This window comes from Lytechinus variegatus, chromosome 4 (assembly GCF_018143015.1).
Source record: "Lytechinus variegatus isolate NC3 chromosome 4, Lvar_3.0, whole genome shotgun sequence".
NCBI classification, from domain to species: domain Eukaryota; kingdom Metazoa; phylum Echinodermata; class Echinoidea; order Temnopleuroida; family Toxopneustidae; genus Lytechinus; species Lytechinus variegatus.
In genome coordinates, this window is record NC_054743.1 from 26,643,269 (window position 1) to 26,702,655 (window position 59,387).

At 36.0% G+C, this 59,387-nt stretch overlaps 3 protein-coding genes and 1 pseudogene across 4 annotated transcripts in view; 3 read left to right on the top strand and 1 right to left on the bottom strand.

The window, feature by feature from the left end:
- The window catches only part of LOC121412623 (histamine N-methyltransferase A-like), a 4,086-nt gene extending 17 nt beyond the window's left edge, over positions 1-4,069 (bottom strand). Inside the window, exons 1-4 of one of the 2 annotated variants that reach the window (XM_041605402.1) lie at positions 3,864-4,069; positions 2,850-2,981; positions 1,821-2,024; positions 1-1,189 (exon numbers count right to left, since the gene is read on the bottom strand). The exon at positions 1-1,189 is cut by the window's left edge and continues 17 nt beyond it. In XM_041605402.1, the coding sequence (XP_041461336.1) occupies positions 825-1,189; positions 1,821-2,024; positions 2,850-2,981; positions 3,864-4,059 (897 nt within the window). In that variant the 5' untranslated portion in view covers positions 4,060-4,069 and the 3' untranslated portion in view covers positions 1-824. Of the gene's footprint in view, positions 1,190-1,820; positions 2,025-2,849; positions 2,982-3,628; positions 3,708-3,863 lie in introns of those variants that run through there. The other variant, XM_041605403.1, reaches the window with a different exon arrangement.
- A 17,030-nt stretch (positions 4,070-21,099) lies between these two features.
- Positions 21,100-23,323, top strand: LOC121412624 (D-galactoside-specific lectin-like). The gene is made up of 2 exons (XM_041605404.1): positions 21,100-21,177; positions 22,799-23,323. Exons 1-2 carry the CDS (start codon positions 21,114-21,116, stop codon positions 23,098-23,100), a joined length of 366 nt encoding a protein of 121 aa, XP_041461338.1. The 5' UTR covers positions 21,100-21,113; the 3' UTR covers positions 23,101-23,323.
- A 6,909-nt stretch (positions 23,324-30,232) lies between these two features.
- LOC121413718 (cytochrome P450 2U1-like) lies at positions 30,233-40,560 on the top strand. Its single transcript, XM_041606643.1, has 6 exons — positions 30,233-31,295; positions 33,360-33,668; positions 33,945-34,244; positions 37,287-37,472; positions 38,769-38,975; positions 40,163-40,560. The coding sequence occupies exons 1-6, from the start codon at positions 30,944-30,946 to the stop codon at positions 40,339-40,341; spliced, it is 1,533 nt and encodes a 510-aa protein (XP_041462577.1). The 5' UTR covers positions 30,233-30,943; the 3' UTR covers positions 40,342-40,560.
- Positions 40,561-44,361: 3,801 nt separating this feature from the next.
- Positions 44,362-47,597, top strand: LOC121412625 (annotated as a pseudogene).
- Positions 47,598-59,387: the final 11,790 nt, after the last annotated feature.

The window sequence follows — 59,387 nt, forward strand, 5'->3', positions numbered from 1 at the left end:
ACACCATTCTACATGGTACCGTCCATTTAGGTGATGAATATTAAGGACGCTATGCCTCCCGGTTGGACTCGAACATACAACCCTTTATTTACAAGGCGAGACTCAGAACCACTAAACCACAACGCTTCCGTACAGACGCGATTACGGTAACAAATTTCCATGGGGGGTGGGAGGCGTGTTAACAAATATACATACATCAACATACTTTGGCAAAGTCCCCGAAACCTTCTCATTCATGTACGCCCGGAAAATGGAAAATGTTATGTAATCCAGCGTATATGTTCAAAAGTATTACATAATATGACTAACCCACGTCATTGGATGTGAAGTCATCACAATCACTTTCTAGTCGACAATTTTATCAGAAGCTGATGTTGAAGAAAATGGGCAGCGAGTTGGCCGCAAAGCTCAGATATACAGTTATTATTTTCACAATTCAGGGGGCCAGCAAATTTTTATCCGCCCTCATAGGGTAGCTATGGGCTCGGCGGGGGGGGGGCATGACATTCCACCCCCTGCATAGACCGGCGAACTAAACAGACGTAAGAAATGAAATAAAGCAAGAAATAAACAACTTTTGTACAATATCATCTGATTAATGACCAAATGTCGCAAAGTTTACAATCAAAGAAATCATCGAAGCTGTTTGCCACTTGAGTCAAAGGTCGGGATATCATGTCTAACATTTGACGTTCTTTACAGGTAAGGTCACAATAGGTCATTTAGGCCTATATTAGGCAGAAAGCAAGAAACCCGGTGGCTTAAAAAAATCAGTAATTTTTGTTTATGATAAATCATGAGTAGGGCATGTTATTTTTGTGTTATCATTTAGCGTTCTGGATAACAAATGTTTTCCATGGGTTCATAAATTGAACAGTCCCGTCATCTGCAAGGTGGCAACATTCCGGTGATTTCAAATAAGAGATGACGTCATCACAGAGCTGCGCAGGTGCAGTGCTCCGGAAGTCGATCGTATGCGTCAGGAAGTCGAGTATGTGATTGCCCTCGGCAGATGACTCGTCGAAGACGGAGCTGATGTCGGCCGATGATGACTGCGCATGGACGTCGTACGGGAGACCAAGGGTCTTTAACGATCGTTCAACGTCGGAGCTGTTCACAACTGTGATGTGAGGATTGTGTTCGATAATGACCGGGAAATTTTTGATGAATTTCGTGTTGCTGGATTGGTCTGAAAGAAAGTAAATATAAATCTATAAACGTAAAAATCAATATAGCGGAGGGAAAGATTAAAACGATAATGCTATAAACATTATGTAAGCCGCCAAAATACGAAGAATAGGCACAATGGCAATGAAGTTTGATACAATATACGCCTGTATGTAATATTTTTTTTAGTAATGATATGATCGACTTATTTGATTTGGTCTTGACAATATTTTTATAAGCCCTGTATTGTATGACTTTGGACTTAGCTAAGTGTCAATTTGCCTGTCCCTGTTTCTATTTTGTTTGGCATTTATACTTTTTATTTTATTCTCTTTTTTTCTTATCTATCTGGCCGGGTATATTAAAAAAAAGGCTTTTTATAATATCGAATTTGCAATAACAGTTTAAGCTCCATTTGAATGGCTGATCGCAAGTTTGTTAAGGAAAATTTGGATTAAAAAAAAAAGAAATCATGAAACTGGATCCTTCATGTTGTTTTCACCTCATATCATTTTCGGGTTATTTTCTAGATCTTCTTTTCAATATTATTGGCGGGGTCAGTATATATTGATGAATGCATGTCATATTCGACAATTATCTGCAACTAAATAATATGCAACAACAATCCAATTTCTTGATTGTTTATAGTTTACCAGTTGTGACGGCTATCATCAACACGCCTCCGTCATCGAGCAAGCCATGAAAGAATCGTATGGTGTCTTCCATGTCACTGGCGTAATACAATGAATGCACCGCGCTGATGAAATGAAAATTATTCGGCTGTTTGCCCCCTTTCTGTTCTTCATGATCTTTCTGAAACGTCTGCATCGTCTGCTCCTTCCAGTCAAATTGAATATCTGGGGAGAATAAGAGGAATTTATACAGAGAGTGGCGGCACCCTGCAGAGGGGGGGGGGGGCAATGGGGTATCAACCCCCCCCCCTTGCTGACCAGAAATTTTGAACAATTATGAAAAGATTGTAAGGTATATATAGTTCGCCCTTTACCTCATTTTTTTTTCTCTTTTCACTCCTCTTGTCCCCTTCCCTCCAATATTGGAATTAAAGTAAACTTGTAAACAATAGAATAAAATAGCAAGCAATAATGTAAGTAATTGTAACGTGAAACTGTGACACCGAAGCATATGGCGAGTTTTATAGTAAAATATAAGAATTATACTCGACGAATCTTTTTTGGCAATTTATATCGATGAAGAAGTTGTGGAGGAAAATAAATAGGGAAGAATAGAAGGGGAGGAGGAGGAATATGAGGAAAATAAGACGAAAACGGAAAAGAAGAAGTAGAAGTGGTACTTCTACTATTGCTACTATATATAGTATTATTATTATTATTATTAGTAGTAGTAGTAGTAGTTGTATATTGGTGGTGGTTGTTTAGTAGTAGTAGTAGTATACTGTAGTAGTAGTAGTAGTACTGGTACTAGTAGTAGTAGTAGTAGTAGTAGTAGTAGTAGTAGTAGTAGTAGTAGTAGTAGTAGTAGTATACTGTAGTAGTAATAGTAGTACATGTAGTAGTAGTACTGGTACTAGTAGTACTAGTAGTAGAAGTCATGGTAGTTGTTGTTGCTGTGGTAATAGTGGTTTGTTATAGCCAGGTAAAGGCAGTAGTAGTAGAAAAAAGTATTGATAGCAGTAGTAAATAGTTAAAACTTCGGAACCATACCTTTGATCCCATCTTCCGTTAAAAGAAGAGATTGGTAACGCTGGATGAAAGATTTCGCTGGTTCAACAACGGTATGATGGATGCATTTGTAACGCATCGAGATTTGCCGGAGCAGCGAACTTTCAAATTCACCTACAAACAGAATTGTTATTGTTGTTGTTACTTGTAATGATTGAATTGATATCATTATATGATAATTGTGATCAAATATGATGGTAGAATTTTCATTTTCTAAAAATTCTGAATGTCGAAAAGTCTTTAATATATATTTGTTTTTATTATCTGTGAATAAAATCAATCTCAAATCAATCACAATATTGACGAGATATAAGAAACAATCATATGATAGAATAGCAACAACAAAATAATATTCTTAAAGGGGGTAGTAGAATGTCGAAAAGTAAGAAATACATCAGAAACATTTAAAACAAAATAGTGAAATGCATTAGTGCCTAAAAGAATATCTTGCGCCCCCCTTTTTTTTTTGCTTGATCAGAATCTTAACAGAACACTTAACTCTTTTGGTACGTCAGTTTGATGGAATTAAAGCACAATCATAGCATAATCAGTTCCTTATGAATTTAATTTTTAGGTAAATTTACTAAATTATACAATTTTATTATTATACAATTGTTATTATTATTATTATACAATTTCGTCTGAAAAATACGTGGTGGATTGCATAAAATGAACACCATGGGAGGGGGGGGGGGGTGAGTCTCTCTTAATGCTCTTGGCTCGACAAATTAGATGTTAAAAATACACCACCATTAACTCACCCGTTCCGCTACCTATACCGAGTGAGAAAAATGTATTGGCAGATTTATTCAGAATTTTCGATTGCATTTTATCGATGACGAGTCTAGGTGTTCAAAACACACCGATACATTAACTCACCCGTTCCACTACCTATACCGAGTGAGAAAATGTATTGCCAGATTTATTCAGAATTTTCGATTGTATTTTATCAATGACGAGTCTAGGTGTTCAAAACACACCGATACATTAACTCACCCGTTCCGCTACCTATACCGAGTGAGAAAAATGTATTGGCAGATTTATTCAGAATTTTCGATTGCATTTTATCAATGATGAGTCTAGGAAAGACTTGTTCTGCCCAGGCTCTATCCACTTCTGTTTTTTTGCATTTTCGACAGAAGAGTTGAAAGATTTTCTTGTAGTAGTCGCCGTTCGTTGTTATGCTTCTCATTTTTCCCAGTTCTATAGTGAAAATAAAAATGAAATGAAATACATAAATGGATAGATATTGGATAATAATTATGAAGGGGTGCAACATATTATGCAATTAAACAAATCATTATTGTGTAATCAGAAAATCAACCTATTGATCCAAATGGAAATGAAATGTCGGTTACAGCAAACTGGTCTGGGTTATACTTTTGCGTCGGTTTCATTTTAGAGGTTGATTTGAATCAAATAGGCTTTCATTACATTGTATAATGATGATAACGATGCCATTCTATTCATCCATCATGCCCAAGGTAGCCACTGGCGCACAGGAGGGATGGGGTGGGGAGCCATGCAGCCCCCGGAAAAGAAATCAACTATGATTTATTTTTAATGGATATATATATATATATATATTGTAAAGAAATGGATGAAGAGAACAATGGTAGGTGTAGCTTAAATCAAGGTTCCCCAGAGCTATCTACCCTTTGGAAAAATTGGTGATGCCGAAAAAATGTCTCTGCCGGAAATCGAACCCGGGCCCCCAGCTTTGAACGCCGGTGCCTTAACCACTAGACCACAGAGACGGGTTAGTGGCTAGGGTGAGCCCGATCCGATTGACCGTCAGATAGACAGATTTTCGACACTATACCAATTATATTTTCCTTTGTCGGGTGAAGGTGAGTTTTGAACAATGACAAGCCGCCATGCCTCAGCTGGATCAAAGCTATTGCTTTGATACAGTACATGTATGAGAGAAGAAATACAAATGTGTAAATGTGTGTATATATATATAAATATATATAAATATATATATAAATATATACAGTGATATTTGAATTTTCATTAATTTATTTATTTTTCCCCTGGATTTCCTTTTTACTAATATCAAGTAACACATTCAAAACTGAAAATCGACCCAAGTAGGTATAATGGATTTACGATACTTTCTCATATCGCATTTTAATGTATAGGAAAATTCACCTCCTAGCACTAAACATAGACATGGGAAGAAGTTCATATTCCTAAAGGCATTTGAGTTTAATAAGTAATTCTACTTACCTATACTTCTTCCCGAAATCTAGAGCAAAATAAGAATTATCGGGTTTAATTTTGTAACACCAACTCAACAGAATTGTACAATCTTAGTTTGGCAGAGAATATTAAGACGATAATAACAAGTCTTCTTAACGCCAATGCTCGGCTCCTGCCCATGCTCAATATGCTATAGGCCTATACATCTTTATAGGTGGTATGTCAGAACTTTGCTCCCGCGGTCAAAGGTCAAGTTCGACGACGTTATCGGGTGAGAGGCTCACAAGAAGAGGCCAAAGAATAAATGCAAAACAAGTATTTGATCCGATAACCGCACTTGATGAATAGTTTGTTATTCATTAACGTATAGATTCAGTGACCAATGCATTTTTTTAGATTTCTCAATGTGCTTATTCCACAACAGAAATATCAATATAAATTGTAACTCACGTCTATCATGCCTATAGAGCCTTTTATCAATGAGGCCGCAGTGTGTTATATTGCTTTTTTTTGTTTCAATATTTGAAAAATATTTACTGTGAATGACGTTCATTTTACCGTTTTATCAGCTACTATATATAATTTCATTTATAGAGATCTGAATGAAATAATTTTCATTAATCTACATAATCATAGTTCTATATTTACATACTCATAACTGTAAATTGCATTCAATTAAATTCCATTCTAAACGTCAATTTCCTTCCTACGCATTACTCTAACTCTCCTTCTCAATATCTTGTTCAGCATGATGATGAATATCATACACACCTAAAGCTCGCAGGGTTAGACAAATCTTTCAACAACCTCTTCGGCAAAGCCGAATATCAACATTCACATTTATCATAATGTACGTTCACCAGACTGCTACACTATTGTATGATAACCAAATAACGTTTTGCATGGTAATACTTAACTCAATAATGAAATGAAATTATCACGATCATAAAATATTCATTTTAGTCTTGTTTATAATACAAAAAATCGAATCACAAACAAATCAGACCAGATATTATTCAGCAAATACGCATTCAAAAATATGAATATATAGATTGTGAAAATATGAAATATGAAATATCTTATATAAAACTTATTCCACAATGTCATCGCGACACATTCCGTAAATGTGTTGATGTTATGTTTTGCAAATGGGCTTTGTATAATTTACTTATCAGTAAATCAGGTAAGATACAAAAGACGTAAATCTTGAGCTTTAGTGTTCTTTTTGGGTTGGTAATCCCATGACCATAATCATAAATAAAATCAGTACATCCCTGGCGAAGGGTGATTATGATGATCAATTTTCATTGAAAACCAACTAAAAAGAATCAAATGGACAAAAACAGTTTTTCTTGACATATACATGTATAGAAGCATAGGTTCTAAAAATCCACCTTCACATTCGATTTTGTTTGTTTTGAATAATATTTTAATTTTCTTCCTCTTTAAAATCAATAAGTTTACAATCACAATTCATATAATAAAGATTCTTTGCATGTATACAATCAAACAAATGAATATATCAATGAGATTACAATTTTTTTAATGATTACAAATGAAATTAAACTGCCAAATTTCTCTTCTATAACAATGTGAAAGCAGAGGAAAAAACCCATATCAAACGACAAAATAACAAAGAAAAAAAAACTTTGTAAAGGATGACTTTTTTCCCTGAATAGAATAGAAATAATCTCTTTTGCACATAATAATTGTAAAATAAATAAATTTTAAAAGGGATAAAATATTATTTCAAAGGTTAATAAGAGGAAGATTATTATCATAAAACATTCCTATACACACTCACCTAAACCCCCATACCCCCTCCCCCTCATCTCTCTCCCCAAACACTCACACAAGCTCACTTCAACTCACCATCACCCACAGCTCCCCCCCCCCTCTTCCAAGTCATAGAACTCACACATCCATCTACACACGTACACCCACACACGATGCATCCGGCTCTGGTACAACTATCTGTATTTGAACAAATAAACAACACAAAACAGAAATAACATGAAGCAACCAATACATCCATGGTATTAAGAAAGGTGTGCATTGATTTGTTCCCATTTCCTTAAGTGCATCCCCAGCTTCCCTTTTTTAAACGCTATTTGATATTCCATGTCTCTAAACTCTTTAACCAAATGTGTCACTTTCTGTACGGTTGGCAATATTCCTTGTTTTCTTGAACTAAAAATAATATACTTGATTAAGAATATAATACAGTTTATTAAAGCTACCCTTGTAGTATTTCTAGATATCCCCATGAAAATTGTTTTCCAATTGTCAGCGCCAAGTTCATTCAGTTGAAATATTTTACTCATCTCTTCCTATAATTGCTTAACTTCAGGACAATGAAAAAATAAATGTTGGTAAGTCTCAACTTCTTTTTTTACAAAAGGAGCACAAATTATCTGTCTCAAAACCAAATTTAAAAAGTTCCCTTTTCATGTACACAGCCCCTTTTAATTGTTTGTATTGAAATTCTCTGTGTTTATTGCATAGCATTGCACATTTCAGTCTCAGAAATACTTCTTTCAGTTCCCCCATTCCCAAATTATATTCGGTTTGCCCATCTGTAACATGAAATACATAATCAATTTGAAAATTTTCAATGAAGTGGTCATATATCCGTCTAGATTTTATATCACATAGTTTCTGAACATGCCCACATATCATCAATTGAATTTCAAAGTTGTCTGTATCCATTTCCATAAAATCACCTTGTATCCACTCTTCTGTTATTACTGAAAATATCTTTTGAATTTTGAGCAAGTTTTCAGATGAAAATTTTAGATTATACCAATATGACTGGTCTTAATTGACCTCCAACTATTATATCCGAGACCTTAACTATACCTTTCTGAAATAATTCAATATAAAAAGGTCTTATTATTGAGGCATATACGCTTGTTATTAAAAATAATGGGATTACTTTTCCCTCCAAAATGTCTACACTTATCCAATTCGTGCCATGCCTTCAACATATCTTTGTAAAATAATGGTATTCCTTTCAAATTCATTCTACTCGTATCATAATCACACAGAAATATGATTCGACCACAGAAATATGATTCGAATGAACCCATTTTGAGAAGTATAGCCCCTCTTAGACAAGAAGTGTGCATTAATAGAGAAGATGTACCACGAACAAAATAATCATCTCGCGCCTTATTATTTTACATTTACAACGAACAATAAAAACATATTGATTATATAACCAATTACTTATTCATTTATTGGTATATATGCACATAAAAATTGGCCAGCAGCACATGCTGAAAGCGTCAATGGTCAATTTACAAAAAATCATGAAGTACAAATATACAAATATAACAAAGCAAATGAACAAAAACGTAGTTACAGTATCAATTTTGAATCATTTTTGTTTGTTAATTCAACTTTTAAATAAATTGCTTTAGACTTTTTCTACTTATTAATGAATTCGTTTGATTTTATTTGATAACCGAATCACTTATGTATTTATTAATTTGTATAAAAATTTATATGATTTCTCTATAATTCCGTATACGTGTGCTGTAAAAAATACATTGTTTTGTAGCCCAATTGTACAGTAATAGAATTAACGAAAGATTAATTAAATTATAAATGTGATGTAAAAGCTGCATTTTTTACGGTTAATCCATTGACGTAACAGTGGAAAATCGCGACCATCAAATTGTACCCTTAATAAGGTAAATTTCTGGGCAGCTTTCTGCGCGACTTCCCATCGTGTACAATTTTAATGTCTATTGTAGATTAGCATTTCACCGTCAAATTTGGTCTTTCTTACATTCATCGCATTCCAGGAGCACTCGAAAAAACTATTGTCAAACAGCAGAATTAGATTTATTTGCTATTATATTTTTTTCAATAATTGCACACGTTAGTTGCAATAATGCATATAGCATTTTAAATTTCTTTGATGCAAGAGCAATGAAGATAATCTCCGAACTTCCATATAAGGTAGGTAAGTCGCCATAGACCAATCAGCCATGTCATCGGTCAGGCACTCATGCATGAGCACACCCTCACGCCATACACACATCTCGACTTGGAAAAAACACAGTGTCTCACAATGTATGCCACAGTATGTTCACAGTGTGGAACACATTGTAAATCAACCTTCATATTTGAGCATTTCAACACACTTTCACTACATACACATATCCCTACTGGAAAAAACACAGTGTGTTTACAGTGTGGAACACAATGTGAAATCACCTTCACACTGTTCAATTTGAGCATTTCAACACTTTTTCAGTACATACACTTATCCCTATTGAAGAGAACACGCTGCCCAACAGTGTGTTCACAGGGTGGAACGCAATGTGGAATCCCCTTCACATTCTTAAATTTGAGCATGTCAACACACCTTCACTCCATACACACATCCCTACTGGACAGAACACAGTTCCCCACGGTGTGTGCCACAGTGTGTTCACAGTGTGGAACACAATGTGACTTCACCTTCACGTTGTTAAATTTGAGCATTCCAACACACCTTCACTCCATACACATATCCCTATTGAAGAGAACACAGTGTCCAACAGTGTGTCCAATATGTTCACAGTGTGGTACACAATGTGAAATCCCCTACACATAGATAAATTTGAGCATATGTCAACACACATTCACTCCATACACACATCCCTATTGGAAAAAACACAGTGTCTCACATTGTATGCCACAGTATGTTCACAGTGTGGAACACATTGTACATTAACCTTCACATTGTTAAATTTGAGCATTCCAACACACCTTCACTCCATACACATATCCCTATTGAAGAGAACACAGTGTCCAACAGTGTGTCCAATGTGTTCACAGTGTGGTACACAATGTGGAATCCCCTTCACATTCTTAAATTTGAGCATGTCAACACACTTTCACTACATACACGTATTTTAGAACACGCTGTCCAACAGTGTGTCCACAGTGTGTTCACAGTGCGGAATACAATGTGAAATCACCTTCACATTGTTAAATTTGAGCATTCCAACACACTTTCACTCCATACACACATCCCTACTGGAAAAAACACAGTGTGTTCACAGTGTGGAACACACAGTGTGGAACACAATGTGAAATCCCCTTCACATTGCTAAATTTTAGCATATGTCAACACACCTTCACTCCATACACACATCCTACTGGAAAAAACACATTGCCCCACATTGTGTTCACAGTGTGGAACACAAAGTGAAATCCCCTTCACATTGTTAAATTTGAGCATGTCAAAACACTTTCACTCCATACACGTATTCCTATTGAACAGAACACGCTGTCCAACAGTGTGTCCACAGTATACTCACAGTGTGGAACAACAATGTGAAATACCCTTCACATTGTTAAATTTGAGCATTCCAACACACCTTCACTCCATACACACATCCCTATCGGAAAAAACACAGTGTCTCACATTGTATGCCACAGTATGTTCACAGTGTGGAACACATTGTACATTAACCTTCACATTGTTAAATTTGAGCATTCCAACACACCTTCACTCCATACACATATCCCTATTGAAGAGAACACAGTGTCCAACAGTGTGTCCAATATGTTCACAGTGTGGTACACAATGTGGAATCCCCTTCACATTGTTAAATTTGAGCATGTCAACACACTTTCACTACATACACGTATTCTAGAACACGCTGTCCAACAGTGTGTCCACAGTGTGTTCACAGTGTGGAACACAATGTAAAATCACCTTCACATTGTTAAATTTGAGCATTCCAACACACTTTCACTACATACACATATCCCTATTGAAGAGAATACAGTGTCCCATAATGTGTGCCACAGTATTTTCACAGTGCGGAATACAATGTGAAATCACCTTCACATTGTTAAATTTGAGCATTCCAACACACTTTCACTCCATACACACATCCCTACTGGAAAAAACACAGTGTGTTCACAGTGTGGAACACAATGTGAAATCCCCTTCACATTGCTAAATTTTAGCATATGTCAACACACCTTCACTCCATACACACATCCTACTGGAAAAAACACATTGCCCCACATTGTGTTCACAGTGTGGAACACAAAGTGAAATCCCCTTCACATTGTTAAATTTGAGCATGTCAAAACACTTTCACTCCATACACGTATTCCTATTGAACAGAACACGCTGTCCAACAGTGTGTCCACAGTATACTCACAGTGTGGAACAACAATGTGAAATACCCTTCACATTGTTAAATTTGAGCATTCCAACACACCTTCACTCCATACACACATACATACTCGAGAGAACACAGTGTCCAACAGTGTGTCCACAGTGTGTTCACAGTGTGGAACACAATGTGAGATCCCCTTTACATTGTTAAATTTGAGCATGTTAACACACCTTCACTCCATACACATATCCCTATTGGACAGAACACACTGTCGAACCGTGTGTTCACAAATGTGCTCACAGTGTGGAACACAATGTGAAATCACCTTCACACTGTTCAATTGAGCATTCCAACACACCTTCACTCCATACACACATCCCTACTGGACAGAACACAATGTCCCATAGTGTTTGCCACAGTATGTTCACAATGTGGAACACAAAGTAAAACCACCTTCACATTTATAAATGTGAGCACTCCAACACACCTTCACTCCGTACACACTCGAGAGAACACAGTGTCCTACAGTGTGTGCCACAGTGTGGAACACATTATGAAATCACCTTCACATTGTTAAATTTGCGCATGTCGGCAGTGTGAATCACATATTCATAGTCGACCGCGTAAACACGCTGTGAGCTGTCACACTGTCGAGGTGTCCACAGTGCGAACATATCTCCATTGTTGAATTCGGACATTTTAACAGTGTGTATAACATTTCTACTATAACAGGTTAGTAGTGTTAACAAAAAAATATATGGTTTTCAAAAATAATTCATGTAAAGAACTGAACCCCCTCAAAAAAGTTTGGAAATCTGGGTTTGGCCATTAATTTCTCCCAACTCCCAATTTTACACAATGCATATTTTGGTATCATTCAAAATATCATGTAATTCTCTTTAAAATGATACCATGCTTGTTATGACCATGCCATTACGAAAAGAGCAGGATTCAAAAGTGTTGGATGAGGTTCGAATTAAAAAGCTGCAAAACGAGCAGAATTAACATGGTTGAGTCGTGCTTTAAAATACCCATGCATGTTTATTTGTTTGTTTGTTATGTATTTGCTTTTGCAAAGGTGTGTTTCATTCCATGTCAATGTTGATGTTATGGTGCATGAAAACAAAAGAAATCACTGAGAAACTCACTTATCACCAAGAAAAAATGAACAGCGACTTTTAATATTATGTCATTTTGCAGCTTTTGAATTTTGTCCTTGTCCCATATTTCAAGGCACTGCACCTCCTTATGAACCATAATCATATCATATAGAGTATCATTTTAACGATAATTAAAATGTTCTATTCACTTGTATCAATCAAACATTAGTATTTACTAAAACCGAGGAGGGATTATCGATCAAAGCCAGATTTCTAAAAAAAAATTTGAGGAGTATATTATTGGAACCTATTTTGATAGACACAAGGTAGGAGTTTTGACCGGAAAGATGGTTATAAATATTATGTTATTCACAATGTCACATTGGAGCTATTTTAATCACGCGTCTAGATTGAATAAATAATTAGCATCTATTCTGGGATCTTCCTTTGATTGCGATTCTTCATAAATAGTAACTTAATCCGATAGGTATACCGATTCTGAACTATTTCCGTCCTTAATGGCATGTGATATCAAATTCCGTGTTTACCTACTGGAAAAACAACATTAAATCCTCCAAATTTGGATTGACACAATGTCACACAACTTCGATAATATAGCTCGTCATAGTAAAAAAAAAATACTTGTTATACTACAGTGCCGACAGCCGCCTCATTGAACAACGGGACGACACGACATTTTCTCTGGTGACAATTGCTCCGGGATTTATTTCGTCTAGTATATAGGTTCAGGGTAAGGGTTGCAATGGGGTATTATGTTAGGGTTAGCAGGGTAAAGTACAAATCCAGTGTTGGTCATTCCCTTTAGTGTTTAAAAATTTACAGCGGAGCAATTATCGCCGGAGAAAATGTCATGGAACCCATTGAACCCGAAAATTGTAATGAGCAATCATTCATTCCAGGTGAAAATAAAAATGATGTAACATGTATTTGAGAAGAATTTCTCTATTTTGACCTCTGCCTGGTGTTTTGCTTTATACCTTTCATAAATGAATCCAATACTCAATTGGCCTCTATTCTGTTAATATATATTTGTTGATTTTTTCGAATTTCTACGCTGGTCTGCCGGTTACACTGTGTGTACAATAAATAAACAAAATAATGTACAAATTTATAGTCTTCAGAAGCAATCTTCTATAGTGATAAATTGTTGTCTGTGTAAATGTCGTGTTTTTATTCGCTTATTACAAATTTAGATTTCCTCCCCCTATCTCCTGAAGTTTTCGTTATTGACAAGTTACCCTTGTTATTCTCTATAAAAATATAACAATGAAGTATTTTTAGGCTCGCTTACTACGCTTGCTCGCCGCATTTCTTTAAAATCACACACACCTAGCAGGACGTTTTTTACCATCATCTTTGCTCGCTCGCTTCGCTCGGTCGCATTTGGACATTGACTGTAATTAAGTAGTTAGTATAACAACAAAACCATTACAATATCCATCGAAAAAAATCGGAATAGACCTTCAACTGTCATCGCCAAAAGTGCTGGATGGTAGTATTATGAACCCAGTTCAAATTATACCCCTGTTTATACATAGCCCTTGTTGTGATGATTACACAACATAGAGATGTATTACTAATTGCTAGTATGTATCTCTATATGTTACATACACATCACCTGAAAGACGTTGTTGATCACTATTCTGCCATCTTACTAATTAAAATTTTCTCACTCGATTCGCTCGCTCGTAGAAGAACATATGTAACTGTATTTCAGTTGTATATATCAGAACATGCCTTGAACTGAAATATTGTAGTATTTTGTACACCCCCATCCCCTCCCTGCTGCTTGGATCGGATTTACGCCACTGAATTGATTGAATCTCTGAATCTACATGAAAACAAAATAATGTTTAATGTACGTTTTACCAAGATACCAGAGATACTATCAATACATTGCGCTAAAATCTGACTTGATTTGCTCAATGACTAAGTACAATGATAAGTTTTAAAACTGGTTTCTGCAAAGAGAAACAAAAGTGGTGGAACCTGAATTTATAACAGGGCTTGTATTTCTTAGGTCCCTGAAAAGATACGAATGGTATAATGATTAATCCATTGTTTATCATCAAATAACATACACAATTAGCCCAATACTGTTGAGACCAACTACCGGTATATAGCAAATCTCATGTCTCAGGGACATTGTATCATGAAACCCGCATACATTAGTAATTCCGAAGCTTCATTATTCTGAAGGTTCGGTTATTTCGAAGGATCGTATTTCCGAAGGTTTGTAATTCCGAAGATTCGTAATTCCGGAGGTTCGTTAATCCGAAAACGAAATAAGGTTCGTAATTCCGAAGGTTCGTCAATCCGAAAACGAAATGAGGTTCGTAATTCTGAAGTTTCGTAAATCCGAAAACGAAATAAGGTTCGTAATTCCGAAGGTTCGTTAGTCCGAAAACGTAATAATTAACGAACCTTATTTCGTTTTCGGACTAACAAACATTCGGAACATTGAACCTTATTTCGTTTTCGGATTATCGAACCTTCGGAATTACGAAGTGTAACCATGAAACCGACTATAATCGGTTCTTCGACTTTACTTGCAGTAGGTCTATGGCTTGCTCTACTCTGTCTACTGTAATTGCTTAATCGCATTATTCTTCAATCTAGTATTTTGTTTGAGAATTGAACGATTACAAGACTCTTAGCACAAACAATAGCTTGGATTGTAAACCCGTGCATACACCAATGATAATATGATATATCGTTATGAACATTTGAATTCATTGTAGTGGTGCCGTGGTCGAGTGGTTTAAAGCGGCAAGCGCCTGGTTATACATGGAAAGTCCGGGGTTCGATTCCCGGAAGCTGCACCTATGCCCGTGAGCAAGGGATTTAATTTGCAAATGCTCTGTTATCCTGCTTTCAAATAAATGGAAATGCTATATGCATTATTTGTAACTAGAAGCGCACTTGTTTAAAAAAAGAAGAAAAAAATATCATTGTACTGTTCAAAAATTGATTTAACTGAATTTATTTTTCCCATGATGTACGACTTTGTTTACAACAATTTTCCCTTCTTAAGATTTGGAGTGTCAATTCTCTGTCAGACATGCGCATACGGTCACAACAATTACCATACGTACAAGAATGATGTGTTTGTTTTGCCACACTGCGAAAACAGCAATGTAAAACCTACACCGCAAGTGTTTAAAGAGGACGACAACACCAGGGTGTTAGGTCAACACCACTGACGTTTTATAACACTTTCCCATGTCACTGATTGCTTATAAAAGCACCGTAGTTTTAATGGGTGCGTACAGGACCCTAGGAATGGGGGGTGCTGGTCTAGAAGAAAAAATGACGAATATAAAAGGGTTTTTCATTAAAAAAATTGAAGGGGATTATGGTTAGATTTCTTCTTTTTAGCATACCTACCTGATTTCCATGGGGTGCTGTGTAAGGTGTATAAAACACGCAGCACCCTATGAGACACCGTTTGTACCAAAATTATATAGAACAATTATTATTTAACAAATAATACCAATTATATATATATATATGTATGTATATATATATATATATATATATATATATATATACATTTATATATATATATATATATATATATATATATATATATATATATATATATATATATATATATATATATATATCAAAAAAACTCACCTTCACCCGACAAAGGAATATATAATTGGTATAGTGTCGAAAATCTGTCTATCTGACGGTCAATCGGATCGGGCTCGCCCTAGCTACTAACCGTCTCTGTGGTCTAGTGGTTAAGGCACCGGCGTTCAAAGCTGGGGGCCCGGGTTCGATTCCCGGCAGAGACATTTTTTCGGCATCACCAATTTTTCCAAAGGGTAGATAGCTCTGGGGAACCTTGATTTAAGCTACGCCTACCATTGTTCTCTTCATCCATTTCTTACAATATATATATATATATATATATATATATATATATATATATATATATAATTTCATTTTATTTATAAATGATTACTATTTTATAATTTTACAATTTTCATTATTTATATATATTTACAAGCCGGCCACGCTTCATTATTTATAAATAATAGCAATTCAACCCTCCATTATTTATAAATAATTATCATTTGTTTTCCATTATTTATAAATAATGATTATTTATAAATAATGGAATGTCGAGCTATTATTATTTACAAATAATAAAGTATTACTTGGAATTATATATGAATAATTAGAAATGTTATTTAGACAATAGTATACAAATAGCGAATAGGCATGAGTGCGATGGTGCGAGATTTCGCATGAGGTGAAAGAAAGATGCTCTATTCAACGAGGCGTTAGCCGAGTTGAATAGAGCGTTTCTTTCTTTCACCGAATGCGAAATCTCGCACCATTGCACGAATAAGAATATTCGCTATTTGTGTTGTACAACGCCTCGGAATCTAGCGAAAATATAAAAAAACACAAGAGTTTTTCCCTCCAGTAATCTATGAAAAGGGAACAAAAATATTGAAAGCAAAAAGCAAAATTCTACAAGCCGGGCCGCGCCCACAAGCGCACATGATCTTGGACAGCATTGCGCATTTAGCCAGCGGGCTGTACGCGCATTGTTACCTTATTCAATGAAATCACATTGTGACGTCACCTCCTAAAGCCGTGCAATGGTACATTTTGGATGGTACGTCTTGTGTGCAACGGTACGAATGTGTGACATTCAGTCTCCCATTTGATCGCGTACAACAAGCTAAGTAGGCGTTGTACAATAATTATTTACAAATAAAATGTAAATTATATTTAAATAATAGTTATTGTTTAATAAACAATGATTATACAATAAATAATTGTTCTATATAATATTGGTACAATCGGCGCCTCATAGCACCCTTATGCAAATCTTGGGTGTGCTGCTTCAGCACCCTCTCTTCCCATGCAGGGGCATGGAAGGATAGCCTGTCTACATGCAGTATTGTACAACGCCTACTTAGCGAGTTGTACGCGATCAAATGGGAGGCTGAATGTCATACAATCGTACCGTTGCACACAAGACGTACCATCCAAAATGTACCACTGCACGGCTTTAGGAGGTGACGTCACAATGCGATTTCATTGAATAAGGTGACAATGCGCGTACAGCTCGCTGGCTAAATGCGCAATGCTGTCCAAGATCATGTGCGCTTGTGGGCCCGGCTTGTGGGATTTTGCTTTTCGCTTTCAATATTTTTGCTCCCTTTTCATAGATTACTGGAGGGAAAAACTCTTGTTTTTTCATATTTTCGCTAGATTCCGAGGCGTTGTACAACACAAATAGCGAATATTCTTATTCGTGCAATGGTGCGAGATTTCGCATTCGGTGAAAGAATGAAACGCTCTATTCAACTCGGCTAACGCCTCGTTGAATAGAGCATCTTTCTTTCACCTCATGCGAAATCTCGCACCATCGCACTCATGCCTATTCGCTATTTGTATACTAGCATGGAAATTACCCCCCCCCCCCCCTTCCGTCCTCTCATCGAAAAATGGCGAAAATGGAAAGATGGTTAAAGAAAATTAAACCAGAAATAAACATGGAGAGTGGCTTGGTTGTCAATCATGGGGGGATGGGGGAGATAGATCCCAATATATATTGGCCTGTATGTACCACTCCCCCCGATAATTTACACACAGCAAAAACTGTGGTGTTAACCGGTGTACATAAAGGACCACATCCGTTATTTTACATCGGTGTTAAATTTGTGGTGTTAGTTTTACACCTATAGGTGTTATTACAACACCTATGGTTGTTACATTTACACTCTTTGGTGTTATGTTCAATCTCTAGGGTGTTATTTTAACACCTCAGGGTGTGGTCCTCTATTAACACCAATTGGTGTCAGTTTTAACACCACAGTTTTTACAGTGCAGTAGAACATTATAATATGCAAGTATGATCATGGTTATAAGGAAGGTGTAGAAGATGATGATGATCATGGTGGTGGTAAGTTATATCATTTTCATTTATTTCAATACAGGATAAAAGAACTATGTTGATTAAACTCCTTGCTCATGGGCAGAAGTGCCATGGCCGATCGAATCCCGGACTTCTAAATGGCTATCAGCGGCCACTGCACTTTCACGTTTATAATCAGAACTATCGATTTTTTTGCATTTTTTATGTTTATTTTAATTGAAAGAAACCATTCCTTTGAGAAACTTTTCAAAAAAGATGAATGGAGAAAGAAAAGAATTCCAGGATGAAATAAATTAGAATCTTATGTTTATTTCATTAACATTGTCTTTTCAATTACCCCTCCCCTCAACCAAGCGAATCGGCGTGTGCCCTGTTTATTTTACCACCAATTTGTTGAATATCAGTTCATTTTCGTTAGTATTCTTTATTCTGGTTAATGATGTAAACAAAGTCTTGAAATGCAAAATACATAAATGAGATTTTTTTTTAAATCCCTCACATAAAACGATATTTGCATCATACCCTCACCCCCCAACCATGCATGAATACCAATCGACACCCGTAGAAAGGCAATGAGCGGACTAGAGGGGCGTGGTCGTTACCTTCAACCCCTGACCAATCTCGCTTCCTCCTCACTGGTGGAAATGCCGAGTCACGTGCCACTTGGGGCAGGTTGCCGAAAGACTTGCAATCAAATGTAACCCAAGAAAAACCAATCGAATGCGTCGTTAGTGACTTGCGCTTGATTTTTTTTTTTTTCTGCACAAGACCCCTGGACTAGCATTGTGCCGCTGGAAATATTCTGTAGAAACTTTCGACGAAAACATCTATATAGTCACTGGATCTTCTGCTCAGAATACATTCCAGACGGCGTGAGGTGATACTCAACCCGAGCTCCTAGTCCACCATCAAACAGACATAAAAAAAAGACGTAAGTTGATCCAGACCGTGTTTTAAGTCTTCATGTTAACTAATAGGTTTATCTTACATGATAATAATTTTATGCTCGTAACTTTCCGATCTTATCATGCTTACATGTTGCAACTTGTTTCATTATAGGGAGACATTTTATTCACACAAGTATAAAATAATGAAAAATATGATTTTATATCATAACCTAAGAAAACGGAAAGTGGAGATGTGACATCATCAGCTCGCCTAATGAATATTCATGACGACTGTTTTCACAAAATATTGCTAAACTTTAAACTTCAATAACCTTATTATCTGTTATCCGATTTTGATGAAATTTTCAGCGTTTTACTCAGTGAGTTCTACTCTGTGTATTAAGCTATAAATATTTTCAGCCTGGACCACCCCTTTATTAATGCATGGCTAATCGTCAACAAAACGGAGTGTCGAGTGAGTTTGAACACTAGCCTGTAAAACCTGTTCATTTTATGAAATCATTGAAATTCAAGCCTTATTTCAAATAACCAGAACTTTGTTATTTCTTGACCATTTTCTGTAATTGGGGTATCCAATTAAAGAGCAGATATTGAAATTTTTAGAAATGTGGTTTTCTTTTTAAAACCCAGATACGGCCCGCCAAGTGAATTTTTGGTATCCCCTTTTCAAATTGTTTTGCTCACTTACGTGTGAATGAGAAATAAGCTAAGTAATTTCAGATAAAAGAGGAGATTCTAAGCTTTAAAATGGTAGGTCATTTGTTTATTGTATTTGTGATTAAGTTATGATAAATCATCGATAAATCTCGATTTCGTTTTTTGTGGGACGCGCTGTATTTCAGAATGTTCTTTATCATTATGATATTGTTTATTTTTATTCACGATAAAAACTACATAAATATAAAAACGAAATATGCATTGTATGAACAAAATAATATGTAACAATACCTCAACAAAATAATGAACGTAAAAAATATAGAAAATAAATCGTAGGGATAAACCGTTTAAGATTGGCTGTGAATAGCCAATCTGTCCCCCCAGGTCTCGAGTATTGCTATAACAGTTTCTACGACAATTATAAATTAATGTAAAATATAACAATTCAACAATTAGGATGCATGAGCGTTCGATGCAAGGTCAGATATCACCCTCATCTTGCATATCTCCGGTTATTTTTTTTTCTCTTCTTATAAGTTGAAAAGTAATCTGTTTTAGTTTTTGGATGCAAAGGGGTAAATTATACAATTTTCCACAACGATATTGAAATTTCCGTTTATATTTCTTAGTGTTAGGTTTAGGCCAGATAGTTTGATTCTCTTTCCTTTAGGGTATCTCAGTGCCTCAAATATTTTTTCTTTTAAGTTGGCATGAGAAATATTATAAAACATTTTATAGAATATAGACAAATCTGTATATGGAAAATTTGATGTTGCTAAAAATTAATTCCTGTCTTAAAATATGGAAAATTTCATGCACTCTCCTGTGCTCTGATACTTAATTTTTTCTTCCAACCAAGAAAAGTGATTATCTTACTAACTTTTGTGAAAAGGTCTTATCAATTACCATTCCTTTTTAGCTTAAAAGCAATAGTAATACCAACATGATCAAGGTAATTTATAGATTTAACCTGTTCAATATGAATATCCTGATTTTTTTTAGCTTTAATAGGTAATCGTAAATATTAACTAATGCTAAGCCGGTGAAATGATTATTTCTAAAACCGTATTGATTTTGATTCAATAAATTACGCAAATTTTAAAAATTTTGTAATCTTGTATATATATATATATATATAGAGAGAGAGAGAGAGAGAGAGAGGGGATGTATATATATATATATATGTATATATATTAACTGTGAGGGCTAAGCGCGAGCTAAGAAAATTATATTCTAACCTGAAAACTTAATATAGTTCGTCTTCATCATATTCATCTCGATATTTTTTTCGCTCGATAGGTTATTTCACTCACTGCACCATGGCATCAATTGGAACGTTTATTATCTATGTCTTCCTAATGACAGCAGTGATACATCCTTCACGTAAGCGAAATACTTCTAAATAACAATTTAGCTTTAAGCTGTTCTTCCAGCGGGCACTGCATAACATGTTATTATTGACCCTTCTCCATTCTTACGGCGACCGCACACATGCGACCCGATTTCAGAATAAAATGTAGTAGAATTTGATGGTAATATTGAGACTTGGAATATCTTACTGTGTAATTTTCTAAATCATCGTACGAATACCTATGTTCAAATCTGTGACTATGCTATCATCCTTAGAATAAAAGCAAATTTAATATCTAGTCGTAATGACATCATAGCAGTAGAACGATTGGCTACGATTTGGAACTAATTTGGCCTTTACTCTAAAATAAAAGCTTGCAATCTTTCAAAATGGTTATACTAGTATTATTTCAATTAATTTTAACCTCAAATAAAATGATATGTTCCATTCACATTTTCAGAAAATGAGCAAAATGCGATTTCTTCCAAAATGGGATCACGAACAGTCGTAAGGTGTGCGGTGGCCTTTATGCGTCGAACGCCCGACAAGAAGTCAATTTTCTTAAGTCTTTGGTATGACTCGGCCGGTAATTGAACCCAGGACCTCTCGTTCAAGAGGCGGGCGCAGTACCACTGAGCCACCAAAACCTTTCTTTATTGTCAAAATGTTAAGCAAGATCATTACTATGTTTATTACGCAGTTCGTATTACGTACATTCACCAGAAGAATAACATGCTCTTCGCAGCATCCTGGTGCTTACATTTCGCACTCTTAACATGCTTAACAAGAGTATAGACCCTTATTATAGTTTAGCGATTGCCACAAATCATATATATGCAATTCTTATTCTATATGTAGCCAAAATGAAAAGATATATTATTTTTACTCTTACTGATAAAATATAACTGATTTTTAAAATATAAATTATTGAAATAGCTTTGCACATGATCTCTGTCGAAAATTAATTCAAAAACAAAGAAGTCGACGAAGCCCAAGGAAATATTTCTGAAACTTAAATTCACAGTTGCGCGGGATGTGAAACGCATCACGCATTGGTGAGAGGAGAAAATACCTGAAAATGTATTATAGAAATACACCGAACACGTTGAAGATGTAAGATTTTGAAAGCATCGTGCGATCAACAGTCCCATTTAGTCCGATTTACAGTCCCAGAATCAATCATATATCTTGCAGCGATCGATCGCTGATCTGTTTCTTGAAACAATTAGGAGTGTCAAGTGATTTTCTACAGTGCAAATTTATCTAGAAGGGCATGTCCTATACACTGCAAAAACTCCGATGTTGATTTAACACCAGCCCGGAATCTTATATGTCCACGCCAGAGAAGTATTGAAACAACACCAGTTTGAAATCACACCAATGCTGTTTTAATACTAATTGGTGTTGTATAAACACCTAATTTCTGGTGTAAGACTAAAACCAAACTGTTCTCTGGTGAGGACATATATAGATTCCGGCTGGTATTAAATCAACACCGGAGTTTTTACAGTGTATCAAATTGCGACATAATTTTGCGATTAATAATGCAAATATTTTCTTGCAATACCTGCTTAGTCACCTAATGTGAAACCACCCCAGTTGTGACAGCAACTAATAATTACTCGCTGTATGTTGTTTCAACTTTATACGCAGTCGGTACTCGATTGACAGCTAGGGCCTGCGAAGGCAGAGTTCTACATATAGAGTGTCCTAATAGGATCCTAATAGACTGGGCACATTATGACAGAAGAAATGAAAACACATGCAGAGGCGCATTTGTATGGTGGAGTAGTGATTATGACCTTTGCTACGAAACTACTGGCATTGCAAAGCAGGCCGTCGAAGTCCGTTGCCATGGGAAGCAATCGTGTTCTGTGGCTGCCATAGATGCTGTCTTTGGTGACCCTTGTCCTGATACAAAAAAGTACTTGGAGGTCCGTTATCGCTGTCTCTAAATCAGCTGGCGAATTGAGGAAAATCACCCCGAAGAGAGCCCGGTGGGACTTGGGGGTGAGGCAGTATAGTTGAGACAGTTTTCTTTAAATATTATTCGGGGACATGTATTTCCAAGTAAAACCTTTCATTGTTTGTTTAAAGTAGAATTCTCTCAATTTGGGGTTATTTACTTAGGTATTGATAGCTTAGCTATGAAACATCAGTATAAGCGCTCTATTAATGTTATAGTTATTAAAGTGCATGGTTGTGTATTCTATTAGATAGTTAGTTGTCTGGTTACATTTAAGAATATAGTAGACGATATTTTCAAAAATAGAACATTTGTGCCTTAGAGTCTAAAATCAGGAGGGATCGGCTGAACATACCCATCACTCCTGAAGGGAAAGTTCACCTTGACAATACCTTACAGCTTTTATAAAATAATTAAAAAATAATGGTGAAGGTTGATTAAAATCCATCAACCTGATCATAGAATAACAATTTATGACATGTTATTTTCTTTTAAATTTGTCTTATGCAGTTCAAAATTAGTTGATACTATTGTCAATGGAATGTGATGAATTTACATATTTTTCTCATAAAAGTAGGTATGAACTGACGTGCCTGATGACATATCCATCGGACAGATTAAATCCCTTTCATTTTTTTTTTTTTTGTGAACACGACATTTGGAGGATCTGATCGTTTGTAGCGTCGTTAACTAAAAACTTTAAAAATTATAACCCTTTAATTCTTAGACGGATTTTCACCAAACTTTCTGAATGATTTTTCTGCTTTCATTAAAACCAACTTATTGGAAGTGTGAGCTTTCCATTCGATGAGAGCTAAACCACGCGGGGACAAGTTAGCTTGTTTGAGAAGAAAAAAGTCAAAGAAACAAAATAATGAAAGTTTATGAGCATTTTAAATGTTGAGATAACTAAAGTGATGTTATTACACCAGTTCTGTACAATTATGTTTTACTTAAAAATGTCACTTTTACACTTTTATCAAGTCCGTAAGCCTACATAACTCAGGTATGTCAGGAGGAACGGGTTATCATGGGAGGATAGTGTTTTTTGTCATGGGCAAAGAGTTTGTGCAGTCACTAGAATGAGAAACAAACAAATAATTTGTACATTTGTAAACATTTGTAAAGATTCATTTAAGCAAGACGATATAATAAATCCGCTTGAGTGAGCACCACTTACTTTTTGAAAAGTCAATGAAAAGTGATTTGCGCAGAACATTGAAATAGTTATGCGAATAAAAGTAGACCGTAATCATGAAGAACACATGGAATTTAGCTAGTGTAATTGATTTGAAGATATCTTCTACTTTGTTAAGACTTGTTTCCTTGCCCAAAACACTTCGAAGAGTGCACTTAGCCCTACCCCACTCCCCCACACACCGAACCCATCGTGACGATATTTGCTTTACACTAAGGTGTGATTTACATGGAATGGCTTAAGCTTGATTTTCATTATGTTTATCATTGACAAAATTGAGAAAAGTTTGGAGAAACAAGTATTAAATGAAAAATGAAATGTAAACCCACTTTCAATTATAAAAACTTAGTGAAAAAATGCTGGAGACGTCTGATATAAACTTTACTTCAGATTCAGTTATGTCCTCAGGCTCAGATCCAGCTGGCACAAATAGGGTAAAGGTTGTGCTTAATAAGAGTTGAAATTTCACTATGGGTGGCAAAATTGTTACAAAATGCTGGAATGTATCCGTTTTATTTCAATTGACTAAAATGCAAGGGAAATGTATGATAAATGTTTCGTAGGGTAAGTTTGATTTCGCCCTTTCCCCTTGACACAGCATGAAAACGAGCATTTCTGCGCAAACAGATTTCTGCGAGCTTTACAGAAATGGACAGTGCTCACTCAAGTGTAACATTCTGACAAAACTTTTACTTTCATTGGATAGATAAGACCCAAACCCAAGATTATACGTGCAAAAATTACCCACATGTTGTACATTTATAAGTTCCCAGGGCTTTTTCAAAGTGTAAACTTTTTTTTTTGATACGCACTGTACATATGTATATACAAATAAGTAAATAAATAAATAGATGTTTATGGTATATGTTCAGTGTCCAAAGGGAAGAGTTGTACTTTTGTGACATTATGACCCTCGGTTCCATTCTTTGCCAACTGGTGGATCTCCAAAATCATTAGTCATGTTTGTGATTTTGACATTCAATTGCTCATTTTTTCCTAATTGTTCTCAAAACGTTATTGATATGTTTCTTTGATTTTTCATACCAGCTAACTTGTTCCAGAGTCGTTTAATTTCCCATATTTTTGTCTGTTGTATATTATTCTTTCTTCGTGGTGCCCCTCCCCCATACCTATTTTGTTCAGTTATTTTTGTCATCCATGACCATGCATTAATCACACTCTCCAATCTCCTATTTACATTCTTTCATAATTATTAGCATTCTGTTCGAGTGATATGCTTTATACAAACCTCGCTTCTTTGCTGGTCATTTTTTCATTTCTCTTCTGGTTTTAAGCATACATAAAGCTGTTCATACTTTTTAAGAATGGTTGATTTACCCATGGAAATAATGATTACAGTTTATTGTATTTTATTTGTATTATTATTACTAATTCGAAATTGTAAGCTCTGCCATTATTTTTGTTGATTTTGTTTGTAATTGATTTGTGTTTTTGATTTATTTGTTGAGAAATGGTTATAGAGGTGAAATCAATCAATAGATTCAATTTAATTCAATCTTATTTAAGAGCCTACCCGGGAGAGTTTTAGCCATCATGAAAATAAGAAGAGTGAAAGGTTGTTGTTTATTTGTTGATAACTTTCATTATAAACCAATCAATAAAATAATAATAAACACATTTCTAATGCGCAAAGAAAAAAAATGCTCAAGGCGCCTGACAATTGAATATCAACTCAGAATAATGACAGTAAATAATGAAGAAACTATTAAATCATATATAATTGACATGTATATTGTAAATCTTTTGGAGAGGGGGTTAACTAGGGTATTGAGGAGCATTATGAGACCCAAGATAGGTTTTCAGGTTTCTTTGAAATGACTGAAGTGAGGATGAGATTTGAACTGTGGGGGAAGAGAGTTCCAGAACGGAGTGCAGGAGCAAATATTGCCCTTTCTACATGGTCTATATGGGCGAAGATCGGCACGAGTAGTAGAGGGATGATGGGGGGATGAATATCAATCAAGCCATAGTGAGTGCTGGAAAAAAAACGTACAAATCATTCACTCACACGAGTGGGTGAATGATTTGTACGTTTTTTTACCATCACTCACTCGGGAGGGGGAATGATTGTACAGTTTTATCAAATCAGAGAGCTAGAATCGTTATCGAGACCCCCCTCACTGAAGTGGTTGTACATTCACTAGAGTGGTTGTACCCGGGATTGTACATCCACTCAATTAGATTTAAATCCACTTGAATGGATATAAAACCACTTCAGTAAGGAGGATCTCTATAACGATTCTAGCTCTCTGATTGGATAAAACTCTTCAATCATTCACTCTCCCGAGTGAGTGATGGTAAAATACGTACAAATCATTCACTCACTCAGCATGCTCTAGTGAGTGAATGAATGACGGCTTATGACATGAACGGCCCGTCATACCCTGAAGTCCGATCGATCACACACGACTTCAGTCGTAAAATTCGAGATTTTCATTTCAGTCAGTGTTTGCAATAATAGTCGGGAATTTTGCGACATTCGTTGCAAACTTTGCAATTTCAGTCATGGAGTTGGCGACTTTCGTTCGTTGCAAAGTTGGCAATAATAATCGTGAATGTCACGATATTCGTTGCAAATTTTGCCATTTTAGTCGTGAAGTTCGCGACTTTCGTTGCAAACTTAAATTGGTAAATATTTCCTTTCTGCAATATTTTCCTTTTCATTGCTATTTCTGTCAATGTTTTGGGGAATTTATAATGTGGCCTGTGATGGCCTAAAATCATTAATAAAGTACCCTTATTCCAGATAATCATGATCTCATTTTTTTATTTTTATCTCTCTTTAATCAGATTTTTAAAACCAAAATCTGGACTGTTTAATCCTTGTTTGCTCTTTATCTTTCTATTTCCTTGTCTAAAATTTACCTTACTGATAATTTACCCCTATCATCCTCTGTAACATATGCATATAATAATTTTAAACAACTAAAGCAACATTTTCAAGGCTTGCTCACTACGCTCACTCACATTTCCCCAGTAATTACACACCCCTAAAATGAGGATTTTGGTCATCATCTGTCCTCAGATTCGCCATAGTGCACTCAAGTTAACACCAGGGGTCACGTGACTGAAGGCAGAGCGTTCAACTTCGCTGGTTTGGGTATTCATATTCATAACTAGTGCATTCAATTTAGCACTGTATTTACATGACTTGTAATACATATTCAAACATTCTTTGTTTGTTTTTCCCAACCTGCAGTTTATGTGCCACCAGTGACCATTCATAAAACTGCACTTGACAATTTACATTATTCTTTACAGATGCTTGTAAAAAAAATAATGTAAATGTGGCCTGCTTATTTAGGAAGTTATGTTGTCATATGAAGTATATACATTTAGTTATTATGTTTTTTATAGAATATAAAAGGTTAAAAAAGAATTATACAGTGCGTATCAAAAAAAATTTACACTTGAAAAAATCTTGTAAAATTATACAAATGCAATATCCTGAAGATTTTTCCACATTTTAACATTTGTAAAGATTCATTTAAGCAAGACGATATAATAAATCCGCTTGAGTGAGCACCACTTACTTTTTGAAAAGTCAATGAAAAGTGATTTGAGCAGATCTTTGAAATATAAATGCGAATAAAAGTAGACCTTGATCATGAAGAACACATAGAATTTAGCTAGTAAAATTGATTTGAAGATATCTTTTACCTTTTTAAAACTTGTTTCCTTGCCCAAAACACTTCGAAAAGAGCATTGCACCCCACACCGAGGCCATCGTGACGATATCAATATGATTTCCTTTGTTCTCTTTTTCTTTCCTTTAATATATGCATGTACGCATATAAGAATAAGTGAACTATAATTTCTTCATTTCCAAGGGCGATCCAGACTTTACAAGCTTTGCTTTTTAGTGGATCCCCTAATTTCCATTTCTGCTCTATATTATACTGTTTTTTCTGTTTTACGAAGTAAGAATGCCCTTCTATAAAATTGTACTTGATTTTTATTGCTTTATATACTTTGTATGTTTTGAATGGAAATGAAATAAAAGAATTGAATTGAATTGATATTTGCTTTACACTGAGCTGTGATTTACATGAAATGGCTTTGACTTGATTTTCCTTTTGGTAATCATTGTCAAGCTTGGGAAAAGTGTGGAGAAACAAGAATTAAATGAAAAACGAAATGTAAGCCCACTTTAAATGATAGAAACTTAGTGAAAAAGCTGGAGATGTCTGATATAAACTTTTGTTCAGATTCAGTTATGTCCTCAGATCCAGATGGCACAAAAAGGGTAAAGGTTGTGCTTACTAAGTGTTGAAATTTCAATTTGGGTGGCAAAACTGTTACAAAATGCTTGAAGGTATCCGTTTTATTTCATTTGACCAAAGATGCAGGGAAAATGTGTGAGAAATGTTTTGCAGGGTAAGTATGATTTCGCTCTTTCCCCTTGTCACAACGTGAAACGAAAATGGACAGTGCTCACTCAAGTGTAAAATTCTGTCAAAACTTTAACTTTTATTGGATAGATGAGACCCAAACCCATGATTATATGTGAAAAATTACCCACATGTTGTATATCTTTGTAATTCTCAAGGCTTTTTCAAAGTGTAAACTTTTTTATACACACTGTATAAGGGAAGAAAACCGTAGTCAATGTCTTAAGTTTTGATGAAAGGATTATTGTTTCAAATAATTAAAGTCATATGAAAACAGATGCCAGATAAAAAGAATATTAAACGTAAATATGAAAGAAGGAAATCATGATATTGTATACATTCTATGATTATGTCTCTAGTCAATGCATATATCGAAGAGATGGTGCAAATGACAAGAAAATGTACAAAAAAAATACTACAATGATCAAAAAGACATAGGAATTAACACAAGGAATTTTCCCTCTGTTAATTCATATGTTTTCATTCATCCGATATTTATTTTTTTTCGCTGACTTAATATGGACATTCTAAATTCATAAAATGGAAGAAAATATAAACATGAGAAAGTTATAAAACAAATGTAAAAAAATGCGTGTGCTAAATTGCATGCACAATTTATATAATTGGATGCACAATGGCGAAATTGAATGCCCTAACATAGCTCGAGGTTTCACGGGCGAACTTGGTTGCACTTATACGTATACATTCGTATGCCGAGTGGCGGATTTGGTTGCTCTAAAGCGATTATGAATGCCAAATGGCTATTTTGTTTGCACTATAGCGAATTTGAATGCCGACTGGTGATTTTGGCTGCCCTATCTACTGAATTGAATGACCTATTTATACTTTCTCATGCACTATGTGCGAAATTCAATGACCTATCTTTACTGTTGCATGCACTGAGTGCGAAATTGGACGGGAAAACCTATATTAACTATATTAACTTTAATTCATTTTTTTATCTAACAAATCCATTATGATATACATGTATACCCATACAAAAACCGTGATATAGGTAAGGTGGTAGTATTCTGTTTACGGTATACATGTGTATACATAATATGCATTGACCGTGATGCATTGCAGGGGCACTGTCGGGGGCACTGTATTGTTTGTGAACAATGTCGCACCCCTCCAATGCTTTGTCTCCTCCGGGTCACGGTCCGCCTCTGGATATACACATCCACCATTCTGTATTTTATATAGCTTACGCTTGGTCGCATAATATAGCCATCGAAAGAAATTGTTGTAGGTCTTTAACTAATGGTAGCATTATGTACAGATTACCTCCGTGTAAATGGTATGGGGGTGTACGTCCCCAAAAGTTTTGCAGGTCAATATATTGCTATCACCCCCCCCCCCCACACACACACACACACACATACACACCCTCACACACTATTCGGACCAGATTTCTGCCAGTGTTCTTTCTCCCCCCCCCCCCCCTTCTTCCTCCTTTCTTTTTCCGTTTCCCTATTTTTTTTCACTAATTTGTAAGATATAGGGGCGTGATCGCACCCGGTACTCTAACAACTGTAGTGCCGCCCGTAACACAGAGTATACATGGCCTTTATCACGAAGATGTAGTTTGTTAGTTGAAGTATGCAAATAGCCAAATATAATCAGGAAGTATTGGGCGATGGGATCTTTACATTCTAAAACAAACACCGAGCCTTCTCCTCGATTAAGTTATGTAACCTACCCGGGAATCTGGGTATTAAAAACCTGCTATCATTTCAGCAAACGTATTGTTCAGGTTGACATTCAGGACCTTCGGAGCTCAGAACCGAGACGTAGGACGACGCCATAACCGTTTTCCATACCGCAGTGAGGAAAAGTGTAGGCCATTATTCATAGCACCTCACCCATTACATGGAGTTTTATGCCAAAGCTTACAAAGAGTCACCAAGATGATATGTGCCTATAACTCAGTGAGATAGTTTTACACAAAACAGGAGAAGCCTTTTATTTCGCTGTCAAGCAATCACCAATTCCCGCCGGCCGTGCACATTTTCAAGTCGCCCTTCCTCAAAGACACTCTTAGAAGCTTTTACAGCAAGCTAGGCTGCTCATGAAAATTCGCCCGAATCCCAACTCTTCGAGCAAGATACGGAGTAATTCGCAGAGGTAGAGGGTTGTTTGTATATTAAAATATATATATATCCCCAATTTCATAAATATTCTCTTTGAAGAAAAGTAGACCAGTTACAATCAGAGAAATAATGGCATTGCTCACTGACTCATACGGAGTCGTCTTGGCCACCATAAGCCTTGTTCTGACGTTGGTATGGTACTTTAAGAGCTCAAGCTTTCGGAGATTTCGTCATCTACCACCAGGCCCCCTCGGGTATCCCATTGTCGGCATGTTACCCTACCTCGACGAGAAATATCCTTCTGTTGGTATCACAAAACTGTCCAAGAGATATGGGCCGATCTTCGGGGGTTTTCTGGGCAGCTACCGAGCGGTGTTCCTGAACGATTACGAGACGATAAAAGAAGCCTTCTCAAGAACTGACGATATCTTCAGTGATCGGCCGAGGATTTCGGCATTCGAACTTTACAGCGATGGACAGGGTAAGAGGCAATTCTTTTTAGTTGTCAGATTTTTTGCCCCCTCCCTGCTTGACGAGGTTTTACAGGTATGCCACTCGTAAGAAGATATACAAAAAAATTGTGAAGAAATTTTCGGCTCCTATGTGTTTAAGAACGCATGCTCGATCTGTATAATGAAAATCATAAGTCAGAAAAACTTTTAGTTGATTATTTGATTTCAAATACCATAATTTTGTTATTTTATATCCGATCTTTCTATCAAATATATCCGTAACTGATTGCTGTGCTTTTTTGTTTCATGTTAGAAAGAAAAGTCATGTTCGACACGGTCCGTATAAATATTTTCCTCATGAATATTATCATTATATTCATGATTGGTTCAATCAAATAGGGTTTAAGATGTGATGTCATATACTTGCGAAGTTTAAGGCATTACATTTTTTTACGACCGATCCGTCGGTTTTTAATTGAATTTAGCAATATTGTCATTCGCATTATATCTTGTAAATTTGTTAGTGCCGAAAAAATATTTAATCTCTCACTTTAAAATCCTGCATGATGTCGTGCATGCTTAAAGTTATCGATGAAGAATGCCGGGAGTAGGAGCAGCACCAGGATTTCTTTTCATGAGGGGTGGGGTGTTACGGCACATTTTGGTAAAATACCAACATGTGCAATGTACCAACATTTTCCTTTATTATTTTACGACATATTTTGGTAAATATACCAAAATGTCACGACTGCGTAGGACATTAACGGCACATTTTGGTAACTTCTATGATCATTGTCTTAAAAGTCTGCTCTCACCCAATGCAATTAAACCGCCAATACAAAATATATTGACGACACAAGGAGGTAATCATGGTCTATTATCAGTGTCTATAAAACCACACCAAAAACACACTTGGTTAAAAAATTAATTTTGTCTAATCGGGGGCCCGTTTCATAAAGGGCTACGACTGTTGTTACTTTACAATTATGACAACTACCATGGTAACAGGGCTCAACAGCCAACCAAAGTCAAATTTTTCATGGGAATTGCCATAATTGCAAAGTTACAACAGTTGCAAGTCCTTTATCAAACGGGCCCTAAGCTGTATGGTCTAATACCCATTTGGTCTAATTGCCAATAGATGTAGGTAATCTCAAACCACTTCGTCTTGTCATCTGTTCGCTCTTTGGAGTGTCTGTTCCATCTCTGTCGAGTTCGTCCAATGTCTCATTGTTCGAAGTTTCCATGAAAGACGCCATGATTGCAAAAAGTTATCATAGCTGTAAATGTATATTGAATGGGCCCCAGTATGCCTTTTTCGGCATGAAAAGCATGTAGTTAAATACGCCGTAACTATATATTTTGTGAACCCATCATATTCCATTATTCTTCTCCCAGTTCATTGATCCTGGGGTGGCGGAGCGAAGTTGAAAGTGGGAGAATGGGGCACAAGGAAAAAAGAACACTTTTTCTATCGAAAAGGGCACCATCTTAAAACAAAGAAAATGACGTATCTACAGTGACGTTAACAAAAAAACCTTATTGAAATCGTGCAGATTGAGAGATGGGGTGGTAGGCAAGTTCCTGGAACGGAAGAAAAAAAAATGAAGGAGAAAAAAAGATAATGAAATGAAAGGAAAGGGTTTAAAAGTGTGCACATATTGTCAGAATTTGTCACTAAATCAAATTGTTCTAAAAATGTCATTTATTGGCACATAGCAACCTGGATGTGCATATAACTGTATCCTTGTATAATTATGCGAAAGTGATAACCGTTTTAAAATCTTTTTATCAGATTTTAATGAATATTCATTGTAATACTTGTCTGAAATTTTTTCTTTTCATTCAAACCATTCTTTTTTTTTTTGGGGGGGGGGGGGGTTGGACTTCCTCTTACGCTCTTCGTACAGAAATGTTTTTTGAAACCGATGGTTGGTAAATCGAAATCACAAAATTTGCGTCACATTATTTTGGGTACCCATGTGTTACGCTGGTTATGATATATCGTTGCACTCCATAACTTAATTTATAACACTTAACTTACAAAGCCACTGCATTTCACACTATATTCATCCCTGAAATTTTCCACACAGGAGTTGCGTGCTGCTACATTGAAAACCACTGGAAAGAACAACGTCGGTTCACACTTCGCGCCCTGCGGAACTACGGCATGGGTCGTCTTCAGGGCTCCCTACGAGACGCCATCGATGTCGAGATTTCAATCCTGATGAAGGAATTCTCCAAGATCAAGAAACCTTTCAATCCATTCATCTACATCATGTCGACTGTCTGTGACGTCACCTGTAAGATGGTTTTCGGTCGGCGATTCGAGTACGACGATGAAAAGTTTACCGATTTCCTTCACAAGCTTGACAGGATATTTGAAATGACTGGCGTAGCAGGTGCGTATATTGGTTAGGGGCATATGAAAAACTGTAATAGCAAGGATTAGTGACCATGCATTGGTGGTGCAGCGAAAGAGGTAGTGTGTCCGCCCCGACGAGTTTCAAGTAATAAAATAGACAAAAGAAGCATGGGTGGGGGAGAGACCAAATATGAGATAACGTGTTATATTGCTTGGTTGGTGCCCTAAATCGCTTTTTTCATGAAATCTATCTATATATTAAAAAAATAGTTTTAGATTCCTTTTCAGAATTTGATTTCTCTTCATTTTTCAGGAGTGACAAATTACCTTAGCTGGATGAAGTACGTCCCTTTCAGCGGGTACCATGAACTGGGGAACGCCGTCAAACAACTGGAGAATGGTCTCTTTACCAGGGAATGCGAAGAACATCAAAGAGCCTTCGATCCAAGCAGGGATCCCCGTGATCTTATCGATGCCTTCCTCCTTGAGATGCACAAGAAAGAAGAGGAGAGGGCGAATAATAACGGAGAGCTTCTGGCTCCGACGGGTTTCAGTCGGGAACAGTTACTGCATTTCATAGGGGATATTTTTGCAGCGGGGACAGATACGACAGGTACGCCTTGGGTCCTCTAGCTCCATGACACTTTAAGCGGGGGTGCTGGGGGTGTTGCGTGTATTATTCACCCCAAGCACCCCTGCTTCCCTGGAGATGTGTTAAGTATACTCAATAGGATATATCTAATTAAAATCAGCTTCATTCTAATTGTATCGAAACCCCTTTTTTCTAGTTGAATTTCTCGTGACCAAATTTCGTTTGGTAGTGAAAGCTTTTTTTCGATCTTATACCATTCTCCATTATCCGTTGATACACAGTAAAAACTCTGTTTCAGATTTTATACAACGCTGTTTACTATATGAACCTTACAGTATTTGTTTAACCGTTGAAACAATCATGTTTAATTTATTGAAGATTAGAAATTGAAAATTATACTTTATTGCTTAAAATTTAAACACTTGTTTAAACTGTTTAAACAATTACTGTAAGGTTCATATAGTAAACAGTGTTGTATAAATTTTTTACTGTGTAATTATTCGTCATCTGGTATGTGACCTCGTTTTATTTACATTTTAAGGGCAGGGGGGTCAGCATCAGTGGCGGTGTCACGCATTTTATGTGCACGTGAATATTTTTTAGAACATACTTCTCCTTTCTATTGATCATTGGTTTAATTATTATGTATGGGTTACAGGGGCGTTGATAGCGGGGGGATGCATCCCCCCAGAATTTTAGGTGGGGGGGATGGTGTGTACAATCATCCCCCCCCCCAGGTTTCTGTGGGGGAAGAAGCAAAACTATACAGTAATAAAGCAATGAATGCTAGTTAAAATCAATCAATAATAATAGCAGTAATAATCATAACGTACAGCAATGACAAACATGATCAAAATTGGACTTTTATTCAGAGTCAATCATCTTATATGCATTTACAACTTGCAAGTTTTAAGTAATAACAACTGTCTTGCGTCGTCATATACATTTAAGGATCGTTATTCAGAGTTTCACCAAGTACATTTCCTTATAATAATTATGTATTTGCAAAGGAGATAAGTTCAAAATATTTCATTACAGATTTAAGAAAGTGTCGCTTAATCACTCCCTTTCAGAGCAATTGCTTTCATAACACATTAGCACTGTTCAAACGAATTAATAAGAAATTACCTATACACATACACTGACCCTTTTCCCTGCTGGCCATGTCCTCAACCCCTACTTTGCAAAGGAAAGGTGAAAATTTCCAGTCTCTAAGGAGCGAATTAGTAAATGAATGATTTTGGAATGAAATAATCCTTTACTGTTAAGGACTGTTTTGCATAACTATATTGGGTGAAAATAAACGTCTTCCAGTTTCAAGACGAAGTAAGTCGAGGCGCAATGTATTTTGGAATTACTTATACCAGTGATTTCTGTACGTGCGCAGTCTTCTAGGTTTGAAGGTTATAAACTGTTACATTTCCTTACCTATGTTTTTATCATAATCATCATAACAAGGTACATAATAAGAAATGAATCGAAATTATAACAAGTTACTATCTATACAGTTTACTTCCGACAACCCGGTGAGGTTTATTTCATTTCCATACTTAATTCAATCAAGCCTTTGTAATCATGGTAATTTTAAACAGAGTGTGCTTATCATTTTAGTGTCCGCATATCTGCACGTGGATAAGAAATATAATGTTGAGCTTTTTTTTATTTTACCCCTATTACTATAATTGTAATTGATATTTTTTTTAGTTATTTGGCTGTTTATTTGTTTATTCCTTTAGTTGTTGATTCATTCGTTTGATCATTAACAATATCGCTACTTTTAAAAGAGTATACTACTATACTAGTAAAATAAGAAATACTAGTTATTCCAGATCATGTTTAGCAGGACTGTCATGACCAAGATGATAACTAGACATCCGACAAATGACATTTCTCTTATGATCATCTTTACTCATTGTCATTAATCAAACAAAAGATTACTGCCATGAAAAATGTGCAAGGAAGTTTGTTTATTACTGGATGCCCTGTTTATTGCTGAAAGCAAAGTGATTAAAAGACACACGAGATAATCCATGAGGCAGATCGTGTTATTTTGTTATCTTTAACTCGTCTGCTTTGGCCCATGATATTTTGTTTTTATCGAGTACGTTATCTCCTTCATTCTTTATATTTATATATTAATTATATACATATATATATGTTTATACAAATATATATATAATATATATATATATAAAGTATGACCCAGCTAGGGATCATCCCCCCAGGTCTAAGGACCTGTCTACGCCACTGATGGGATATCTTACAGGTCAATTCCGTCCGACTGAGCTATTACAGCAATGATTTTATAAGTATGATAAGAAAAAAAATAAAAAGCACAATTTTGAAAAATCCCAGACGTAGGGTTTTAAATAAGAAAGTTTGTTTAATTGACAATCTTTTGTATGATATCTTATAAGGCTATTATCAAACATCATTAGATTAATTGTAGAATTGTATTGTTCTATTCTATCGCCCTTGTATTCGGAAACCCTATCCACCAAAGACCATGTAGGTGTAATTCTGTGCTAAAATTAGGCCTATGTGAAGCTGAAATTTTCAAGTTCATATTATGATTGATAAAAGCGTCTAATGGGATACATTAATCCTCTACTATTGGTGGAGGGGTCACGATTGGTTATCCATACTTAAATCAAAACTTTAGGTTAGGGTTTGAATCAAAACTGAGTTCTTCAGAAGTCTTAATTGTAATTAAATCAAGAGCTTCCTTGGTATCTAAGAAAAAAATGAAGCAAAAAAAATTTAAAAAGTATTACTCTTGATTTTTAATGATAGGTATGAAATACAAATGTGCGTATCACATTGTCGTGCAAGCACTTTAAGTGAAATAATTGTAATATAATATTTCCCATTAAAATAATATAAAATAATACCCGATTTACGTGAAAAATATCGTCGTTTAGCCCGATTTGTTTCTGTCTCAACAAATCAACTTGTCTTTTAACTTAAATTTATTCTAATATATTATGATAATATTGTGAATAATACATGTTACAATCCTACGTACTAACACCAATCTTTTGTTTGTTTGTTTATGCAACGCAGCTTCGTCTTTAAAATGGACTTTCCTTCATCTGATCAAATATGAAGATGAACAGCGTAAGATGCAAGAAGAAATTGATCGTGTTGTAGGACGGGACAGGTTACCAACCCTAGAAGATAGACCAAATCTACCGTACACCCAGGCATTCTTAACAGAAAGTTTGCGAACCGGATGCCCTGGACCACTAGGTAACGTTGGTTTCACATAATTTTATTTGCAATACTAGGCCCTAGTAGTAGAATTAGTAGTAGCAGTATAGTAGTAATGGTGGTGGTAATAGTATAAGCATGTATAGTTGTATAGTAGTAGTAGAAGTAGTAGTAGTATAGTAGTAGTAGTAGTAGTAGTAGTAGTAGTAATAGTATTAGTAGTAGCATTATAGTAGTAATAGTATTATTATTATTATTATTATTAGTAGTAGTAGTAGTAGTAGTAGTAGTAGAAGTACGTGATAGTAGTAGAAGTACGTAGTAGTAGTAGTAGAAGTAGTAGTACTAGTAGTCGTCGTCGTCGTAGTAGTAGTAGTATAGTGAAAGTATGGTAGACATAGTAGTGGTAGAAAGAGTAGTAGTAGTATAATAGTAGTAGTTGGAGTAGAATCATCATCGTAATCATACTTATAATAATAATAATGATAATGAATGATAATCAATTATTTTTTGTCTTTCCGAAATAATGTGTAAAATATGTAGGTATAAATATTGTCCTTATATTGTCTGATCGCAAAATAAATATCAACGACTTGTTTCTTAATACATTGTTTAGGGCATATTCTCGCGGCAATTGCAAAAAATATTCAAACATCGAAATAAACACGACAATCCAAGATTTTATCTGGAAAAATATACATGTATAGCCCAATTATTTTAGAATATTAAATAAACCTATCGCGGTCAGAATATATTTGTTTAAAAAATCATTTCAAATACTCATTTCAATCAGGAATATTCATGTGTGAATATCTGGTTTTGATATCGATCGGTTAATCTTTTTTAGAATCAGAGATCAAAGAGTTTTGCTCTGCGATTTTGATATTATAGACAGGAGAACCTGTATACCGTTAAATTTATATTAATTAAGATCACCCCTCATAGTGTCGGTTATTGGTTTATTAAATCAACATAGCATAAGCGTAACGGATAAAGCCGAAGGCTAAGTATAGAAAAAAAAACAGATACCTTCATTTATTTATTCACTGTAGTACAGTGAATAAATAAATTAAGGTATTTTGCTTGTATTTGTGTAGTACACTTATACATAGAAAATATCAACAATAGCCTTAAAATAACTTTAGGAAATAATAGACTTAATTTCAGTAATATAATTTGCGTTCTATCTATCTATCTAAAACTGTTATCATATGTTAAATGGAAGAGATCAATATTTTCTGCGAATTTCATTTTTGAGATGAAATGAATTGGTGATAGCACCTATCCCTGGGGGACGCATTATGACATTCTTAACTTTCTCTCGCCTTCTGATAGGTGTGCCGCATGGGTCTAAGGAAGATGCGAAATTTCATGGCTTCGACATCCCTAAAGGGACCGTGGTCATCGCGAACCTTTACGCTGTGCTCCATGATCCAAATGTGTTCCCAGAACCACAGAAATTCAACCCATCCCGTTACCTAGACGACCAAGGCCAGCTGAAGACGTCGCTAGTGGAACGGGCACGTTCTCAGTTTGGAATAGGTGAAGTACTTGTCTTTTATGTAGTAGATCGAAGTTATTCCCATGTATGCTACTCATTTGTTTTTATTTATATGCTTGATTTTTTATTAAGTTCCAATCGAGTTTCACCCCCCCCCCCCCCGAGATACACTTATTATTCGACTACTATATCTTTTTATATATTGACATGTGATTTATATATCTTTCATATATATTTCATACTTCATACCGGTCAGCATCTATGTAATTAATATAGTATTATGAATAGAATACATCAAGAATGTATATTTGCTATAATGATGGATATGATGACAACAGCAACAATAATAGTACTAGTAGTAGTAGTAGTAGTAATAGTTGTAGTGGTAGTGATAATGAAATAATAATAATTCAAAAAATAATAAAATAGTAATGATTAAAATAATATTTAAAAATAATGATAAGGAACGTCATTGTTGCTTTCGTTATTTCTCTAATCAGCATCATTAACATAATTATCATCGATCGTCATCATCGTTATCATACTTGCTTAAAGCAGCATATTACCGTGGATCTGAAAGACCATTTCTCGTTTCTTCCCCAATTTAGTGCCCCACCAGAGTTTCATGCAATATACCGACTTTGTTTATTGCCATTAAAAAATGCGCCCCCGGAAAAGGGGAAACCGAGATTCCCACATCTTTTTTTCATCAAATGCAAATCAAGTATAATATTCAATTTACATCATCATACAAATCAATTATTCCTCTACATTTTGATACATACTATATGTGACGAACACTTCACGCATTAATGAGCAAGACGAGTGTGAAATTAAATGTCAAAATCAGGTAGCGCAGAAAAATTGGACAAGATTACTGATACGACAACATTGCTTGTTCGATGATTGACTCATTATCATTTTTTTATTCTTTGTTAAGTTTTTGTCACTAATCCTTGAAATGAGAGTCGATTCAGATTCTTACATGGGTTTCTGCACAAATTGTTTTTGATAGGCCTCAATATTTATTGTTTGTCTCCTGCCATGCGTGATTCATTTGCTAAGCTGTTGGTCTCAAATTAAAGATGAGATTCCACTCTTGCCATCAGTATCAAATTCATAGGAAACACATGTTTGATAATTGTGAAATTTATCTCTGAAAACGGGTTTCCTATTTGTGGGACGCACTGTATATTGATAAGTTTATACCTTCTCATGTGTCTCCCAGGGCGTAGACATTGCGTTGGATCGGACATGGCCATGATGGAACGGTTTATCTTGGTGTCCAACCTTACTCATCGCTTCAACGCCAGGGCGCCACAAGGACCAGACTCGGTCAGCCTTGAGCCAAGGAGCGGACTGACTTACATCCCTATGCCATTTGATATGGAACTTACGCAGCGATAGTCTCAACTCTAGATAAACAGTGACTCCGACTCTTTCGCTTAATTCGACGGGTTCGCGAACAAATTGTCATCTACTGCTTTTCTCCCCACTGCCAAAAGGTGTCGGTATTTGTCATCGATGTGCCCTAATGAATTTTACACGCCATTCCGTGATCACGGCAAGCTAGGGTCAAGAAGGCAGCTTGTTGAATGGGAGGGATGAGAAAATAACAGAATTCGCCAACCACAATGGACTGTTACTATCAAAATTTATGTACAAATAGACCGATGCAGAGTGACACGCAACATACATTTCTCCCTTAGTTCACGTTGATGGTTATTTTCTTAACGTTTTATATTTCTTCCTGATTAACATTATCTTAGAAGTCTTGATTTGGAGAAAGAAAAGGTGAAAACGGAAAATAACATGATAAAGATTAATGAGGTTGTCGTCGTGTTTTCTTGTTATTTTTGAAAATATTTTTAGAGAGGGATTTCAAAAGTTTATCACTATGATCAATGTGTCATGTTAGTTTCTGACGTAGGAATATTAATCATGCTATATAAAACCGTTCTTCACAATTGTAGCAATCCAGACTGCATACATTGATGCCAATTAATCAATCGCCAGACTGTATCTTTCATTATATTCATCTTTGGTCATAACGGTATAAATACTCTGTAGATGTACATGGTTGTATCTGATCTAATTATACTTGCTTTTCATATCGTATTTCTATATCTATTAATGTGTATTGTCTAACTGATTATTTTTCTCATTTTGTTAAAAGAAATCAATCAACTTCATTTGAGGAGGCGCGATAGCTCTGTCGGTAGAGCGGGGGTTTCGGATTCCGGTGACCCGGCTTCGATTCGCAAATGATGTGCTTTTGCCATTTGGTGTAGACATCATCCTCATTATCAGGTCCCTCTGAGAGGACCTTAAGCTGTTTGCCCCCTGGTTGGTTGCTCACAGGCATTCGTGCTTTCTTAGCAGTCAGGTAAAAAAAACCTCGGTATAAAACCTTGGTATCAAAAACCTCGGTATAAATCATCAATTGTGCATTATTTTAAATTGATGAAATGTTCTTGTAAACCTGTTTTTAGTTGAACCCACCTCGTGATTCTGTTAAAATACATTATAATGTAATATGATGCCTCCCCAAAAAAGCTACCAGAAATATGAAATTCATGCCACAATACCTCATTAAAAACAGAATGATTACACTTTGTCTCCAAGCACTAATCCTCGTAATCGTGCTGTTTCTTCTCTTCTTGGGGAAATAATGTGGCATGAATATAATTGCGGGCGGATTTTTTAATATTTCATGAGGCATATATTACAAGACTGTAACACTTCTCAAAATGTTGCAATCTGGATGAGAACCCGGGATCAATACGACATGCTGAAGTAGTATATTAATGATGATTTTTTTATATGAATGTGATATAATAACAACCGTAAAACCCAGGATAGCCACTTAAGCTATCCATCAGTAGGCCTATACATCCTGCCTAACATAGCACTTTCAACAAAAGAATGACGAGGTGAGTTGAAACTAAAACGTTTAGTTTAGTATATTAATATTAATACTTTTGATTAATTTGATATGCAAAATTAATGATAAAGTTGATTGAGTTTTTTTAACAAAACATAAAATAATAATAATCACAGTTATTTCAGTATTGGAGACCGGGGACAATATTGTAACACGAGTGGCCATGGCTCCCATTCCAAGCAGAAAATTAAGTACAAGGACAAGCTGTGAACAGAGCACGCACATTTCCCCGCTCATGCTGTTTAAAGGGGAAGTTCACCCTGACTAAAAGTTTATTGTAAAAATAGCAGAAAAAATGATAAAAAATATTGCTGAAGGTTTGATAAAAATTCATCAAATAATTAAAAAGTTATTAGAATTTAAATTATTTGATTTGTGACGTCATATGCGAGCAGCATTCCTACATAGCGAGTGGTAAAAAATCAATGAAATGCCATTTTCTCAGAAAATTGAAAATGGTTTTCACTGTAACTTTTGTATATCAATAGACAAATCATTTCACACCCGATCATGAAAAGAAAACAAAATTAAGTTATCAGGAACCATACAAAATTTGAAATTCATACATTTTATATTATATAACACATGGGGCAGCTGCTCGTTTATGACGTCACAAATCCAAAATTTTGAACTCTAATAACTTTCTTACTCTTTAACGGATTTTCCTCAAACCTTCACCAATATTTTTTACTATTTTTTCTGCTATTTTTACAACAAAGTTTTCTTCAGGGTGAACTTCCCCTTTAAGTGTAAGCAAATGTAAAGGTCTGTGGAGCATTCTACAGCAAATTCATCGTGTTTAGGGAAGGAAAGTCACTTATATACCTGTTTTTTGTGTTCTGGAAAAATATGTATGTCAAATTGAGCTATAGCTAAACATTTTTTTTATGTTTAGAAAATATGTTCTTAGACCTGTATTTGGGCTAATATTTCAACGACATATGCTAAAAAGATAACATATTTCCAAAGAAATTTCCGGGGGCAGATGTAACGGCATGTTACAATTGCCCCTAGCACTTATAAACCCTTGAAAATATAGTTCAGAAAAGAGAATTGCATAATTTTGAACATATCTGTCAATCATGTAATTTGTTTACAAAGAAAAAGTAGCTTTAGAAATAAGATCTACATAACTTTGAACATGTTTGTCAAATTTGTTTGTTACAAAGCCAAATATGGATTTTGTCCAATAAAATTTGCGTATCATTATTTTGTTTCACTGTAATCAGAGCCTTCAGTGTTTTTTTTTACTCAGAACCAAACGCCTAAACAACAAAGAAATGCTGTGGAAATAAAATAATAGATTTAAAAGGAGCGTAGCTCTCAAACATTAAAGATAGAATAGACTCACACTTTTCGTCAGTACCAATCATGACGACCAAAAAAGAGAATTCAAAATCCGTTCTTGAAACAGTCGTACAAAACACCTAAAGCACTTTTTTTCACGACTCTTTTCAGAAACGGATTTTAAGTTACAGCTCTTCTTTACCTTCCATCTTTGAAAGCTACGCTTCTTTTAAAATCTATAATTTAATTTATAAGGCATTTTACTAACAGTATTACCAACTGTGACTATTTTATTTCTTTTATTCCGAAGCATAGACAATATGGAAAAAATTATGTTGCTACAAGGTAATTCCTGTCTTAAAATATAGAAAATTCCACGCACTCTCCTGTGCTCTGATACTTTGATTTAGAAAATCAAAATTGTCCTTCCTGCAAGGTTTTGCAGTTTCTGTAAAATTCCAAGACAAGATTTAGTCGCCGATAAAACATTAAAACTTGATACATTGAAAAGAAAACTGATTATCTTACTCACTTTTATGAAAAGATCTTATTACCAATCCTTTTTAGCAATAGTCATATCAACATGACTAAGGTAATTTATAGATTTAACCTGTTCAATATGAATATCCTGAATTTTTAGGTTTAATGAGTAATCTTCGAAAAAACGGTGTACATTGTCTTGTATTCCGAATGAATGTAGTCTGTGAAGGAATATTTTGTGAACTATGTTAGCCATCGCTTTGGTAATTTCGTCTTAAATATTTACTAACGCTAAGCTTGATTTGGATTCAATATATAAAATGTATAATCTTGTACATATAAATACATAAATATATATATGAGTGTGTGTGTGTGTGTGTGTGGCAGGTGTATATATCCAAGCGGTGATCCTATTGCCCCCCCCCCCACTTGAATAATATGACGTCATGGATTTAGGCCCATGTGATATATGTATACGTATGTTTACTGAATAATCTCGTAACACGCACACAGTCAGTTCCTGGATGTACCACAAGAGGGAGCACACTCGTTTGATGCAAATCATGCTTTATTGTTCATAGTGGGGAATTCCAAAGTTAAATTGATACTGGGAGTGGGAATTTCCAACGCGATTGCCTTTGCTGTAAGTAGGACATATACTTATATTTCAATTCATTATACCATTCGTGGCATTCTTTAAGCTATATATAGTTGAAGAGAATTCCCATATGCTAGATTAAAATATGGCGGCAGAGGCTGTGGAAAAACTCAATCGTGAACTGGACTGTGCTGTTTGCATAAACACCTTAAAGAATCCTAAATCTTTATCTTGTGGACATTCTTTCTGCGAAGAATGCCTGAAACAATGTGATCGAGTTCGCCCGGGTTCGATCAAGTGTCCTATGTGCAGAGAAACAATTACCCTTCCAGTGGACGGTGTGTCAGGTCTGAAGTCAGATCCACTGATAAGCAGGGTCATCGAAGTTCTAGAGGCTAAGAAGAACTCGACCGAAATAGCCTGCGACGCCTGTGGGGACAGCGATTCGATTCTGACAACATATTGTAGAGATTGTCTCAATTTCATCTGCGACTCATGTGCATCTTCTCATTCAAGAATGAAAATATTAATGAAAGATCACCGCCCAGTACCCCTGGAGAAAATCGTCAACGGTTCGGTAAAAATCAATTGGATGGAAGAGGGTCTGTGGAGAAAGGCATACGAGTGCGACGAGCACATAGGTGAGATACGGAGATTCTTCTGCAGGACATGTAAGAAACGGATCTGCAGAGACTGCATTGTTCTTGACCACACCAAGCCTGACCATGACTGCACAACAGTGCAAAAGATGTTTCTGGAAACACAGGAGAAGATGAAAGATCGTCTGGAAAATTGTCAAAGTAAGCAGGAATCTGTGGAGGCCATGCTCGGTGAGGTGGAGAAAAAGGAAGCAGAAATAAACCATCAGATTCATGACCTCAGAGAAAATATTCGGGACTTGAAAGCAAGGGCTGCAATGAATTTGAACAAAACTGAAGAGGAACTCCTGCAGAAGGTTGAAGTATTTGAGGGAAAGCTCAATCTCAAACTGAATGCGTTCAGAGACAATTTGAAAACATCTACAGATATCCTGACAAGGCTACAAATAAAAGCTAATGACATCATTTCAGCAAAGCAGGTGGCCGACCTCTCGAGGGGTCCTTTCTTGCCCGAGGATGTCCTTAAAGAACTCGAAGAGGAGATCGCGTCAGAAGTCACGATGACAATTTCTAGGGATCTCCTGGCTTTAAGAGGTACCCTGGTTCAAGGGCCTAATTTTCCGACGCCAGTGTCGCCGTTTGCTGCGTTGTTACTGCCGCCCTTTTGGCAAGAGAGCCAGATGTTTCCTATTCCTGATAAAGACATTGTGAAAACCTCATGTGACGATAATGCTTTGTACGTTGCCTGTAAGAATGGTATTTATAAGAAACTGTTGTCTTTCGATGCTGAACCATCAACCTGGACGAAGCTAAATCAGGATCAAAGCATCAAACAGGTGGTAGATATGGCTATAGCAGTGCAAAAGAGGAGACTATCTGTCCTTGTTGAGACAACCGCAGGTGATACGAAATTCTTCCGAATAAAACTGGATGCATTTTCCAAATCCAATCAAGTCTTCTTAAGTGCAAGTTCGTCGATATCAGTTTCGTCATGTCAACTCAACAATAACGCCCGGATTGCTGTTGATTTCCAATCCCGTGATGTCATTACTGACAGCAATCCTATGGACGATCAAGTTCATAGCGAACCAGAATATCCTGCTTGTTCGCCATTTGGGACACATACGAATTCTGCTTCATTCAACTTCAATACCCCCAGCGTGCCCACGTCGCAAGTTACCTTCGGCATATCTTCGAGTTCGACGGCATTTGGTCAACCAAGTACTACCAAAAGTTCTTCATCTGTTTCAGGTAGGCATATTACATCGGTCATGCACTTGTAAATTTGTACTTGTAAGTTGTAAATGAGTGTACTCTTTCATAGAGAATTTATTTGTCTAAAATAACAGTTTCATTTGAATCGAAATCCCATTTAGTGAGATGAGCTGTAGGCCTAATAGTCTATCATAATCACGAACAGCATATATTTTGTTTACTACGACATGCCATATAAGGCAAACTAAATAAACAAATGTTTCATTCATAATTCTAAGGTTGGACTGATGTTGATGACAAAACAACAATATTCTAAACTACACCATAAAGTTTGATGGAGTTTCTTCCATAAATTATGTGACTCCTTATAAGGGGAATGAGAGAAGGGCGTACACATTGTTCCGTAGTTTGTGATTAAAAATTAGTGTACCATATTCAAAGCATATTGTGCTCCATTATTCCTCACTATTTTATATTCATATTTTATGATTTAAATGAAAAGTCAAATGTGAATGAAATACCCTTTGCAAATTTTAACCATTTATTAATCAACACCCCCCCCCCCCCGTTCCATTATCATATAGGGTTCAAGTTCTCTCCCACCGATTCAGGAACGAAACGCAAAACGGCTTCACAGGAAATAGAGAGCAAAGCAGGGTATGGATCATCCACGTCAATTACTGTCTATCGGAGTCGCTCTAAGAAACTCCCTTCTCCTGCACCCATGCCGGTCATGCCATCCGGTTTTTCGTTCGGCAGGCCTCCACTTCCTAAGGCCAGGGATACCCCTGCTAAGGCAGATCAACTTGAGTTCGATAATTTCAAGGTTCCTACTGAGAGGGTTAAAAGTCTTGCAGCCGCCAAGTCAGGTCGGTTGGTGTTCCTCCAAGGGGATAAGAAAGCCGTCATCATCACTGATGACAATGGTACAATCCAGCAAGTAATCAAGGAACCGGAAGGATGTACCTGTCCATCTCCTGCACAGAGAGTGACGCCCTCTACGTTCTATCCGCCAGCTTGGGCAGCCGCACCATTACTCTCACCAAGCATTCCCTGAATGATGGTCGTATTCTTGAGTACATCATAGACGAGCTCGATGTATCAGCAGATTTCAAGTCAGAAGACTGGCCAGTAATTGCTAACCATGGAAATGACCTCGTGGTCATCAATATAGGAAAGGTGATTCGTGTCTACTCAGCAAAGGATTGGGATATATTAGATGGCAATGACGGAGATGGCAATGATTGGGATATATTAGATGACAGTGACGGAGATCTCGATCAATAAATCGAGGGTAACTAACCTGGACGAATTGCAAACCCTATGACATTCTAACGTCCGAAATTTCATGGATGTGGAGATTGTTAGTTTTATTATATTATCATTATTATTAGTTTATCTCGTATTCAACGTAGACCTATATGAAGAGCTTGATTCCAAAAGGAGCTTAATCCCCCACTTTTGACCAAAATTGATTTTTTTTTAACTTTGCCGTGGGAATGAAATGCAACATATCGATTTTGATTTTTTTTTTGGGGGGGAGGGGGGAAAGGTTCGTAAAAATTGATTGCAAATTTGGGTTTTGTTCCAAAAGGAGCTAAATCCAAAACATTTTTCTTCCAAAAGGAGCTAAATCCACTATACGGTTATTTAAAATTGTTTATTTTTCCTATTTTACATAAAGTTATGCATTCATATTTTAGGTACAAGTTGTGTGTACAAGTTTATACCATCAGTGCAAATATTGCTGAAATTAACAGAATTTTGCAATTTTTAAGAATATTATTGGATTTACCTACATCAGAAAAAGTGTGAATGTATTCTGCTAGCCATATTTATGCGTTTCGTGTTCAATGTCCAATATCAAACATGTTTAAATAGGCAAAAATTTACATTTTACTAAGGTAAAAGGAGCTAAATCCACGAAAAATAAAATTTCAAAAATTCTCTAAAAATTGATAATGAATGCTAGACTTTTGAAATCATGATTTAGTTGTACTATCATAATGTATCAAAATAAAACAATGGCTAAGGGAAAGTGGTGAATTAAAAAACCTTGATTTACATAAAAATACCAAAAGTATATTTAACTCCTTTTGGAACAAAACTCTTCATATGTCTGTCATGTCTATCGCCCCATACCTACATAAGATGATGTAAATAAATATCTCATTTGGTTAATTGGTTTGATAATTTTGTATGGAATACAATCAATAAATGTACAAAAAGTTGGTTAAATTTGCGGTGAGAGTTTGAAGATGCTTTAAAGTCATTAAATTGTGACCTGAGCTATAAGATTTGACTATGTCTTCAAACACTCTAAAAAAAAAAGTTTACCCAATATTGGGTAAAATGGGAACATGCATGTTGGTTGGGTAAAAATATACCTGAATATGTTTAGCCCTATGGGGTAAAAAAAGGTACCCAGCAAACATGCTACTCCTTTTAAATATTGGGTAAAATTTTACTCAGTGTTTTTAGAGTGAAAAGATTACTCGAGTCATAGTAATAGGGTGACACATGCATTTGAAAAATAATATCATGCTTGTATACTTCCAGTATCTCATCAATAATGGGTTGTGATTGCGAATATTATCATATATCAGACATGTTTAGAGACTTCGCTTCTTTTATTGAACGATAGACAGATGAGTAACATTATATCAACCAACATATAGGCCTTCTATATACGTCTTCAAACAGACAAATAAAATACTTAATTTTCGCCTATATTTTTTTCTGCGTAAATTTCTGCTGCTTTAAAAGTGCTTTATATTCAAATCATGCATAGAATATTCTAGAGTTTAAGTTAAGAGTAACCGAAATTCGTTGCAGTGCTAGATGTTAAACATGATGGTGAAAATAAGTTTGTAGCATTAAACAAAATTATTCAGACTGTCATCGTTTAGAGAGAAATGTTTTTATGGATAAAAATTTCAGACTTCAACGGATTTTTCTGTTCTATGTACATCATCTGATTATGGATTGCAACTTTTTGTATTTCAGTTAAAGACTCAGTCTGGCCATTTTATACAGTATCTACCCAAATACTCTTAACTTATTTAAATTACTCTTTAAGCATGTTAACTTTGAAGGCCTCATTAATTCTTACTGATTTCTATGTTCATTTAGGTTAATGTATAATATGCACGTGTTTAATTGTTGTTATGAATGTTGTCTATTATGGTTACTGATTATTACGTTTGTATCATTTTTTTTCATCGGGTAGCAACATAATAGAATCCTCCATTTTACTTATTAGCCTATAATGCAAATGATATAATAGTTTTATTGGGTGTGTATGATAAAAACACATTATTCTGAATAATAAGAAGAAGACGATGAAGATCAATACCACAGTTATTGTCGAGAGAAATCATATTCAACCATTTAACCGCCAAGGGTTGAATATTAAAATGATCTATGCTTTCAAGTAGACATTTCCTTTATAAAATTATATCCTTATATACTTGTAACTGTTAAAAAATAGTTATAGACCTATATGGCATGTTCGGTGTGTAGGAAAGAAAATCATGTATTCTGAATAATTTTAAGGAAAGCAATAAAGGTCATTATCATGATTATTGTACAATAGAAAGTTTAGCAAGTATACAAAATTATTGTTTATCTTAACTTGCATTATGTATCGTTTATTCTTGGTCATTATTATGCACATTTTTCATCATAGAAAAATTATATGTGATATAATATTTTTGTTGTAGGATTAACATGCTAACTAGTATATCGCTTGTACGATGCTTTCTCTCTTCATGCTGAAACTGGAATTTTAAGCCATACTATGTATTTGGCAAACTTCTGTTGGATGAAATTGTAATACTAGTGGACTTTAATTTAATCTAAAACCATGTTTTGAATCAGTTACTGGGGTGGCTGGTATTCCTCAAAGTGTCCAAACTACATTCCACTGCATGTCCTTACCAGATTGGGGAGTGGGTGAAGTGGGGGAAGGGAACTTTTCTTCACCAATGATTTGGTCTCCCTTGTAAAAAAAAACAACAACTGAGAATTGATTTAATTTTGAGAGACATATATAGGTTTAAATGTACATCAAAAGAAGTTATCACTAAGAAAACCCGATAACAATGTATAAGTTCCCCCCTTTTCTTTCCGTTTTCGTATCATACGGGGAGGGTTTCCGCGGCTCAACACCCCACTCCCCCCCCCTCCCCTTGTACGGCTATGCAATGTCTTTTACGCGATTTGCATAAACTATTTAATGCTTGGTTTATTATGAAAGTTGAAGACTAATGTCAACTTGGAGCAGTTAAAGGTGCAATTTTTTACCCACTTTATACCTTTCAGAAAGTAAAGCACCTTAAATAGCAGCTTTGCATCCTATACAGTGCTGGCACCCCCTTGCCCCCCCCCCCCGAAATTTTGAAAACTTAAAAAAAAGATAATAAAATGCGTTAATAGGCATCCTATACTAATGCTCTAAAGTGCCCCAAAGCAGCATTAAATTTTGATTTGTTTTCTCCCATTCACTCTGAACTCCCAAAAATATTCAATCACTAGCAAAAATCTTGCTGGTCGTTATATAAATTTTGCTCACGCTTTTTGCACACAGTGGTTTTTGATTGAGATAGACAAAGGATTTATCTAATAGAATAACATGGGGCTTAAAAATCAAGTGCTGGAGTCAATATGCACAAATTGTTCTTCTCGCTATTCAAGTTTTTACGCGTCCTGCATGTTCATGAATACAAAAAGTGATGAAAATAGACCCCAAAAAATCAGCTCGCGCCAATTGTTTAGTTAGATAGATACCCATCCTGTTCATTAGTAAAACAATAATGCTTAGAACACCAAGTTATCATCTCACGATATAAAAAAAAATCAGCTCGTGCTTTACGTTCGCAATGTTTGAGGTGATATCATCTTCACATGTCAGTAGGGCCTATTTAGCTCGCGCTTGATTTTGTGAAACGTTAAAAAAAAGTGTCCGCCCCCCCCCTCCCCCTAGTTTAAAAATCCTCTTGCCGCCACTGATCTTTCATATTTCAAAGAAATACGAATGTCACACTGAGAGCAGTGAAAGATATTACGTACATATTTTGTACCTTTCAGAAAGGGAGCACCTTTAAACGAGGAACTTTGCACATATCATTTCAAAACGTACAAGTTAATTTTACACCTTTATTGTGCTTTATGTGTGACATACAGAGAGAAAACATGTCCTTTAAAATAATTATTTTGCTATATTTAGTGTCAGTGTGATGTTCCTCTGACAAGCGGATATGCTTTTGTTTTTCTTACTATATAAGAGCGTTACCGATAGAATACTAGTATATATAGTTGAATATTTTATTCAAATCTTAATCATTTTCTCTAAAATTGTGTGAAGAAAAATGTGACATCATGATTATTTTGGGTTTGTTTTATGTCATGAACAGTCATTTTCAATGTCTTAATCAATACTATTACGTCAGGGATTTTGGTGATCATGTGAAAAGTATTTAAGATAATCTCTTTCACAAAAATAAGAATTGTTTTATTGTTGGTTGTAAAAAATGTGTTTTTCTACCCATTTTTTAGTGTATATTAATACTTCTTTCCTGATGCACGGTAATAAAGTAACTTGTACTAAGTTCTATAATTCAAAGGTCAAGTCCACCCCGGTAAAATGTTGATTCGAATAAATAGAGAAAAATCAAACTAGCATGACGCTGAAAATTTCGGAAGTAAAATAAGAAAGTTATGAAATTTCAAAGTTCCGCTTATTTTTACGAAACATTGATACGCACAACTCGGTGACATGCAAATGAGACGGCCCATGAAGTCCCTCATTCACTATTTCTTTTGTTTTCAATTTATATTTGAATTATACAATATTTCATTTTTTACAGATTTTACAATAAGGACCATCTTGACTGAACTATATAATGCTAATTCCATGTTCATGGAGGAAATGCCCTTTGTTTCACTTGACAATGAGGAGAAAATAAGAATATTTCATAATCATGCATATACAAAAGAAATAGTGAGTGCATGGAAGACGTCATCAGTCTCCTCATTTGCATATACCGACCAGGCTGTGAATATAACCGTTTTGTGAAATTAAAGCGAAACTTTAAAATGTCATAACTTTCTTATTTTCAGTGTTATGCTTGTTGGATTTTTTTTTCTTTTTATTCAAATCAACTTTATGTTGGGTGGACCCTTTAAGTCCTTTTAGCAACTTTCTCCCGATCTGTGTTTAGCCTAATTGTTTCATTATTCTCTGATTTTGTTTTGTGTTTGTTTGGTTGTTTTACACTTATACTGCTTTAGCGTTTTGTTTTATATTATTGCATTCTCCACCAATTATCTTGGAGTTGAATAAATTAATTTAGAAAAAGAGGGCAAGCCCTATACTGCACACCATGTCCGTGTTTGCAGTGTGTTCACTTGCAAGTGCATGGATCACTGTGCAAATTCAATTGATTTCATGTTGTTTTCACACTTTGAATACCATGTGGGACACTGTTTTTTTCAGCGCATACTTTCGTTAATTCCGAAGCTTCGTTACATGGGTGTCGATCGGTATTCTTGGTTGGGGGGATGATTGACACAAATGTTCTTGTGGATGGGGATCTTTCAATATTACCCTCACTAAATCACAAGTTAGGACATTTGGGAGTGGTTGGGTTAGTAATAGTATTACTATTCCAATCTGAAAAGCAGACATCTTGAGCACGATTTTAAATCAAAATCTAGTTGGTATCTCAATCTCGCTTGCTGATTTCACTGTAGCATTACAATCTTATTTTATTTTTTAGTTGCACATGCGGAATTATTTGGGGGGGGGGGGGACGCGATATGTTTGCCCCCCCCTCAAATATTTTCATTGGTGGGACGATCGCCCCCCTGCCCCCCCCCCCGGATCGACGCCTCTGTATATACAACTTCTCTCTTAATCTAACCCGACTGGCAATATCGTTTTTTTGTCTCACCTGCGAAGCAGAGTGAGACTATAGGCGCCGCTTTTCCGACGGCGACGGCGGCAACGGCGTCAACATCAAATCTTAACCTGAGGTTAAGTTTTTGAAATGACGTCATAACTTAGAAAGTATATGGACCTAGTTAATGAAACTTGGCCATAAGGATAATCAAGTATTACTGAACATCCTATTAGAGTTTCATGTCACATGACCAAGGTCAAAGATCATTTAGGGTCAATGAACTTAGACCATGTTGGAGGAATCAACATCGAAATCTTGACCTGAGGGTAAGTTTTTGAAATGTCATCATAACTTAGAAAATATATGGACCTAGTTCATGAAACTTGGACATAAGGTTAATCAAGTATCACTGAACATCCTGCATGAGTTTCACGTCACATGACCAAGGTCAAAGGTCATTTAGGGTCAATGAACTTTGGCCATGTTGGGGTTTTTTGTTGAAAAACCATCATATCTCTGTAAGTTTATTGGTCTAGTTCATAAAAAGTGGACATGTATCACTGAACATCTTATGCGAGTTAGAGTAGTATTCAAAGTCAGCACTGCTGCTATATTGAACCGCGTGATGCAGGTGAGACGGCCAGAATGCAGATTCGGAGCCTGTGTGGCTTCTCGTACGTTCGCCATCGGGCTTACCGTCATTCCTTAGACGATTTATCTTGCCACCCTTTTACTCCCGGTTATTTTTCCACCCTTTTGAATTAATTTATTCACCACTGGTGGGATGGAATACCCTATCAGCAAAAGTTGTTTTTCGTTGGGGTCATGTTATGTCATGTGTTAAAAAATATCATATACATAAACATTTCACTCCTTTTCATCTTGAACCTCCACCCATCTGTTTAATAGTCCTGAAAAAGAATGTTTATATTTAATAACAATATACACAAATTGCGAGGGACACAAACTGATTGATGGCATATTATAATCATCACTATAATTATCATGATCAAACTTTTCATTTTTTATCATCATTATTATAATTTTTCTACCCTAAATTATTGGGGGGTGATAATACAGGCCACCCCCCCCCCACTTGAAATATTAGGGGTGATATATCCCCCCCCCCGTGATCGACACCCATTTATGCTTCGTTATTCCGAAAGTTCAGATATTCCGAAGGTTCGTAAGTCCGAAAACGAAATGGGGTTCGTCATTCCGAAGGTTCGCTAATCCGAAAACGAAATGAGGTTCGTAATTTCGAAGGTTCGTTAGTCCGAAAACGTAATGATTAACGAACCTCATTTCGTTTTCGGACAAACAAACCTTCGGAATTACGAAGTGTAACCCTTTTCAGTAGGTGGTGACAGTGTGTGTAACTGTTACATGTATCAGAAAGAAAAAAAAGGCTATATCATGGATTGAAAAGAAGGAATGGTCCCGGGGGGCCACGTACATTGACGAGTGGATACCATGCGCGACCCAAAAAACACGTAAATGAAAGGATGTCTTGTTCACGATAGGGCACGATAAGGGTGTCAAAAACACAAAAATAATGAAAAAAAGGGTATCTATTTCGTTAGGAAAATTACGTGTTTAGGGTCGAATTTGCGGGGATGATAAAACAAAATTAAAATGTTTTATAAAGGATGTCCTTTTTGCCCCAACACTTCTTGTTTAGAGTCCGATTTGCGCGAGGTGTAGAATGTGGGGTCGTACTAAACCAAATAAGTTAAAGCCGACGACCGAAGGACCCGGAACAGTTGTTTAGGGGTTCATTTCAGGGAATATTTGCCAAGAGTATCGCTTTGTCTTCAATACTTGTTAAGGGTAGGGTTTCACACGCCAATACTTGTTAAGGGGTGCATTTTCAGAATATGGAAATTACATGTTTAGGGTGCTTTTCGAGACCACATGGTCGCGCATGGTATCCACTCGTAAATGGAAGTGCCCCCCCCCCCGGGGAGTGGTTAAAGTCCACCAAAGCATGTTTATTTATGTAGAGCTACATGTATATTTTCAAACATTGATTCTTTATATATAAACACCACATGCGATCGAGCATCTTTCCCGTATTGTATAATAATACAAATTCAATAATTTCGAGACTATACTTTATGTTGTTTAATTCTATTAAATTTGTATTGGAGATGTGATTACGGGGAGCTTCTTTAATGTGGTGTTGTACAGAATCAAAGTTTTCAAAATTCATAGCTCACATAATTATAAGCCAATATTATGCATTCATAATCAAACACATTTATTTCATGTACCCTGCTATGTGAAGAAATATACATAATAATTCATTCCTTTTGAATCATCTCAAACAAATAATATTCAACCTGTCTGATTACAATTTCTATATGAGTGTGTTATTTTGTTTGGGGGTTTATAGTCTACACGTCGTAACTATAACGTGTTCTTGCATGTAAAGTGTGGTTGCACTCTCCAAGATTGCGCAATGTGAGAGGAAGGATGTACTTAATCCAAAGACGATTGCAAAATGATCAACAGACCGATATGACTTTAAAGCCCGCATCAAAAATGTCGCTATGTCATTTTTTTCATAACTACATTCCATGTTGTAAGTACTCAAAGAAAATTGATTTGAGTAAATAGAGAAAAAACAATCTATACGAGGCATAATATTGGAAAATCACATCAAATCAGATGTAAAATAACTGAAAACAATAAAGTTGTGACAAAAAAGCCTACACAGTGAAAACGCTGATTAAAAAATTATTAAAGTTGTTTACTGCCATGAATAGTTCAGCAGTTTACTTTATTGAAGATTAAATATATAAGTTATACCGAAGTTATATATACCAAAGTGTTATACCTGACTGCTAAGAAAGCACGAATGCCTGTGAGCAAGCAACCAGGTGCCAACGGCTTAAGGTCCTCTCCGAGGGACCTGATAATGAGGATAAATGCCTTACCAAGGGGCACTAGTCTATATATATAGCGCACCACTTGGGAATCGAACCCGCCGGTCACCGGAATCCGAAACCCCCGCTTTATACCGACTGAGCTATCACGCCTCCCTAAGAAATCGAATCCATGACACATGCTCCGGCGACGATTGCTCCGATGACAAATGCTCCCCAAAATGCGACATTTGCTCCGCCGACAGTTGCTCCGCCGACAGTTGCTCCGCCGACAGTTGCTCCGCCGACAGTTACTCCGCCGACAGTTGCTCCACCGACAATTGCTCCACATTTAGCGACAAATGCTCCGGCGACAAATGCTACCCGAACGACACATGCTCCGGCGACTATTGCTCCGCCAATATTTGCTCCGCATTTAGGGACAGTTGCTCCACCGACATTTGCTCCGCATGTAGGGACAAATGCTCCGCCAATAATTACTCCGTCCACAATTACTCCATCGACAGTTTATCGGCATGTCGCTTAAAAAATAAATTAAGACCTAAAGAAAATACCTGCGACAAATGCTTCTCAAATAACAATTGCCCTGCTCACGATTTGCTCTACCGACAGTTACTAGGCCTCATTTTTTGCGTTACATACTTTTTTGTATTGTTTTGTTTTACCATTCAAGTTCTTGTGCCACTTTATATCATAGGCGGATCCAGGGGGGCGAGGGGCCCGGGTCCCCCCGATTGGCGGAGCAAAAAAAGGGGGAACAGGGAAAAAAGAGAAAAAAAAGAGGAAGACAAGAGAAATACTTGGAAAATAAAAAGAATTTTCATATTTCATGTGCTCGCATTGCCTGTTAGTTGATTTACATATCTTGTTCAATATGGTTTGGAAGTCAATATGCAAAAGATATTTCGCCGCGGAAATCGAACTTTCATTATTTTGTTTGATTTACAAATTGATTGTTTTAAAGTGATTTTTAAATATGTTAGTTTTACGATCTGAACATTAATATTTTCTGCTCGTGCTGCACGCTTGCAAATGTTAACTTATCAGTTACCTTTATTATTTTCGTGTATTCCATAAAGTTTTCAAAATATCCCTTTGCAGATCTGATTGTCAAAACGTATCAGCTAGTGCTGCACGCTCGCATTTTGATTGGCAAATAATGTATGTCTCAATATTGATTACACAACAAACTTCTTAAAATCTACATTTCATGACAGTTTCGGCTCGCGATTCGCGCTTGCATTAATCGTTAAAATGTATTTACTCATGCATCTTATTCATAATTACCAAAGTTCTTGAAATGTCCAGTTTTCAGGCCATGATTTCGTGTCCTACTTGGGCATATTAGCTTATTAAATAAGATAAATAATTTTTGTGATTAAATTGTCCCTTTTGTTTCATCTCGCACTTAGCAAGAGGAATAGGAAGATCATGTGATGACTTGTCCTAATCATGTCCCGGTCTCATGTAACCCTTTTCAGTAGGTGGTTACAGTGTGTGTAACCGTTACATGTAACAGAAAGAAAAAAGAGGCTATATTATGGATTGAAAAGAAGGAGTGGTTAAAGTCCATCAAAGCATGTTAATTTATGTCAGAGCTACATGTATATTTTCAAACATTGATTCTTTATATATAAACACCACATGCGATCGAGCAGCTTCCCCGTATTGTAATAATACAAATTCAATAATTTCGAGACTACTTTATGTTGTTTAATTCTATTAAATTTGTATTAGAGATGTGATTACGGGTAGCTTCTTTAATGTGGTGTTGTACAGAATCAAAGTTTTCAAAATTCATAGCTCACATAATTATAAGCCAATATTATGCATTCATAATCAAACACAATTTTATTTCATGTACCCTGCTATGTGAAGAAATATACATAATAATTCATTCCTTTTGAATCATCTCAAACAAATAATATTCAACCTGTCTGATTACAATTTCTATATGAGTGTGTTATTTTGTTTGGGGGTTTATAGTCTACACGTCGTAACTATAACGTGTTCTTGCATGTAAAGTGTGGTTGCACTCTCCAAGATTGCGCAATGTGAGAGGAAGGATGTACTTAATCCAAAGACGATTGCAAAATGATCAACAGACCGATATGACTTTAAAGCCCGCATCAAAAATGTCGCTATGTCATTTTTTTCATAACTACATTCCATGTTGTAAGTACTCAAAGAAAATTGATTTGAGTAAGTAGAGAAAAAAAAACAATCTATACGAGGCATAATATTGGAAAATCACATCAAATCAGATGTAAAATAACTGAAAACAATAAAGTTGTGACAAAAAAGCCTACACAGTGAAAACGCTGATTAAAAAATTATTAAAGTTGTTTACTGCCATGAATAGTTCATGGCAGTTTACTAATTTATTGAAGATTAAATATATAAGTTATACCGAAGTTATATATACCAAAGTGTTATACCTGACTGCTAAGAAAGCTCGAATGCCTGTAAGCAAGCGACCAGGGGCCAACGGCTTAAGGTCCTCTCCGAAGGACCTGATAATGAGGATAAATGCCTTACCAAGGCATGCAATAGTCTATATATATAGCGCACCACTTGGGAATCGAACCCGCCGGTCACCGGAATCCGAAACCCCCGCTTTATACCGACTGAGCTATCACGCCTCCCTAAGAAATCGAATCCATGACACATGCTCCGGCGACGATTGCTCCGATGACAAATGCTCCCCAAAATGCGACATTTGCTCCGCGACATTTGCTCCTCGACATTTGCTCCGCCGACATTTGCTCCGCCGACATTTGCTCCGCCGACATTTGCTCCGCCGACTGTTGCTCCGCCGACAGTTGCTCAGCCGACAGTTGCTCCGCCGACAGTTGCTCCGCCGACAGTTACTCCGCCGACAGTTGCTCCACCGACAATTGCTCCACATTTAGCGACAAATGCTCCGGCGACAAATGCTACCCGAACGACACATGCTCCGGCGACTATTGCTTCGCCAATATTTGCTCCGCATTTAGGGACAGTTGCTCCACCGACATTTGCTCCGCATGTAGGGACAAATGCTCCGCCAATAATTGCTCCGTCCACAATTACTCCATCGACAGTTTATCGGCATGTCGCTTAAAAAAATAAATTAAGACCTAAAGAAAATACCTGCGACAAATGGTTCTCAAATAACAATTGCCCTGCTCACGATTGCTCTACCGACAGTTACTAGGCCTCATTTTTTGCGTTACATACTTTTTTGTATTGTTTTGTTTTACCATTCAAGTTCTTGTGCCACTTTATATCATAGGCGGATCCATTGGGGGGCGAGGGGCCCGGGTCCCCCCGATTGGCGGAGCAAAAAAAGGGGGAACAGGGAAAAGAGAGACAAAAAGAGGAAGACAAGTGAAATACTTGGAAAATAAGAAGAATTTTCATATTTCATGTGCTCGCATTGCCTGTTAGTTGATTTACATATCTTGTTCAATATGGAGCTTAAATATCTAGTTTGGAAGTCAATATGCAAAAGATATTTCGCCGCGGAAATCGAACTTTCATTATTTTGTTTGATTTACA

Bases quoted from the DNA above. Each gene is read 5' to 3' on its own strand.
- LOC121412624 (XM_041605404.1), top strand. From the start codon at position 21,114: ATGGCATCAATTGGAACGTTTATTATCTATGTCTTCCTAATGACAGCA. The intron at 21,178-22,798 runs GTAAGCGAAATA...CTTTATACGCAG, and splicing joins AGCAGTGATACATCCTTCAC to TCGGTACTCGATTGACAGCT.
- LOC121413718 (XM_041606643.1), top strand. From the start codon at position 30,944: ATGGCATTGCTCACTGACTCATACGGAGTCGTCTTGGCCACCATAAGC. The intron at 33,669-33,944 runs GTGCGTATATTG...TTCATTTTTCAG, and splicing joins TGAAATGACTGGCGTAGCAG to GAGTGACAAATTACCTTAGC. The intron at 38,976-40,162 runs GTGAAGTACTTG...TGTGTCTCCCAG, and splicing joins ACGTTCTCAGTTTGGAATAG to GGCGTAGACATTGCGTTGGA.